This window comes from Triticum urartu, chromosome 7 (assembly GCF_003073215.2).
Source record: "Triticum urartu cultivar G1812 chromosome 7, Tu2.1, whole genome shotgun sequence".
Lineage (NCBI taxonomy): Eukaryota > Viridiplantae > Streptophyta > Magnoliopsida > Poales > Poaceae > Triticum > Triticum urartu.
This window is the reverse complement of record NC_053028.1, coordinates 618,726,473-618,797,242: the sequence shown is the minus strand read 5'-3', so window position 1 is coordinate 618,797,242 and position 70,770 is coordinate 618,726,473. Positions and strand designations below refer to the sequence as shown.

Here is a 70,770-nt window from a genome sequence, read left to right as displayed (position 1 = left end):
TCTCCCGCCGCCGCGCGCTCAGATGCCAATCCTCTGTCAGATTTTTCGTCTCCTCCGGCGACCTGGCATCGCCATCTCTCATGACCCACTGCGCCGCCTCTCCTCTACCTCGCGACCTCTCCTCTCTTTCATGGCCTCTGCCCCGCCTTACTGGTCGCCACCACCGCTTGCACGGCGAGGTTTCCCTCTCATGATGGTTCCAGATCTACCTGTCCGTCGTGTTTCCCGGTATGCTCTCATCATCTGATGCCAAATTTTTCGCCTTTAGTTTCTTATTATAGTTTTGGATCTGGATTCTGACCAACTGTGGTTTTTTACCCCTTTTAATTATCTGAGCGTATTCGAGAAAAATCCCTTTTAATTATCCTTATGTGTTGATTTTTGTAAATAAGGCAGGGGGTGTGGGGTCTTATAGTTAATCCGATGATTATAAAAGGGGAACCGAAAAAGAATTGAATTTTCTGTCGGGTGCTTAGATTTGCTCTTTATTCTCTTTGGTGATAGATTTCCACCTGGATCTCGGAGCATGACTAGTGGGACAACCTTGCAAGATATGAATACTATAGCCGGCAAACATGATGCATCTTCGAATATTGTGGACATCTCTGGTTGTGATGAAAACGGAAGGAGTGCAACCAATAGAAGGAGCGCATTGGTAGCAAGCGATGCCGAAGAAGATGATGATGTACTTGACCTGGGAATTCTTCCAAAAAGCACACACCGTGATGGTTCTTTATACAGGAACACTCATTTGTGGAAAAGGGATTATAATGTTGATGACCCTAGTGAGAGTAAGTAAATAATCTCTCTTTACCTATTTCAATTTGTTACAAGCACCTTTTTAAGCTATAGTGTCAACTGATGTGTTCTCAGTTGAAATCATCTGGCTTTTTTTCTTTACTTTCCTTACTTTTACAAGTTAAATGTAGATGCATTGGCATTCAGGAGTTGCATTTGTTAGGTTTTGCAAAGGTAGGAGAGGAAATTCTTCAGATTCCTGCATTACCTTAGTTTGGTTATCCTGGGCCTCCACCAACCCACCCCCCAGCTCAGTTCGCCACATGACTGGTTTTTATCCTTTTTGTTGTCACCATGTACCGTACAGAAATATGTTCATAAACTTGCATTTCTAGCACATATTTTTGTACCATGAGCATTGAAGTAGGTTTAGTTGCTCCCAAGTATGCAGGATGGAAAATTATGATTTTTATTATATAGACTGTGATGTTATCTACCATCAAAATAAAAAAACTAACTTACAACAAGACTTCTAGAAAGTGAAACAATAGAATATTTTTCATCAAGGGCTGAATTGACTTGTTTTAGTAATTCTTGGGGTAGACATAACAAATAAATAAATTTAGGGGGTTATGAAATAATCTGGGAGGGCGAAATGGACCTTTACTTGCTGACATGATGAAATGTTACCCGCTTTTTCTTTGGGTTTCCTAAAACAAAAACCTTTGATGGAGTGAAATTCATAGTAAAAAGAACATCGATAATTTCCATTTGGATGAAAAGGAAACTTCCAATAGGGCCATGGAATCCTCTAGTGGCACGCTTACTTTTTGTATGACAACTATTTTTTTCCTGTATTATTTTCCATTACAATTTAACTTATTTCTTTACTTTTTTTATGAAGCTCGGCTACCAGATCCCACAGATTGCGACATCCGCAATGGAGAATGCATTCGGCATCTACCTAATCGCGTGTTACAAATTTTCTCATTAAAGTTGGCTGAACTTACTGTGGATCTTGGCCCAGTAGAGTTGTATGGATACATAGCAGTGCGAGATTATCTGGATACATTGCGCAATTATGTTGTTAATATAAGCAGGGATGATCCCATCATTGTGAAGCAGGTGCAAATCCATACTTACCTACGATTATTTCAAGCAATAAGTCTACTTAATAACCCCCTCAAGTATAAAACAATGTATTTGTCCCCTTGAAGCATTCCATATGGTATAAAGTACCCACTGGGGAAGTTCTCACATTAGGTGGATGTTGCAGTGTGGGCGAAACCATCTGAGGAAATGATTTATACAGTATGGAATGGGGGGGGGGGGTGTCAAATACCTGCCTTATGTCAAATCTATTCATTTCACATTGTAAGGCCAAACCTAGTGTATGTATGGAACAGCAAGCACTCTCAAGTCTTGTGATTTATCAGTACAGACCTAGCAGAATGGTAGTTTGGATTGTTTAGGCCACCATTACACCAAGTTTATATTGTGGAAAGGTGATTTACTATGAGAAACTTATAAATTATGGAACTGAGTGAGTATATCATGTATTCTAAACAAAATCAAATAGAATAGTTCGGGCTCTTAGTTTCTACTTAACACACCAGCATGAATCATTGCATCACTATTAAGTCATTTTGTTTTCTCTTCTCATTTCGACATGCTTATGTAAAAATTGGGATCTGAACAATGTCAAATAAATACCGAGGGCCAATTTCCCCTCCCAAACACTGGTGTACACTATGTAACCAGTCAGTTTGATATGTGGCAAAGATGTTGGTCAGCAATTGTAAAGTATCACAAAATTAATATTGCTAGTAAAACAGCTTAGAGAAGCACACCCTCTGTTCCTAAATACTCCCTCCGTCCCGAAATACTTGTCGGAGAAATGGATAAAATTAGATGTATCTATAACTAAAATACGTCTAGATTCATCCATTTCTCCGACAAGTATTTCCGGACGGAGGGAGTATAATAAGTGTTTTGGTAGTTCAATTTGAATTGCCAAAACGTCTTACAGAGGTAGTATAAAGCTTTAGTTGTTTCTTACTTCCATATGAAGAGCTACTAAACAGTAACAAATTTGTAGGGTTCTCTCATCGACATGGCTGGCCCTAAGCGAGGGATAGATTTGATTTCCACTATTCTAGTGGAATATGACATGCGGATCAAGGTAGGCGAGGAAGAAAGGGATGATTACCAGCTGATTGATGGTGTAACGGACATAGACGACCTGGGCCCATGGAATTGTGCATTGAAAAATCGCATCCAAGGCGACTGTGGTGCGGTTGACTTAACCATAGCACGTGTCGATGACGCAGTCATGGCGAATATTGAAGTTGTTGTGTTAGAGGTGCAGAGCAGCTTTGATCTATGCTTGCGTTGTTTTATTGGTGGTTATAACGAAGGAATTCGGCTGTTCAATGGTACAATTGGCGAGTCACGTCATTTAAAGAGGTCTGTGGTTGCTGTAGTGGATGGTTCCACTCTGGTTTTGAAGTTCAAGGTGGCCTCGGGGCCATCTGGTTCAGTGGAACGATGTTGTTCCTTCAAGGCAGACATGCATGGACTTGATACTCGAGAGATAAAGACTGGTTTTGGGTTGATCTCAGTGAAGGTGACTTGGTCGACTTTGCTTACCGTCTAGTAGGCTTATTGTAGGGCTTGAATAAAGTTTGTCGAAAAGTTGTGTGTGAGGAATGGGCCAAGACCCGGTCAACAGTCTAGAGTGAATCATACGTGGACACTCTTGAACTGTTTAGGGTATCTTTACATGTTTCTGGTTAACATGCTTCAGTACTATTACCTGACAATCCTAGCCATTTGGGGTACACTAGTTTTGTTCACTCAGTAACTTCTGTAAGAGCATCTCAGTCGTTTTTTGACTATTTGGAGGGCAAAAAACGGCTCCAGCAACTTCATTTTTTAAGAACCACCAAACTTTGTTATTCATAGTTCACAAAACTGGGAAAATAACTGCGATCATGAGGTTGTCCCAACCAAACATGTGTACCACAATCTAAAGAATCAGAAAGCTTGGCTAGTAAATGGGCTTCTCTATTCAAGGCCTGACTCTCAGAAACAAAAACTACAATTAAATTTGGTTGTCCTTAACTTAATCTCAGCTACAATCAGACCATGAATACCAGTGCAGCCCATGTTGATATCATTAGCCACCTGCTTAGAATCAGTAGCCACTAGAAAATTGTGAAGTAGAAGATCATCCGCCAAAGATAGAGCTTCCCTGAAACTTCTCTCATACCATGAATTACTAGCGTACATGATCGCAAGTAATTTCTAGAAGAGTCCATGCATACAGCCACCACAGTGCCTCCTATACCAGATCTAACAAAATCTGTGTCAGTATGAATTTGATGAAGTCCCTCTTCGGCCAAAACAGTTGCCCCAAAACCAAAAGTTGCTGAATTTTATTTTGGGTTGCCCTAAAACAGGGCACAAGTATCGTATATTTTGGGTATGACTGCGGCACATTAGAACCCAGTTCCTTCCAGCAGTTGTTGTGTTTCTACTAGCTAAACTTGGTTTGTTCTCCAGACAGTATAATAAGAAACCTATTTGCGTTGGCATCACGGTTCTAATATTCCGAAACTGTTTGATCAGTGGTGCAGTGACACTAGTCTGTAATGTGTTCGGCAATGGACACTACTTCAATGTTGCCACCTGCATTTCTCTTAGTCTTAGATGAAGCATCTGGTGTTGGCACAGATGTGGTGTCTTAGATGAAACTCTGTTGAAAGTTTGAGTCCATCAGCAGAAAATGAATTTGTGTTTTCACAAAGGTTGAATTCTGAACATGGTGATGCTGATGCGCCCAGACACTCGGCCTATAAGTTTCCGTCATTTTCATTAGCACCTATCATTCTGAATATGGCGATGCTAATGCACCCATGTTTACTCAGAAAATGAAAATGCAGGCGACTTGCTGCATTTTGCTGCGCACCCGGAGTATATTTGGTTTAGCACATGTCGTAAATCTTCCGAATAACATGTGAACAAAATTCAGGTTTGATCCCATATAACACTACAAGAATACTAGTTTCTGCAGATTACATTGTTCGCATGCTTTGTACATTAGCTGACTTTTGTTTAATAAAATTAAGAGATTTTTTATCTGTTGCAATAGTTGTATAACAACTTTCGGTAAGCAATTGCGGAGCATCTTTTGCTTGCTTCTTGTTTTTTCTCTCACATGTTTGAGTTTAGATGGACCACAGAAAGGTCGCAGGGGTTGTAAAAGTCACGTGGATTTCATCGTTAAATTTTGTGTTCCATTTTCAATAGATTGGCTACAGTCTGGTTGAAATTTCGGACAGTTGAAGAATAGTGTACTTACTAGAAGCGGTTGTGCGACTTGCCGCGCCGTTTTTGAAACAAGTGTTTGTTCAGTGTTGGACTGCTTACATTTGAGACCGTAACTTTTATGGACCGGCTTCTTGTGTAGAGGTTAGCTCCCTTTTTGATGAAATTTTAATCAGGGAAAAGAATATTCGCCTCGTAAACTTATCTCTAATCACTTGACAAAGAACTTACCAACTGTAGCTAGTTTATACTCCCTCGGTCCCAAAATAAGTGTCTAAACTTTGTACTAACTTTAGTACAAAGTTATATAAAGTTGAGACACTTATTTTGATACAGAGGGAGTATTCAGTAGTAGAGCGAGTCACCCTCTATTATACTTATTCTGGAGCGAGCTAGTTTAGAGAATCGACCATAATTTTGTCAACGCCATTCTAGTTCTACAGTGCATTCAATAAGATAAAGTGCAACATCAGAAAACATTAATTTTGCCCATTAGGCATGTCGTCCAAACATATTGTGCCGCATGGTGCGGTGTGGAAAACCAAACCACACGAAAATTAACATTTCCTTAAGGTGGCATGTGCTTGTTGATAATGATCGTATCATTAAAAAAATACCACAAGGATGCCATCAACATAAACACCACACTAAACTAAAATTTCCAAATAATATTTTTTGGAAAATTTAGTGAGTGAGTAATAATGGTGAATATATCATGTTACAAGATGAATTTTCACATTAAAATGATGCTAAAAGGTGATCATCATTAAAAAATTGCCATGAAATGACATTTTTAACATTAATGCCACATGAATTTTTAATATAATTTCCAATTGGTTCAACCGTATTCAAAAAATGAAAACATGATTTTAGCATAATACTAGATTTATTTTCAATGCATAAACATAAAAGGAACTGAAACAACTTAGAAAGCACTAAAGATAAATAAAATGATTGATACCATAATTAGGTCCATTATAACCCACGGAAAAACGTTATAAAATTCTCTCATCATTAAAGTAACTTTCAACATAAATTTGGGCTCATATTTCTCATTTGAATAGTGCATAAATAATTTACATTGTCATAATATAGCAGAAAATACACTGAAAACATTTTCATAACTCGGCCCAAAACCTATTGGCATTATATATTAACTTAACCGGCCTAACAAATAAATTCACCCAAAAGAAAAACCATTTTCTACGACGATAGATATAGAGTCAACCAGGGCGTAGCCTGGAGGCGAAATTGGTCCATTACATTTTCTGGGGATCAAAATTGGTCCATTCTACGACTGAATGCCGGACAACATTCCCGCCTGGGTCTCGTCCGATCCAGTCGGACGGTCAGCGCCGTGCCTTATAGCGGTAAAAATTGCATATCTTTGATTGGTTAGTGCAAGTATCTTTATGCAAACGGCGAGGCAACGTTTTGCTCAAAACAATTTTTCATATCTTTGGTTTAGTGGATTGGTGGTAAAAATATATGAACGGATGGGAATCATATGCAAGAAATCAAACCAAAGCTACACCCTCATGAAAAAGCGAGCGACTGTAAGACCCAAATTCTAGCAGGCACCGCCCCCTGAGGGAGAGCACGAGGTGGAGCACGTAGCCGCCCTTGCCCTTGTACTCTTGCGCCGTCTTGTCGCCGGCCATCTGCTTGCCATCAAAGGTGAGCCTCTGCTGGACGGGCGGGATGCCCTCCTTCTCCTCAACACGCTCCTTGATCCTGTCGGTCGTGTCGGTGGCTCGATGTCGATGTCGATCTCCTTGGCGATGGGCATCTTGACCTTGATGGTGGTGCCGTTGCGGAGGCGGAGCACCAGGTGCTGCGTCGACTCCTTGTGCACGTTGTAGTCGCTAGCAAGCAACCGCCCTCCAGCTGCTTCTCGGCGAAGATGAGCTGCTGCTGGTCTGGCCGGATCCCTTCCTTATCCTAGACCTTGCCCTTGACGCTGTCCATGATGTCACTGCCCTCCACCTCCAGCGTGATGGTTTTACCCGTTAGGGTCTTCACGAAGATCTGCATCGTCTTAGGTGAGTCGCGACTTGAGTCGTCGAGGCTTCACCGGTGGCGAAAAGAATTGTGTTATGATCTCTTCTAGGTTTCTTCCAGGGACAGGGACCTCGGACTACGCGGATACACAACAAGGGCGAAGGGACAGAGTGAGAAAAACTAGGATTCATGTGGGAGGGGGGGGGCTATGGGCCTGGGGTATCAGAATCCGACATGGCTGCTGTCCGGACGTCCGCAAACCTCCGCCAGGTTTGCTTTTGGTTTTCATGAATTCGGATGCGCGGACAAGTCCACGGACGTTCGATGGACGGCGCCGGAGGGCACAAAGTATTCGAACAGTGCAATCCGGACGGTTATAGACGTTTACAGGTTGTTTGATGCATGACATTAGAGATACCGTGACAATGCAAGAACACTGCAAAAAAATAGTTTCACCATTCAACCTGAAATATTTTTATTTATGCAGAGTACATCCTAGTAAGGGCATCTCCCGCAAACCAGACACCGCATATGTCCGCGGATAGGGGGGCCAGTTCACGGACATGGATGTGGGAGCCGGCCATCCAATGCTATTTGCATACTTTTCAAATTGGTGTTAAACAAATCAGACAAATTACATGCAAACCAGATGATTTTTATTCAAACAGGACAAAAACATTTACATTTCGAGCATATTTTAACAAAACTATACCGCGTTGCGGTAGAACTAGTCTACGCGGCGGATCGCCGCTCTCACGACATGTCTTCCCTATATTCGGCAGCCCGCTCATTGGACTATCGGATGCCCTGGAGGGATATGCTTCAGCAAGAGGGGAAGAATAGCCTCCCTTCTTTTTATGTGAAGCACGAATCGAGGTGTTTTTGGGCTGGGGAATTGATGGACGCCGTGGTCTATGGCCCCGCTCAGCGCAAGACACCAGCTGTGTAACCAGGCGCCGCGGTGGTGATGGCTTTCGTGGGACCCAAGCGATGGACGTCTCCCATCATCTACTTTTCCTCGCCGTCTGCGGTGGTCGTGCGCATGCCGGCCTGCATCGACATGGCTTCTTTCCCCACCGGCCTGACGCGTTGCCGCCATTGCACGCGTCGGATTTGCCGAGAGACGGAGTTGTCCAACCTGAATGGGCAAGGAGGGAGTGGCGATGGCAGTGGTGGTGACGCCAGATCTGGAGGTTTTGCATGCAAGCCAACCTGTACCGAGCTGGCTCGCCGAGCAACCCAGGCGGCTGCAACGATAGAGAACTTCTTATGTTCGCCGGAGGCCATGGCGGGTGTTGTAGAAGGAGGATGTGGAGAGAGTGGAGGCGAGGTGTGTTTTTTGCTCGGCACATGGACACATTTACATAGCAGGCAGATGCGAGGAGCCAGTCGGAAAAGGCATTTAATGCTCGTCGGCACAGGAACAGATGTGTGGCGCTCTGGGCGTCATAGTAGTTCCTCAACACACACGCCTGTTTAAAGGAGGTAGGCGGCGGACAAATGTTGTTTCAATGCGGAGAGAAGGCGTGTGGCCAGCAAGCCGCTTCAATGCCGGCTCCAGTGAGGGGTCGCGTTCGCTCTGGGTCGACATGAATGCGGACATCTGGCTTCAGAGGGAACACGTGCGGGCGCGAGAAAGGGGTTTTTGATGGGTCTGGGCAGTTAGAAGCGGGCATGACAACGGCCAGACGCCCATAAAAACCCCAGTGTGTCTTTGGTTCATGAGAAAAAACACATCTGAACCAGATTGTAAACTGATAAAGGGTGCGCCGGATGACAAAAATAGGTCCAAACTGTCTAAATGATTGAGGGTGGTTTGTGTATTGCTTTGGAGATTCCCGTAGAAAAACAAGCACGTTATGATTAAACCATCAACAAACACATACTACTACAACAAATCCATATCTTGACCCAGAGGACATCGCAGCCGTTCGCTTCCCTCGCGATCCAACCGTCGAATGCCCGTGCACGCGGATCGACGGGCCCACCACCGTTCCTTTAAATACCCAGCCATCCTCATCTCTTCCCGTCAGAACACAAATCCCAAATCACCAACCAATTCCCCTTCCCTCCTCTCCCGCGTCCCGACGAGCACCGGCCGCCAGACATGGACGCCTCAGCCACCGGAGCCGGAGCGAAGGCGAAGAAGGGCGCGGCCGGGCGCAAGGCCGGCGGGCCCAGGAAGAAGTCGGTGACGCGGTCGGTCAAGGCCGGGCTCCAGTTCCCCGTCGGCCGCATCGGCCGCTACCTCAAGAACGGCCGGTACGCGAAGCGCGTCGGCACGGGCGCCCCCGTCTACCTCGCCGCCGTCCTCGAGTACCTCGCCGCGGAGCTGCTGGAGCTCGCCGGGAACGCCGCCAAGGACAACAAGAAGTATCGCATCGTGCCCAGGCACCTGCTGCTGGCCGTCCGGAACGACCAGGAGCTCGGGAGGCTGCTGGCCGGCGTGACCATCGCGCACGGCGGCGTGCTGCCCAACATCAACCCGGTGCTGCTGCCCAAGAAGACCGCGGAGAAGGAGCCCAAGTCGCCCAAGAAGGCCGCCAAATCCCCCAAGAAGGCCGACAAGAAGGCCTAGAGAGAGACGCGCACCCATTAGCCTAGGCGTTGTAGTGCTCTGTAGTGACAGTGATCGCTGTTTCGATGTAGATCTGTGTTGAAAATGTCAGAAATCTCTCTGATTTGAGGAAATTGTTTGTTCTTCATTTTTGGCGTTGCAATGTTAACATAGGTGCGGTGGAAAAACCCAGATCTGTTCGAATTTGTCAACGTTTATTCGCTTGTGGTACTGAATTCGCGTGTGGGGTGTTTTCCTTGGAAGTTTCAGTGATGCTCTGATGCCCACCATGTGTTCGGCCCCCCTGAAGCTGTACCTTGACAGCGGCGGAGGCGGGACAGAAGGCGAGTCCGCCGTAGCAGCACCACGTCCTCGTTGCTGGGTGCTGGCTACGGCGGTCATGCCGGCGACCCCTTCCGCGCCTACAGCTTTCCCACGCGTTTATCTCCGCGAACCCCATCCATCAGCATGCCGTACTGTATGTCGCACTCGTCTCTCAGTTGGGCCTTTGGCTTGTCTCAAAAAAAGAAGTTGGGCCTTTGGCCACTGTGACCGTCGCCGACGCAGAGCATGACCGGCAACATTGCAGCATTTCTATACAACGCACTGTCCCGCAAAGTCACTTTTACCGGGAACGGGAGCTACCGGCAACACACACCCAATGAGGTTCTGCCACATGATGTGTATCCCAATACAGTTGCACGTATTTGACATCTTTTCCTGGCTTGAAGTGTTGGTATTTCTCTCTTGCGGGTTCTACCATTGGCAGATAAAGGTGGCATGCATTGTCCTATCCTTCTCTTTTTCTTTCACACGGGTACAAGTTATGACACATTCACTCCCTCCTGTCGGACCAACAAAACCATCATTTTATTCACCCCATGACAATTTTAATCATTTATATCTTTCAAGTAATAATTTTGTTTTTGAAATAATTTATAATTTTGAATTAATAGCGCCAAGACCTTTAGAACAAGACCAATCTTGGATATATTTCAAACACCTTTAATTTTCAACGTTTCAATTAACAAATTTCACTCAATATATTTTATGTGGTACTGCTTATTTTAGTGTTTGGTACTGATATTTGTGATCAGTGAAATGCGTTTCAATTTTGTCGGAAATACACAATGAAATTAGTTTTTAAATAATATATTTTGAAATGAGTGAAATCAGTTTTTGAAACGATCGAAATATAGGAGTACTTCAAATGAGAGAGCATCATGTGCGTTCTCATAATAGTGAAATTTATATTTTTAAGTGAGTGTAACATGTTTTCTAAAAATGCGTGAAATGGGTGAAATCTATTTTTTTAAAATAGTGTAATGTGTTTTTTGAAACAAGTGAAATATAGTATTTTAATTGAGTGAGTGTAATGTTTTTTCTGGAATGAGTGAAATAAGTTATTTGAAAAAGTGGAATGTAACCAACATTTTGTGTGAAATTGCATTTTTCAGTGTTTGAAATTGATATTTGTGATGACTGAAATACATTTCAATATATTTGGTAAACTCACATTGAAATTAGTTTTGCAAAATGAGCGTAATGTGTTTTCTAAAATGAGTGAAATTGTTTTTCTATGCTGATAATTTTTAGAAATGGGCGAAACCAGATTCCTAAAGTAAAAAAGCTTTTTTAAAATTCAGGACCAATATTTGAAATGAGTGAAATCTATTTTCCATACATTTGACACATATTTTGGTGTGAAATACGTGTAACTTGTTATATAGTTTTTTTTACAATGTCTTTTCAGTTTTTCCAATTCCAATTTCATTTTTCACAATGATTGAAGCTGATTATTTCAACTCTCAAAGAAACGATTTCAATTCTTCAAAAAAGAAGGTTTCAATCCATTAAAAAACATAAACTATCATATTTTACAAAATACTGAAACTTGGTATTTCAAAAGAGTGCATAAATAATTTTTAATTTTTTGCAATGTCATTTCAGTTATTCCGATTCCAATTTCATATTTCACAATGAGTGAACTGATTATTTCAACTATCAAAGAACTGATTTCGTTTCTTCAAAAAGAAGATTTCACTATCATATTTTAAAAAGATTGAAACTTAGTATTTCAAAATAGTGAAATCATTCTGTAGATGAGTGAATCTGTATTTTCAAATTAGTGAAATAATTTGTTTGGAATGAGTAAACTTTTGTTGATTGAAATGAGCCAAATTGTTTTTCTAATGAGTAAAATCGGTTTTTTGAAATCGTTTGAAATATAGTCAAGATTAGTCTTGTTTTAAAGATCTCATTGTCAAGAACTCAACTATATAAAAATATGAAATAACCAGATTTTTGTTTAAAAGAGATCGGTGAATTAATATCTCACAAGAAAATAAATGCTAGTTTCTCTATGGGTAAAGAGGAATGTGAGTGTGCATGCAGTACTAGATACTCCCTCCATTCCAAAATATAGTGCGCCCGCGCTTCCCGAGGTCCAACTTTGATCATAAATTTAACCAACGAGACCGACTGCGGCGGGAGAAAAAATTATATAATTGAAAACTTCTTTCGAATACGAATTCACTGATATAACTTTTGCTCCCGCCGCAATCGGTCTTGGTAGTTAAATTTACGGTCAAAGTTGAAGCACGAGGATAGAGGAATCACTACATTATGGAATGGAGGGAGTATAAAAGTAGTGGGGCTGTGGTCAGGTTTTTGTCAGAAGGTGTCAGTTGTATATAGGAATGCATTGCACAAGAGAACCTTTCTGACTTTATACGTTGGTCGCCAAGAATCAATGATGGATGCTTCATCGGTAGCTCCCAGCTCTGGTAAAAAAACTTTTCCACGCATTGTCCCCGCTCCAAAAGCTCAAGTTTAGAACGAAAAAACTGATGTACAATACTAAAACTATTTTTTGGTCAAAATACGAACTATTAGGATTCGTCTGGTAGAACTTTACCATCACATTTGGCTTGGGAAATAGTTTGAGCACACACTTTTTTCATTGCTTTTACTAACCTACTCCCTCCATTCCAATGAATGAGACGAGCACGTATCCTAAATTTTTAATTTTGATCATAAATTAGACCAATCAAATGTGGATTATATTTGATTAATATTACATATTGAATGTATATTATATTTGATTAATATTATATATTGAATTCTTATTGAAAAGAAGTATTCAATGTTATAATTTTTAATTCACAAAAAATATATACTATCGATTTAAGTTATAGTCAAAGTTAGATTTTTAAAAACATACACGCCTTATTCATTGGAATATAGAACATTTTTTCACAAAGTGGAAATAGAGGAAGTACACATGAAAGGTAGCAGCCTCCCCGCAAAAAAGAAAAAAAGGAAGGTAGCGGCCAAAACTACGATAAATCACGAGTAGACATGCAGCCACCCGAGGATGATATCTAGGACGTTAATAACTCAGAGATTCGTGCGGTTTGCATACCATAAATTATGTATAATTTCTTCATGCAACTCACAAAGATGGTATTAGGGGCGTATCTCAGAGAACAATAATTGCACCGGACCGACTAGGCTGACAAGAAGAGTTAATCTCTCATTTATTTCGAGCAATGTCCAACGGCAACCTGCACCACCACTCTGCATTTTCTCTTCAACCCATCTCATCCCGTAGCTCCTCACTAATCCTCCTCCCATCCACTATCCAGCGAGCAGCTCCCCGTCTCCCTCATTTTCCTTGCATAGTTCTTACAGTCAGTTCATGTGCTCCACCTCCATACCTTACTGTTCATCAGCTCCTCTATCCGAATAGATCAGCCAAAGGAGGTCGCTCTTTTCCCCTAATCTGCTGTCCAAACATGCGGCAGATGATGAGTGTGGTGTGGTTCAGAACAACAGGGCACCTCCATGGCCATGTGAGGGGAGAGGGAGAAGCCCATGGTTGTTAGTCTAGCTAGACATGCATTAACAATGGTCGAGCTAAGCAAACAAAAATCAAATATAATCATAATCACATGAGTCCACAGGTGCATTGAGTGAACTATTAAGACGTTGCACCCCACCCCGGCTGCTCACTTAAATGAACACTTTCTACAACATTCATTAGATCCCCCTCCTGCATTTATGTATCAGTAGTTAAGACATTCATTTCGGCAAGAGGACAAACTGATATTATGTACATACGTTGTATAGTCGCTCACCTATCTCTATGTATTGCCGCAGTAATCAATTAATTACTATATTAAGTGCTAATCGCATAGCAGCATCCGCCGGTCAGGATAACATCCTCGCGTGGCACTATGTCCCAAAAATTCACGTCCCCAAAACTACATCTTGTAAACTATAAATGGAACAGTAACAAAGATGTTGCCTCTGGAAAGATGTGCACGAGTTCAGGACCCAGAGTGAAGAAAAAAGAAGTTAAGCTAAAGGTTAGATCAGATCATCGACAACTATGATTGCTTAATTTTGATCCTCAAACATTCACGGACGTGCCCGATCAGTTACCAAGCGCGTCCGTTTTTAGCCTTCGTTTGTGCATGTATACAATCATGTCCCCTACGTCCTCCCCAAATTGTATGATCAAATGCATGTGATTAGTTGAGTGTAGAGAGAAAGAGAAAAGAAAAAAATAAAGAAAGAGAAAAGATGGTCTAGGGTGGGACGCGTCCCACGTGGAGAGCTGCCCAGACATCCACATATCCTCCCCATATTTAGTATGCATATGGGGATTTGTGGACAACACGACCATATGGGGACAAACTGAGGTGCTTGATTGGGCGCCTTTTTCCATCTCTCCCGACCGGTGTGACGCCTCCGATTCAATCGTACACTAATCATACACGCAAACGTGTATGATAAAGATCAGGGACTCACGAAAAGATATCACAACACAACTCTACAATAAAATAAGTCATACAAGCATCATATTACAAGCCAGGGGCCTCGAGGGCTCGAATACAAGAGCCCGAACATAGACGAGTCAGCGGAAGCAACAATATCTGAGTACAGACATAAGTTAAACAAGTTTGCCTTAAGAAGGCTAGCACAAATTGGGATACAGATCGAAAGAGGCGCAGGCCTCCTGCTTGAGATCCTCCTAAACTACTCATGGTCGTCGTGAGCGGGCTGCACATAGTAGTAGGCACCTCCAGTGTAGTAGGAGTCGTCGTCGACGGTGGCGTTTGGCTCTTGGACTCCATCGTCTGGTCGCAGCAATCGGGTATAGAAAGGGGGAAAAGAGGGAGCAAAGCAACCGTGAGTACTCATCCAAAGTACTCGCAAGCAAGGAGCTACACTACATATGTATGCATTGGTATCAACTAGAATAAGGGTATCATATGTGGACTGAACTGCAGAATGCCGGAGTAAGAGGGGGATAGCTAGTCCTATCGAAGACTACGCTTCTGGCACCTCCATCTTACAGCATGTAGAAGAGAGCAGAAGGTAAGTCCACCAAGTAGCATCATGTAGCATAATCCTGCCCGGTGATCCTCTCCTCGTCGCCCTGTTAGAGAGCGACCACCGGGTTGTATCTGACACTTGGAAGGGTGTGTTTTATTAAGTAACCGGTTTTAGTTGTCATAAGGTCAAGGTACAACTCCAAGTCGTCCTGTTACCGAAGATCACGGCTATTCGAATAGTTTAACTTCCCTGCAGGGGTGCACCACATTTCCCAACACGCTCGATCCCCTTTGTCCAGACACACTTTCCTGGGTCATGTCCGGCCTCGGAAGATCAACACGTCGCATGTTGGAAATATGCCCTAGAGGCAATAATAAAATGGTTATTATTATATTTCCTTGTTCATGATAATTGTCTATTGTTCATGCTATAATTGTGATATCCGGAAATCGTAATACATGTGTGAATACATAGACCACATCATCTCCCTAGTGAGCCTCTAGTTGACTAGCTCATTGATCAATAGATGGTTACGGTTTCCTGACCATGGACATTGGATGTCGTTGATAACGGGATCACATCATTAAGAGAATGATGTGATGGACAAGACCCAATCCTAAGCCTAGCACAAGATCGTGTAGTTCGTATGCTAAAGCTTTTCTAATGTCAAGTATCTTTTCCTTAGACCATGAGATTGTGCAACTCCCGGATACCGCAAGAATGCTTTGGGTGTGCCAAACGTCACAACGTAACTGGGTGGCTATAAAGGTGCACTATGGGTATCTCCGAAAGTATCTGTTGGGTTGGCACGAATCGAGACTGGGATTTGTCACTCCGTATGATAGAGAGGTATCTCCGGGCCCACTCGGTAAGACATCATCGTAATGAGCTCAATGTGACTAAGGGGTTGTTCACAGGATGATGTGTTACGGAACGAGTAAAGAGACTTGCCGTAACGAGATTGAACAAGGTATCGATATACCGACGATCGAATCTCGGGCAAGTGCTATACCGGTAGACAAAGGGAATCGTATACGGGATTGATTGAATCCTTGACATCGTGGTTCATCCGATGAGATCATCATGGAACATGTGGGAGCCAACATGGGTATCTAGATCCCGCTGTTGGTTATTGGCCAGAGATATGTTTCGGTCATGTCTGCATAGTTCCCGAACCCGTAGGGTCTACACACTTAAGGTTCGATGACGCTAGAGTTATAGGGAATAGATGTACGTGGTTACCGAATGTTGTTCGGAGTCCCGGATGAGATCCCGGACGTCACGAGGAGTTCCGGAATGGTCCGGAGGTGAATATTTATATATGGCAAGTCCAGTTTCAGCCACCGGAAAGGTTTCGGGGTTTATCGGTATTGTACCGGGACCACCGAAGGGGTTCCGGGGGTCCACCGGGAGGGTCCACCTGCCCCGAAGGACCTAATGGGCTGTAGTTGGGTGGGAACCAGCCCCTTAGTGGGCTGGTGCGCCCCCCCAAGGGCCCAAGGCGCCTAGGGTTGGAAACCCTAGGGGCCGCTGCCCCCCCGGGGGGGGGGGGGGGGCGTCCCCTAGTTGGAAACCCTAAGGGGGCAGCTGCCCCCCGAGGGGCCGCCGCCCCCCCTCTAGATGGATCTAGGGGGCCGGCGCCCCCTCCCCTTCCCTTATATATAGTGGGGGTTTTGGGGCTGCCAGAGACACGAGTCTCCCTCTCTCTTGGCGCAGCCCTACCCCTCTCCCTCCTCGTCTCTCGAAGTGCTTGGCGAAGCCCTGCTGGAGTGCCACACTCCTCCACCACCACCACGCCGTCGTGCTGCTGCTGGATGGAGTCTTCCCCAACCTTTCCCTCTCTCCTTGCTAGATCAAAGCGCGGGAGACGTCACCGGGCTGCACGTGTGTTGAACGCGGAGGCACCGTTGTTCGGTGCTTAGATCGGAATCAACCGTGATCTGAATCGCTACGAGTAAGACTCCTTCATCCGCGTTCTTGTAACGCTTCCGCATCGTGATCTTCAAAGGTATGAAGATGCCCTCCCCTCTCGTTGCTAGTAAGCTCCATAGATTGATCTTGGTGATGCGTAGAAATTTTTTAATTTCTGCAACGATCCCCAACAGTGGCATCATGAGCTAGGTCTATACGTAGTTTCTATGCACGAGTAGAACACAAATTGTTGTGGGCGTCGATTTTGCCAATTTACTTGCCGCTACTAGTCTTATCTTGATTCGGCGGCATTGTGGGATGAAGCGGCCCGGACCGACCTTACACATATGCTTACGTGAGACAGGTTCCACCCACTGACATGCACTAGTTGCATAAGGTGGCTAGCGGGTGTCTATCTCTCCCACTTTAGTCGGATCGGATTCGATGAAAAGGGTCCTTATGAAGGGTAAATATAAATTGGCATATCACGTTGTGGTTTTGGCGTAGGTAAGAAACGTTCTTGCTAGAAACCTATAGCAGCCACGTAAAAATTTGCAACAACAATTAGAGGACGTCTAACTTGTTCTTGCAGCATATGTCGTGTGATGTGATATGGCCAAAAGGATGTGATGAATGATATATGTGATGTATGAGATTGATCATGTTCTTGTAATAGGAATCACGACTTGCATGTCGATGAGTATGACAACCGGCAGGAGCCATAGGAGTTGTCTTAATTTATTGTATGACCTGCGTGTCAATGAAAACGCCATGTAATTACTTTACATTATTGCTAACCGTTAGCTATAGTAGTAGAAGTAATAGTTGGCGAGACAACTTCATGAAGACACGATGATGGAGATCATGATGATGGATATCATGTTTCATGCCGGTGACGATGATGATCATGGCGCCCTGAAGATGGAGATCAAAAGGAGCAAAATGATATTGGCCATATCATGTCACTATTTGATTGCATGTGATGTTTATCATGTTTTTACATCTTATTTGCTTAGAACGATGGTAGCATAAATAAGATGATCCCTCATTAAAATATCAAGAATTGTGTTCTCCTAACTGTGCACCGTTGCTAAGGTCCGTTGTTTCGAAGCATCACGTGATGATAGGGTGTGATAGGTTCTAACGTTCGCATACAACGGGTGTAAGCCAGATTTACACACGCAATACACTTAGGTTGACTTGACGAGCCTAGCATGTACAAACATGGCCTCATAACACGGAAGACCGAAAGGTCGAACATGAGTCGTATAGAAGATACGATCAACATGAAGATGTTCACCGATGATGAGTAGTCCGTCTCACGTGATGATCGGACACGGCCTAGTTGACTCGGATCATGTATCACTTAGATGACTAGAGGGATGTCTATCTGAGTGGGAGTTCATTAAATAATTTGATTAGATGAACTTAATTATCGTGAACATAGTCTAAAACTTTGCAATATGTCTTGTAGATCAAATGGCCCACGCTAATGTTGCCCTCAACTTCAACGCGTTCCTAGAGAAAACCAAGCTGAAAGATGATGGTAGCAACTACACGGACTGGGTCCGTAACCTGAGGATTATCCTCATAGCTGCCAATAAAGCATATGTCCTTGAAGCACCGCTAGGTGATGCACCTGTTTTCCCAGCAACTCAAGACATTATGAATGCCTGACAGTCGCGTAGTGATGATTACTCCCTGGTTCAGTGCGGCATGCTTTACAGCTTAGAACCGGGGCTCCAAAAGCATTTTGAGCAGCACGGAGCATATGAGATGTTCCAAGAGCTGAAAATGGTTTTCCAAGCTCATGCCCGGGTCGAGAGATATGAAGTCTCCGACAAGTTCTGCAGTTGTAAGATGGAGGAGAATAGTTCTGTCAGCGAGCACATACTCAAAATATCTTGGTTGCACAACCGCTTATCTCAGCTGGGAGTTAATCTCCTGGATGATGCGGTCGTTGACAGAATCCTTCAGTCGCTCCCACCTAGCTACAAGAGCTTTGTGATGAACTTCAATATGCAGGGCATGGAAAAAGACCATTCCTGAGGTATATTCAATGCTGAAATCAGCGGAGGTGGAGATCAAAAAGGAACATCAAGTGTTGATGGTGAATAAAACCACTAAGTTCAAGAAAGGCAAGGTCAAGAAGAACTTCAAGAAGGATGGCAAGGGAGTTGCCACGCCCGGTAAGCCAGTTGCCGAGAAGAAGCCAAAGTATGGACCCAAGCCTGAGACTGAGTGCTTTTATTGCAAGGGAAACGGTCACTGGAAGCGGAACTGCCCCAAGTACTTAGCGGATAAGAAGGCCGACAATACCAAAGGTATATGTGATATACATGTATTGATGTGTACCTAACCAGCGCTCGTAGTAGCTCCTGGGTATTTGATACCAGTGCGGTTGCTCATATTTGTAACTCAAAACAGGAGCTGCGGAATAAGCGGAGACTGGCGAAGGACGAGGTGACGATGCGCATCGGGAATGGTTCCAAGGTCGATGTGATCGCCGTCGGCACGCTACCTCTACATTTACCTATGGGATTAGTTTTAAACCTCAATAATTGTTATTTAGTACCAGCTTTAAGCATGAACATTGTATCTGGATCTCGTTTAATGCGAGATGGTTACTCATTTAAATCTGAGAATAATGGTTGTTCTATTTATATGAGAGATATGTTTTATGGTCATGCCCCGCTAGTCAATGGTTTATTCTTATTGAATCTCGAACGTGATGTTACACATATTCATAGTGTGAATGCCAAAAGATATAAGGTTGATAATGATAGTCCCACATACTTGTGGCACTGCCGCCTTGGTCACATTGGTGTCAAACGCATGAAGAAACTCCATGCAGATGGACTTTTGGAGTCTCTTGATTATGAATCATTTGACACGTGCGAACCATGCCTCATGGGCAAAATGACCAAGACTCCATTCTCCAGAACAATGGAGCGAGCAACCAACTTATTGGAAATCATACATACTGATGTGTGCGGTCCAATGAGCGTTGAGGCTCGCGGTGGTTATCGTTATGTTCTCACTCTTACTAATGACTTAAGTAGTTATGGGTATGTCTACTTGATGAAACACAAGTCTGAGACCTTTGAAAAGTTCAAGGAATTTCAGAGTGAGGTTGAGAATCAACATGACAGGAAAATCAAGTTCTTACGATCAGATCATGGGGGAGAATATTTGAGTCACGAATTTGGCACACACTTAAGGAAATGTGGAATTGTTTCACAACTCACGCTGCCTAGAACACCTCAGCGTAATGGTGTGTCCGAACGTCAAAATCGCACTCTATTGGATATGGTGCGATCCATGATGTCTCTTACTGACCTATCGCTATCATTTTGGGGTTATGCTTTAGAGACTGCCGCATTCACTTTAAATAGGGCTCCGTCGAAATCCGTTAAGACGACACCGTATGAATTATGGTTTGGGAAGAAACGTAAGCTGTCGTTTTTGAAAGTTTGGGGATGCGATGCTTATGTCAAGAAACTTCAACCTGAAAAGCTCGAACCCAAATTGGAAAAATGCGTCTTCATAGGATACCCTAAGGAAACTATTGGGTATACCTTCTACCTTAGATTCGAAGGCAAGATCTTTGTTGCCAAGAATGGATCCTTTCTAGAGAAAGAGTTTCTCTCAAAAGAAGTAAGTGGGAGGAAAGTAGAACTTGATGAAGTATTGCCTCTTGAACCGGAGAGTAGCGCAGCTCAAGAAAATGTTTCTGTGGTGCCTGCACCGACTAGAGAGGAAGTTAATGATGATGATCATGAAACTTCAGATCAAGTTGCTACTGAACTTCGTAGGTCCACAAGGACACGTTCCACACCACAGTGGTACGGCAACACTGTCCTGGAAATCATGTTGTTAGACAATGGTGAACCTTCAAACTATGAAGAAGCGATGGCGGGCCCGGATTCCGACAAATGGCTTGAAGCCATGAAATCCGAGATAGGATCCATGTATGAAAACGAAGTATGGAGTTTGACTGACTTGCCCGATGATCGGCGAGCCATAGAAAATAAATGGATCTTTAAGAAGAAAACAAACCCGGATGGTAATGTAACCATCTATAAGGCTCGGCTTGTCGCTAAGGATTATCGACAAGTTCAAGGGGTTGACTACGATGAGACCTTCTCACCCGTAGCGAAGCTGAAGTCTGTCCGAATCATGTTAGCAATTGCCGCATTCTATGATTATGAGATATGGAAAATGGACGTCAAAACGGCATTCCTTAATGGTTTCCTTAAGGAAGAACTGTATATGATGCAGCCAGAAGGTTTTGTCGATCCTAAGAATGCTGACAGGGTGTGCAAGCTCCAACGCTCAATCTATGGGCTGGTGCAAGCATCTCGGAGTTGGAACATTCGATTTGATGAGATGATCAAAGCGTTTGGGTTTACACAGACTTATGGAGAAGCCTGTGTTTACAAGAAAGTGAGTGGGAGCTCTGTAGCATTTCTCATATTATATGTGGATGACATACTATTGATGGGAAATGATATAGAGCTCTTGGAAAGCATAAAGGCCTACTTGAATAAGTGTTTTTCATTGAAGGACCTTGGAGAAGCTGCTTACATATTAGGCATCAAGATCTATAGAGATAGATCGAGACGCCTCATTGGTCTTTCACAAAGCACGTACCTTGACAAGATATTAAAGAAGTTCAATATGGATAAGTCCAAGAAGGGGTTCTTGCCTGTATTGCAAGGTGTGAGATTGAGCACGGCTCAATGCTCGACCACGGCAGAAGATAGAGAAAAGATGAATGTCATCCCCTATGCCTCAGCCATAGGGTCTATTATGTATGCCATGCTGTGTACCAGACCTGATGTAAACCTTGCCGTAAGTTTGGTAGGAAGGTAGCAAAGTAATCCCGGCATGGAACACTAGACATCGGTCAAGAATATCCTGAAGTACCTGAAAAGGACTAAGGATATGTTTCTCGTTTATGGAGGTGACGAAGAGCTCGTTGTAAAGGGTTATGTCGATGCTAGTTTTGACACAGATTTGGATGACTCCAAGTCACAAATCAGATACGTGTATATTTTGAATGGTGGGGCAGTCAGCTGGTGCAGTTGCAAAAAAAGCGTCATGGCGGGATCTACATGTGAAGCGGAGTACATGGCAGCCTTGGAGGCAGCACATGAAGCAATCTGGATGAAAGAGTTCATTACCGACCTAGGAGTTATTCCTGATGCGTCGGGCCCGATGACTCTTCTGTGACAACACTGGAGCTATTGCCCTTGCCAAGGAGCCCAGGTTTCACAAGAAGACCAGGCATATCAAGCGTCGTTTCAACTCCATTCATGAAAATGTTCAAGATGGAGACAGAGATTTGTAAAGTGCATACGGACCTGAATGTCACATATCTGTTGACTAAACCTCTTCCACAAGGAAAACATGATCAACACCAGAACTCTATGGGTGTTCGATTCATCACAATGTAACTAGAATATTGACTCTAGTGCAAGTGGGAGACTATTGGAAATATGCCCTAGATGCAATAATAAAATGGTTATTATTATATTTCCTTGTTCATGATAATTGTCTATTGTTCATGCTATAATTGTGTTATCCGGAAATCGTAATACATGTGTGAATACATAGACCACAACATCTCCTAGTGAGCCTCTAGTTGACTAGCTCGTTGATCAATAGATGGTTACGGTTTCTTGACCATGGACATTGGATGTCCTTGATAACGGGATCACATCATTAGGAGAATGATGTGATGGACAAGGCCCAATCCTAAGCCTAGCACAAGATCGTGTAGTTCATATGCTAAAGCTTTTCTAATGTCAAGTATCTTTTCCTTAGACCATGAGATTGTGCAACCCCCGGATACCGTAGGGATGCTTTGGGTGTGCCAAACATCACAACGTAAATGGGTGGCTATAAAGGTGCACTACGGATATCTCTGAAAGTATCTGTTGGGTTGGCACGAATCGAGACTGGGATTTGTCACTCCGTATGACGGAGAGGTATCTCTGGGCCCACTCGGTAAGACATCATCGTAATGAGCTCAATGTGACTAAGGGGTTGGTCACGGGATGATGTGTTATGGAACGAGTAAAGAGACTTACCGTAACGAGATTGAACAAGGTATCGGTATACCGACGATCGAATCTCGGGCAAGTGCTATACCGGTAGACAAAGGGAATCATATATGAGATTGATTGAATCCTTGACATCGTGGTTCATCCGATGAGATCATCGTGGAACATGTGGGAGCCAACATGGGTATCCAGATCCCGCTGTTGGTTATTGACCGGAGAGATGTCTCGGTCATGTCTGCATAGTTCCCGAACCCGTAGGGTCTACACACTTAAGGTTCGATGACGCTAGGGTTATAGGGAATAGATGTACGTGGTTACCGAATGTTGTTCGGAGTCCCGGATGAGATCCCGGACGTCACGAGGAGTTCCGGAATGGTCCGGAGGTAAAGATTTATATATGGGAAGTCCAGCTTCAGCCACCGGAAATGTTTCGGGGTTTATCGGTATTGTACCGGGACCAATGAAGGGGTTCCGGGGGTCCACCTGCCCCGAAGGACCTAATGGGATGTAGTTGGGTGGGAACCAGCCCCTTAGTGGGGTGCGCCCAGCCCATTCTACACTACTCTAATGCAAACAGTATAGAGAAGAGTAGGCGATATCTGGTGATCAAGGGGGGGGGGGCTTGCCTGGTTGCTCTGGCAAGAGAGAGGGGTCGTCAACACCATAGTCGTACTAGGTAGCAGCGGCGTCGGTCTCGTAGTCTATCAGAGAGAAGAGGGGGAAGAAATAATAATTATTAAGCAAACAAATGCATAGCGATGCATGACATGACAAGTAGCGGTGCTAGGGGTGCCCTAACGCGGTATGAGGTGGTACCGGTGAAGGGGGAAACATCGGGGAAAATATCCCCGGTGTTTCGCGTTTTCGGACAGATGAACCGGAGGGGGAAAGTTGCGTGTTCGCTATGCTAGGGATGTGTGACGGACGAACGGGTTGCGTATCCGGGTTTGTCTCGTCGTTCTGAGCAACTTTCATGTATAAAGTTTTTCTATCCGAGCTACGGTTTATTTTATATTAATTTTAAAAGATTTAAATCATTTTTAGTATTTATTTAATTAATTTAATTCAACATTATTCAGAACAGTGCACGCTGACGTCAGCATGATGTCAACCTGACGTGTGGGTCCAGTGGGACCCACCTGTCATACACTATTAGGTTGATTAGGGTTTAGGTTAACCTAATTACTGTTTAATTAAACTAACAGGTTAATTAGATTAAATAAATAGGATTAATTAACTTAAATAACTCATTAATTATTTCATTAATTAACTAATTAATTAATTCATTAATTAACCGATAAATCACGAGTGGACATGGTGCCACGCGAGGATGTAATCCGCACCCTCCATTTTTTCGGGATTCGTGCCGTATTTATAGTACACCTCACGTGTATATAGAATTCACAGGAATGATTTGCAACGTATTTGTTGGTCAATAACTGTGCATGCCCCACAAACCATAAGAGTTTGAAGTTAATTTTGCATTGATGTGCAGCAGACCACTTGAGCGATAAATCATAAGTACTAGTAGTTGACAAACTGCAACACACCTGACTACCTCACTTACTAGGATTAATGCACCACACTGCCTTCTTGTCTTAGTGCACCATCCTCTACAGCTGCAACATAATCATTAACGTGTATTGAGTAAGCTAGTTAGTGTGAGTGGCGGAGACAAGAGGGGACCAGCAGGGGCCCTGGTCCCCCCTAACAAAATTGATTTAAGCCTAGTATACATATAAACAAGTGATTATGTACTGTGAAAATGAGGTATTTTAGTGGGCTGGCCCTCCTTGCCAAGGATAAGCAACACTTGGCCCCCCTTAATACTTTTTCCTGGCTTCGCCACTGGTTAGTGTGAATGTAATTTTGAGGTGAATTAGTGTGAACTTGTCACTATGCTAGATCAGCTTAGGTTTATCTTCATATTCTGTGTTGCATGTGTATATTCGGTGTGTGATTGAACATTTAATCCCGCCATGTGCAGTGGGATAGGGTCTATTTAAAAGAAAATAAAAATGCACATCATTAGTTGGCTGATTATGAAAGTTCAATTTAGAAAATGAGAGAAGCGTCACAAGAAAATCTTACCGATGATAAGTTAAATGCACGAACAAAATGGTATAATATTGATTGGAATTTTAAATGAATTTAATAATAGCATAGAGGATGGTTTATAGTTAAATGCTAAATCACACACCGACACGGCTTTCACCACGGTGCCAACTTGTCCATCGTCCCTCACCATGTACCGTGGCACTGTGCCATCTCTTCATTCTGACACATGCAGCACTGTCGTATGCGACATGCTCCAGCTAGTGCAAGTGCTCAATTATGTCCATCCAGCATCGAGAGCAGTTATTTTGCATCGTCTGGGCCGTCACGTGGGCCTTGTATTCATACGAACATAAATGACCCCTGGGCCACTGGTGTGGCGTATACCACTGCGTATTCACGGAACCTGGTAATTAATGTTTGACGTATGGCAAATGCGCTATAATAAGTAGCAATCACGACGCTAGGACCGACGCTTGTGATAACGGCAGCGCGTGGCTGCATGTCCTAAAAATTCACGTCGTTAATTAACTAACTAATTAATTATTTCAATTAATTAATTATTTATTTATTTTTATTTATTTATTTCTTTTTTCTTATTTCGTTCTCAGGGGGTGGGCCCCGTTCGTCATAGGCCTAGGGGGGCTAACGGGCGCTGGGCGTAATGGGGCGGGCGCCCGACAAGGGCGACCCCGGGCGCGGCGTCGCCCGAGCGGGAGCGCCGGCGAGCAGGGCGGCTGCGGCGCGGGCGGGGCCGGGCGGAGGACGGCGAGGGGGGGTGGTTGGGGCGCGGCCGCCGGCGTGAGCAGCGGGCGTAGGCGACGGCGACGGCAGGCGGGCAGCAGCGGCAGAGCACGCGCGGGCGGCGGCCTCCTGTGAGCGGCGGCGGGGAAAAGCAACAGGCAGCAGCGAGCAACAAGGAGCCACGGCGGCAGCGGCACACGGGCATGAGGAAGAGGTGGGCTTGGCAAGGGCGCAGGCCGAGGCGGGGAACGGCGATCGCGCGACCAGTGGCGGGCGCGGCCGAACACGGCGCGACACCGTGAGCGCGGGGCGCAGGAAGAGGGGCTGCGGGCTGGCAGCGGGGCTGCACGAGGCCGCGGTGGCTGGCGCCGGTTGTGGCGGAGCGGCGCGGGGCCGAGGGGCTTGCGCAATCGCGCGACGACGGGTGGCGGTCAGAGCATGGGCTCGACGCGAGTGAGGCGACGGGGAGCAGCAGCAAGGCGAGGCCACGCGTGAGCGCGGGCATGCGCGCGCGTGAGTGGCGGTGACCGCGGGGGAAAGGAGGAAGGGGGGTGCCTCACGGGGTGGTTCAGGGATTCGGGCAGCGGGGGTTGAGGAGGAAGACGGAGACGACCGAGGGTCGGGGAGGCGAGCGGCGATGGCATCCTGCGAGATGGCGACTCGGGCGGCGGCGGCGACGAGCGCCGAGGCGCGGTCGTGGGCGCGTCGGGCCGATGGGATCGGGGGGGGGGGGGGGGGGGGGGGGGGGGGGGGGGGGGGGGGGGGGGGGGGGGGGGGGGGGGGGGGGGGGGGGGGGGGGGGGGGGTTGCCTCGATCCAGATCGGGCAGAGGAGGGAGAGGGAGGAGTGCGAGGGGGAAAATGGGGATCGGGCTAGGGTTTTCCCCGAGTGGGGGGATATGGAGGAGGGCGTGGGGCGCCGGCTGGGCCGGCCTGATTGGCCCCGAGGCCATCTGGGCCGTGGCCCAGCGGGGAGGGGGGTTCTGTTTTATCTGTCTTTTTTTGTTTGTTTTACATTTTTGTTTTGTTTTCTATTTTTATTTTTTTCTTATTTTCTTTTCTGTTTTATTTATTTTAGTTAGCAAAACAGCTTTGCAAAAATATAACCCCTACTCCTAAATTAGCATAATAACATAGGCCACCTACTCCAAAAATTTTGGTGATTATATAAACTAGAAACTTTTGTTTAGTATTTAAAAGCATTTAAATAATTGTGTTGCTGCTGTTTTACTTACTATAGTGCATTTAAATACTTTACAAAAGTGTGGTTTCTTCACCAATATTTAATATGGATTATTTGGCTCACTCCGAACATTTTAGTTTTAATATTTGAAAACTTTTATTGTTTGCTTGATTTTGAATTTGAATTTGAACCGTTTTCGAACTAACACCAGATTAGCAACAGTAATCGAGGTGACGTGGCATCATTAGCAGAGGTTCACTGTAGCCTAATTATCCGGGCGTCACAATCTCCTACACTACAAGAAATCTCGTCCTGAGATTTAAGAGGGGAGTAAGGGGGAACGTTCTGGTTACGATATTCTAACGGATCTGAAAGGATCGATAAGGTTGACTAGAGGGGGGGTGAATAGGCAACTAACAATTTTTAGCTTTTCTTTACCAAATTTAACTTTGCAACAAAGTAGGTTGTCTAGATGTGCAACTAGGTGAGCAACCTATATGATGCAACAACAACGAACATACAAGCAAGCAAGAGAAGTAACACTAATGAGCTTGCACTAGTAAAGGTAAGAGATAACCAAGAGTGGACCCGGTGAAGACGAGGATGTGTTACCGAAGTTCCTTCCTTTTGAAGGGAAGTACGTCTCGTTAGAGCGGTGTGGAGGCACAATGCTCCCCAAGAAGCCACTAGGGCCACCGTATTCTCCTCACGCCCTCACACAATGCGAGAAGCCGTGATTCCACTATTGGTGCCCTTGGAGGCGGCGACCGGACCTTTAAAAAGAAGGTTGGGGCAAACTCCACAACTCAATCGGAGGCTCCCAACAACACCACGAAGCTTCACCACAATGGACTATGGCTCCGTGGTGACCTCAACCATCTAGGGTGCTCAAACACCCAAGAGTAACAAGATCCGCTAGGGATTGGTGGTGGAATCAAATTTCTCTTGGTGGAAGTGTAGATCGGGGCCTTCTCAACCACTCCCGAGCAAATCAACAAGTATGATTGGCTAGGGAGAGAGATCGGGCAAAAATGGAGCTTATGGGGGAAGAGGTAGGTGAACGAGGAAGAAGGGGACCCCCTTTTATACAGAAGGACCCCATCCAACCGTTACCCCCAAAACAGCCCCGCAGAGGGCGGTACTACCGCAGGGGGCAGCGGTACTACCGCCCAGCCTGGGAGGACTAGAAGATAGAGGAGGGACCGGCCCAGCGCGGTACTGCCGCGGTGGTAGGGCGGTACTACCGCTCTCGAGCGGTACTACCGCACCTACTACCGCTGCAAGTGCCGCTCAACCCGACACGAGAAGCGCCCTCCTCGAGTCGAGGCGGTAGTGGCCCGGCACCGCAGCGGTACTGCCGCTGAGGACCCTCAAGCGGTACTACCGCTAGGGCCAAGGACTGCCCAAACAGCAGGGAAACCAACCTCCAACGACGCAGAAAGGCCCAGAGGGTGAGAAGCGGAAGTGTACTTGATCATTCCACCCTAGCCTTACCAAAGCGGACCCCCTCTTGATAGTATGGTGACTCCTACGAAACTAGTCCACCAACAAGAAACGAAAGAGCTACATCGTCTTGAAAAACACTCTGAGGGGAAAGAAATCGTCTCGAGCCAAAGGATGCATCTCTGAAATGCTCAAAGCACATGGTTAGACCGCAAATATGTTGTCATCAATCACCAAAACTACATCGAGAGAGATATGCCTTAACAGGATCTTCTCGAAGAAGTTAATCTCTTTCGTTGATGTCTTCAATTCTTTATTCCAATGCATCATGATGAAGTTGTCGTCCTTTCTTCGGGGAACTCCATCGTACTTACGAATAGGTAAGGGGCAGCCCTACAACGATAGGATGTTATAAGGGAGAATCATCCAGGGGTATCCCAAGAATGAACATATGAGTATCTCTCGAGTTGAACAAATGAAACACATCGAGAGCAAAGTAAGACGGTGCAATAAGAAGTTTCAAGTGGATAGGCAATCGTTCATTGCCTGAAACAGAGTGTGAAAGGGGTTCAGAGCAATGGGAATAAGTATTGTGTCCGATACCAGAATTGATCACTAGGAAGGTGGCTCGCAAATTACATACGAAACGAAGCGCAAGGGATAACTTCGAAACAGGGATGTACAGGAGAGTCAGGTTTCGATCCAGTGGAACTGTGGGTTATGGTCCCACCATGTGGTTAAAGTAGGAGGGCACTAACATCTTGCACGGTCATGATAGCAAGGCATCATGATAGCCAGGCATGTCAGAGAAGAGACTGTCGGTTATGTTGGCAACAACGTTGGTACCAAGGGCGAGGGACGAAGAGAACCATTTTCCTGCTCGTTGAAACAAGGCGGACCAATAGGCAAGGTTCTCGTCCATCAGTGGTTACCGGAATGTCATCAACAATAGTAACAGGGTCTTATTGACAAAATTGTACACTGAGGAGTTTACGTAAGCAGGAGAATAGTACTGCTTAGATCATATAGACCACAAGAAAGGTTAAACAAAACAATGGAAAGGAAAATGTGATTATCAAATTAAACAGAACAATGGAAAGGAAAATGTGTTTAAACACATATTTCAAGGGTATATTCTTCCCAAGGACAAGCAAAGCATGATATCCATGACAGGATATAATGTAGAAAACTCTCTAGGTAAGGGGAGAGAAATTTCATGACATTACCCATACAACGATGTTTGGATAACTGATAAAGAAAAGTTTAGCATTGTGGTTCAAATGTTCTTATTGAAAATCGGAGTACCACAGGCATGCTTCGAGATAGCATTGACATGGTCTTCAAGCAAGGATCGAACTTGGTTACACAAAGGATTCATTAGGAACAACATATAGAATAAGTCTTATGATTTCCTCATGGGAGAATGTTTAACCTTGCTAAATAGGAAACTGACAACAATAGGTCCTCCGACCAGGTGTGCTAGGATGACATCACCTTATTGGGTTAAAGACCAATGTTATAACTCTTGGGGATATGTTCCAACCATCATATCTGACCGAGATTCAGATCTGATTGGTGTCAGGATACCTCAGACTTAGGATACCTGAGAAGAAAAGGTGCAACACAAATTGATGAGATGACAATGTAAGATTCTTGGGAATTGAACTATGGGAGCGAGTTCCGACACAAGAGTTCATCATTTAAAATAAGGAGAGGATGAGGGGGTAGCTGATGCAGTCAGCGGCAATCCTCGAGATTTCCAAAAAGGTGGATTTCCACAATTATGCAAACAAGGAGATAACATTTGTCAGAACAAATGATGTAATGAGGTATGCTCGAGGAAAACATGCACAATTAAACATTGGTTGAAAGGTGCACCCGAAATATGGTCTTAGGTAGCACGATCAAGGTTAGAATGGTGATTCATTATCCAGTATAGTATAAGAATGATCTGTCGACCATTAACTCCAATGCAATAGAGTTGCTAGGAGTACAGAATACAAGCAGCACCGTGCACTTGTTGGTATTCCGGTTAAAATCAACATTGGGACCAAGAAAGAATGGTGCTGGTGAGAAGTATCACAATACCAAGAATTTTTAAGAGGTGGCGAAATTCTCACGACATTCCTGACATAAAAGATGGTAGTACTCCAAGGTAAAGAAGATCAAATGCTTGATAACAAGGAACTCAAGGTATAACACAAAACACGAACAAGTTTATGTTGGAGGGATGGCAATAAAGTGGCCGATGATAACACAATTCATCAAGGGCAAGGATGGTATTCCTCATCACGAATTTGATTGATATCCTGGAAGATTTCAGAATGTTGATGATGATCATGACACAATTGTCGAGATATTTGAGGAAGATGTAATCAATCGGCGATGACATCAAGTCAAAGGAATGATGAAGCGAAAGGTTATTGGAACCATTGGTATGACACAAAATCAAAATCAAGCTTGCTATTCAAGGAGAAATGATATGACAAGGAAGATCAACGTAAGATTAGCTCACTGTCGAAATTTGTGCTCCGTGAAGCAGGACCAGTTAGCACAGTTAAAAATTAGCCCAATAATGGTATAGCCGATTAGGATAGGAATGACTTGAAGGATTATTAAACTCATAAGCAACGAAAATTAATTAGGGTTATCGAACCGGAATGCGGAATCGGTTCACATATCGGTGTTCTCGGTTGACGACAACCCAGAACACAGAAAAATTGGAATCGATGAGAAATAACAGTTAATGAAGAACCCATAAGAAGTTATGCAGTTCCATGACATTATCAAGATATCATAGTGTAATACTCGACGGTAGATCAAAGTAAAGGTTGGACAGGTGCAATGATCTGCACAAGACAAGTACTTCAACTTTTCCGGGAAATGGTATTAAAGAGAAAATATGGTCGGAACCATGATTGCAAAGGACCAAACATAGATACAGGACGAACTCATAACAAGGGGATTATTATCATTTACAAGAAGCTTCGATGATAAGTTCCACATCGGGTCCCTGGGCATGAACGCAAAGGATCAAGGTCGACTCCCACTTCTTCAATGCATAACCTTTCATTTTACTTCTCGCTTTTGATGAGGCTTAGTGTAGAAATTTTATCTGGCGAAACAACAGAAGAGTATGACTCGCGAAAACTTTCAGGTTCATACGGTTTGGGGAAGGCATATGTTCAACCCATTGATGCATCTTAGGAGCATATACCACAATTTCAGGAATAAATAACACAAGCTCGATAGTAGAGCATGCTGGAGAAAGCAGAGGATACAATTTACCAAAGGCATTATTTATCCGAGGAAAGGCTCACAAGCTTATAGAATATGAAGGACGATGTAGGATAAAATCCAACAAAGGATCTGGTGGTCCACAAGGGATCTGATGTGAGCATCGGTACTCAACCAGAGGAAGAAGGAATGCAAGGAGATCAGTTTATAGAAACAACTGACTAACTCAAAGTTCAAATGCAAAGGAATTATCAATTCCAAGACGAGGGATCAGAAGCAATGCTCTGATTAGGTATGGATAAGTTGAATAGCCTTAGGGGTACAATCGATGGCAAAATTTAATTGGTCGAGATCCAGCTCATGTTTAAAATGACGTCTGAGCCAGAAGGATGAATTCTAGGATCTGATTGAGGATTGCGTGCATTCGCAACATATTGTATCAATGGGCTCAAAATGATAGTGGCAAAGGATGCCAATAAGATTACTAAAATTATGGGCTTAACCATAATGCAAGCAAGCAAGAATTTCAAGAGCAATAAGCTGCTGGGGATTTTCGGAAGATCAAATAGTATTTTGAAGACTTTGGTGAAACACATGAACAACTGGGGAGAAACAAATCCTCGGTGCGTGTGAGGATTAATTTGTAGGTGTATTCAGGTGACAAGGAACTGCAAGGCAGTAGGCACAAGGATTCTCGGAACAACAACCAGTATTTCGGGGTATCTTGTAATAATAAGAGCAACCGGGGACTATGGTAAGAATGGCAAGTGCATGTAGTTATCTATAGGGGTTGACGGTGGAAGGGAGTTGCAAACGCAATGAGCACAAGTTCTCGCGATAGCCTCAGAGAGTATCTTCTGAATCTTTTGGTGCAGCAGGCGATCATCTGTAATAAGGGGCTCTCAGAAAGGAAGTAATTACGAGAACCTAGAGTTAGAGTTAGCAAAAACTTTTAACCCGAATAGAAGAGAGATCAGATTCCCAGAGTATAGACAAGGAATAAAAGATCCTAATACCACCCAATGGAGACGTGGGCCCGTAAGCCGCACAACCATGCTAGTAAAAGTTTGTTTCTTAATCACTAGACTCAGTTTCGACCAAGGAGTGTGGAAGGGGGATTCTATAGGCAGTCGGCTCTGATACCAACTTGTGACGCCCCTGATTCAATCGTACACTAATCATACACGCAAACATGTACGATCAAGATCAGGGACTCACGGGAAGATATCACAACACAACTCTACAAATAAAACAAGTCATACAAGCATCATATTACAAGCCAGGAGCCTCGAGGGCTCGAATACAAGAGCTCGATCATAGACGAGTCAGTGGAAGCAACAATATCTGAGTACAAACATAAGTTAAACAAGTTTGCCTTAAGAAGGCTAGCACAAACTGGGATATAGATCGAAAGAGGCGCATGCGTCCTGCCTGGGATCCTCCTAAACTACTCCTGGTCGTCGTCAGCGGGCTGCACGTAGTAGTAGGCACCTCCAGTGTAGTAGGAGTCGTCATCGACGGTGGCGTCTGGCTCCTGGACTCCATCGTCTGGTCGCAGCAATCGGGTATAGAAAGGGGGAAAAGAGGGAGCAAAGCAACCATGAGTACTCATCCAAAGTACTTGCAAGCAAGGAGCTACACTACATATGTATGCATTGGTATCAAATGGAATAAGGGTATCATATGTGGACTGAACTGCAGAATGCCGGAGTAAGAGGGGAATAGCTAGTCCTATCGAAGACTACGCTTCTGGCCACCTCCATCTTGCAGCATGTAGAAGAGAGCAGAAGGTAAGTCCACCAATTAGCATCGTGTAGCATAATCCTGCCCGGTGATCCTCTCCTCGTCGCCTTGTTAGAGAGCGACCACCGGGTTGTATCTGGCACTTGGAAGGCTGTGTTTTATTAAGTAACCGATTCTAGTTGTCATAAGGTCAAGGTACAACTCCAAGTCGTCTTGTTACCGAAGATCACGGCTATTCGAATAGTTTAACTTCCCTGCAAGGGTGCACCATATTTCCCAACACGCTCGATCCCCTTTGTCCGGACACACTTTCCTGGGTCATGCCCGGCCTCGGAAGATCAACACGTTGCAGCCCTACCTAGGCATAATAGAGAGGTCAGCATGCCAGTCTAAATCCTATGGCGCAGGGGTCTGGGCCCATCACCCATTGCACACCTGCATGTTGCGTATGCGGCCGGAAGCAGACCTAGCCCCCTTAATACAAGCGCAGGCTTACGGTCCAATCCGGCGCGCGCCGCTCAGTCGCAGACGTCACGAAGGCTTCGGCTGATACCACGACCTCGAGTGCCCATAACTGTTCCCGCGTAGTTGGTTAGTGCGTATAGGCCAGTTGCCAGACTCAGATCAAATACCAAGATCTTGTTAAGCGTGTTATTTTGAAATAACTACGGACGTTGACCAGGGCCAGGCCCACCTCTCTCCTAGGTGGTCTCAACCTACCCTGTCGCTCCGCCACAAAGATTCACTCAGAGGGCCGTCGGGACAAACATCCTTTCGGACCCAATCCGTGAATCACTCGCAGGTACTCTTCGAGCCGACCCGTCTTTAGTCACCACAAGTATCATATATTATGTATAAGTATATACCTGTGATCACCTCCCGAGTGATCACGACCCGATAGTATAGCATGGCAGACTGACAAGAATGTAGGGCCACTGATGATAAACTAGCATCCTATACCTAGCATTTAGGATTGCAGGTAAGGTATCAATAGCTGTAGCAACAATGACAGGCTATGCATCAGAATAGGATTAACGGAAAGCAGTAACATGCTACACTACTCTAATGCAAGCAGTATAGAGAAGAGTAGGCGATATCTGGTGATCGGGAGGGGCTTGCCTGGTTGCTCTGGCAAGAGAGAGGGGTCGTCAACACCGTAGTCGTACTGGGTAGCATCGGCGTCGGTCTCGTAGTCTATCGGAGAGAAGAGGGGGAAGAAACAATAAATATTAAGAAAACAGATGCATAGCGATGCATGACATGACAAGTAGCAGTGCTAGGGGTGCCCTAACGCGGTATGAGGTGGTACCGGTGAAGGGGGGAAACATCCGGGAAAATATCCCCAGTGTTTCGCGTTTTCGGACAGATGAACCGGAGGGGGAAAGTTGCTTGTTCGCTATGCTAGAGATGCGTGGCGGACAAACGGGCTGCGTATCCGGGTTCGTCTCGTCGTTCTGAGCAACTTTCATGTACAAAGTTTTACCATCCCAGCTACGGTTTATTTTATATTAATTTTAAAAGATTTAAATCATTTTTAGGATTTATTTAATTAATTTAATTCAACATTATCGAGAACAGTGCACGCTGACATCAGCATGACATCAACCTGACGTGTGGGTCCAGTGGGACCCACCTGTCATACACTGTTAGGTTGATTAGGGTTTAGGTTAACCTAATTACTATTTAATTAAACTAACAGGTTAATTAGATTAATTAAATAGGATTAATTAACTTAATTAACTCATTAATTAATTAATTAATTAATTTTTTCTTTTTTTATTTCGTTCTCAAGGGGCGGGCCCCGTTTGTCATAGGCCCAGGGGGGCTAGCGGGTGCTGGGCGTAACAGGGCGGGCGCCCGACAGAGGCGACCTCGGGCGTGGCGTCGCCCGAGCGAGAGCGCCGGCGAGCAGGGCGGCCGCGGCGCGGGCGGGGCCGGGCGGAGGACGACGAGGGAGGGGTGGTTGGGGCGCGGCCGTCGGCGTGAGCAGCGGGCGGAGGCGATGGCGACGGCAGGCGGGCAGCAGCGGCAGAGCACGCGCGGGCGGCGGCCTCTAGTGAGCGCCGGCGGGGAAAAGCAACAGGGAGCAGCGAGCAACAATGAGCCACGGCGGCAGCGGCGCACGGGCATGAGGAAGAGTGGGCTTGGCAAGGGCGCAGGCCGAGGCGGGGAACGGCGGACGCGCGACCAGTGGCGGGCGCGGCCGAACACGGCGCGGCAGCGTGCGCGCGGGGCACAGGGGGAGGGGCTGCAGGCGGGCAGCGGGGCCGCGGTGGCTGGCGCCGGCTGTGGCGGAGCGGCGCGGGGCCGAGGGGCTTGCGCGGGCACGCGGAAGTGGGTGGCGGTCGGAGCATGGGCTCGACGCGAGCGAGGCGACGGGGAGCAGCAGTAAGGCGAGGCCACGCGCGAGCGCGGGCGTGCGCGCGCGTGAGCGGCGGTGACCGCGGGGAAAGGAGGAAGGGGGGTGCCTCACGGGGTAGTGCAGGGATTCGGGCAGCAGGGGTTGAGGAGGAAGACGGAACGACCGAGCGTCGGGGAGGCTAGCGGCCATGGCATCCTGCGAGGTGGCGACCCGGGCGGCGGCGACGACGAGCGCCGAGGCGCGGTCGTGGGCGCGTCGGGCCGATGGGATTGGGGCGGTTTGCCTCGATCCAGATCTTGCAAAGGAGGGAGAGGAAGGAGTGCGAGGGGGGGAATGGGGATCGGGTTAGGGTTTTCCCCGAGTGAGGGGGATATGAAGGAGGGCGTGGGGCGCCGGCTGGGCCGGCCTGATTGGCCTCGAGGCCATCTGGGCCGTGGCCCAGCGGGGAGGGAGGGGGTTCTCTTTTATCTTTCTTTTTTTGTTTGTTTTACATTTTTGTTTTGTTTTCTGTTTTTATGTTTTTCTTATTTTCTTTTCTATTTTATTTATTTTAGTTAGCAAAACAGCTTTGCAAAAATATAACCCCTACTCCTAAATTAGCATAATAACATAGGCCACCTACTCCAAAAAGTTTGGTGATTATATAAACTAGATTAACATTTGTTTAGTATTTAAAAGCATTTAAATAATTGTTTTGCTGCTGTTTTACTTACTATAGCGCATTTAAATACTTTACAAAAATGTGGTTTCTTCACCAATATTTAATATGGATTATTTGGCTCACTCCGAACATTTTAGTTTTAATATTTGAAAACTTTTATTGTTTGCTTGATTTTGAATTTAAATTCGAACCTTTTTCGAACTAACACGAGATTAGCAACAGTAATCGAGGTGACATGGCATCATTAGCAGAGGTTCACTATAGCCTAATTATCCGGGCATCACAGCCGGGCAATGTGCGAGCAGTGTCTGGGCGGTCCGTTGGGACGTTTGAGGAGTCTGACTGTAGATGCTCTCACACTGGCTTTGCCTAAATTCTGCTCTGGTTATCTGTTACATAGATGAATTCAGATTGTTTTGTCCCCAATAGATTTTGGGCACATCCCTATGGGTTCTTATTGTATTTTTGTTTTTGGTAGGGCAAAGGTGATCATCAGGGTGCCAGCTGAGCTGCCCCATTAGCACGAGCTAAATAGGTCGTTCCTGGGCCTGTAGATAGGGCACGCTAGATGGCACTGCATGAACCTTTTATCTGTTTTATTATTTATTTATATATATGGTCTAAAAACAATCCAATAGGCCAAAATGACCAAATATCCATCAGGCTGAACAACACGTGGGCCTTTGTGTGTGACGTGTCGACAGGCTAGCCTGATTAGCAAAGAGGTCATGCTTGGGCCTAAGTATGACATGACTCGTTTACTAATCAGGTCTCGATGGGCTGTGTCGTGCCCGGCACAATACATGCCTGCACTCAATGACAAAAATATGTCCAAACCGTGCGGTCCGAATGATTGAGGTGATTTGAGGGTTGTTTAGAGATGGCATGGGAAAAACAAACACGGTATGATTAAACCACCAACAAACACATACTCTCTCCATTCCATAATGTAGTGCTTTCTCTATGCTCGTGCTTCAACTTTGACCGTAAATTTAACTAGCAAGACCGATTACGGCGGGAGCAGAAGTTATATCAGTGAATTCGTATTTGAAAAAAGTTTTCAATTATATAATTTTTTCTCCCGCCGCAGTCGGTCTCGTTGGTTAAATTTATGATTAAAGTTGAATCTCGAGAAGCACGGACACACTATATTTTGGAATGAAGGGAGTACAACAATCCGTATTGGGATCAGGGAACTGGTTGTGGGAGTCATGCTGTAACTTGCGGCAACTAATCCGGGTCAGGCACTGTTCATGAGGTACGGTGGCTGCTCATTGTTCATGTTGATCCGCCCGTTGATTCAAGATTGAACGGTTTAGAGAGGGGGATGTCACCGTACTGTTCACCAGCGACTCGCCCACATCAAGTCACCGGATCTAAGAGCATCTCCAGCAGCGCCCCCAAGAAGGCCCCTTAAGCGTTTTTTCGTCCACCGGCGTCAAAAAATCAGCCCAGTCGCGTTCCCAAGAGCTCAGTTTTCACCGGCTCGGGCCGAAATTGGCGCCAACGGACCCAATCCGAACCCGGCGCGCTGGGGGTCGCTCAGAGGCGCCGGGCGAATCGTTTTTGGTGCGAAGAGCCGCGAGCCCGCCGCGTCAGCGACTCTACTCTCTTCTCGCCCCTTCATCGTCCTCATCGCCTCGTTTTCCGCAGCGAATCAATGCCAAAACTGCCGTGCCGGTCAGCCTCCATTGATGCCTCGTGGGCGGCGCAGTGAAGGCTGGGCGACGCGTCCCTCGACCACCACGCAATCACGCCACGCGTAACGCGCCGGCCAAGCCTACCACGCGGCGTCTCCGCCTATAAAAGCCGACTGAAAGCGCGCCGGAGAGACTCACCCTGATCATCCACCGACGACGCGCTCATTTCTCCCCCTTTCCTCCTCTCGCCGTCACCAGTTGAGAAAGCATGGCCGAGTGTTTCCCAGGCGACGGCGCGGCGGCGAACGGATTCGGGCGCCGTCATCTGCACGAGGACGAGACTCGCCTCCTTTTCGACGTCGAGTACCCGGTCCCGCCGGACATGCGGGTTCCCGGGGCGTGGAGGATCAGCGCCGGCGGCGTGCCGGTGCCCCCAGTACCCACCGGCGCGGCGCGGCGTGCGGAGATCGCACGCATCCGCTCGTCCCTGCCGCGTGCGGCGAGGGAGGGGCCCCGGTACGTCCCCGACAGCCCAATCTGGGAGCCGTACTTCCGCCGCCGACACGACGAGCAGCTCGAGGCCACCAACGGCGTCGTGCCCTCCGGCAGGTTCAACGCTGATGGCCGGCGTCGGTGGTGGGGCGTGCCCGGGCGCACGTTGGAGTCCTTCCTCGAGTACATCGAGGGCAGCAACACGCCGCGCCTCGAGTACCCCGCTCCTCGTCCTTCTCACGCCGCCGGGGAAGCTTCTGGACGCTGAGGCGCATGGAGACCGGGGTGTCCTCCTCCTCGTCCGGCGGCTCTCCCTGCCTCCACCTCCGCCCCGTCAAGCCGGAGCCCCAGGACACGCCTGTCAGCGCGCGTACCCGCAGCTCCGGCGCCCTCGTCGAGCCCAAGGTGGAGCCCAGCCTCCCCCCGGAGTACGAGGAGATAGCCCGGCGCGGCTTCTCCGACAAGGACGCCATGCGGTGGTCGCGCGACGACTACCTGCGCGAGGAGATGGTCCGGCAGCGCCGGGCCCTGGAGGAGATCGTCGCCCGCAAACGTGGGCGCGAGGACGAGGACGGTGTCGTCGTCCTCGATAGCGACGACGACGACGCCCCCGGACCGTCCAACCCGCCGCGCCAACCGGGGGAGGGATGCAGTAGGGACGGCAGAGGCGTAGGCGGGGGCGACGACGACGACGAAGACAACGACGACAACGGTGACTACACGCGGTTCTACAGCCTCCTCGGCATGTAGAACCGCGTGGGCGGGCGGCGAGGCGGGCGGCGAGGGAGACGGCGGGGGTAGCCCGCGGTAGTTTTTTTTAAATATGTTTAAATTTGAACGAACTCGCCCGTGTTTACGCAGAATTTGAACATTTTAAAACCCGTGAGGGCTGCGACTGGGGGGCATCACGCCCCCAATGCGCGGTTTAGCGTCGGTGCGTCTTCGGGAGGCGATTTTTTGCCCTTCCTGTGGGGCGGACGGCTGGAGATGCCCTGAGTCCCTACGATCCATATCTTTATCCCGCAAAAAAAATTCCATATCTTTACGCAGAGGACATCGCAGCCGTTCGTTTCCCTCACGATCCAACCGTGGAATACCCGAGCACGCGGATCGACGGGCCCACCACCGTCCCCATAAATACCCAGCCTCTCCACCTCTTTTCCCCAGCAGCGACGAACACCTCCGCGAAATCCCAAACTACCAACCCGATCCCTCCTCCCCCTCGTCCCGACGAGCACCAGCGGCCGGCCATGGACGCCTCAGCCACCGGAGCCGGAGCGAAGGCGAAGAAGGGCGCGGCGGGGCGTAAGGCCGGCGGCCCCAGGAAGAAGTCGGTGACGCGGTCCGTCAAGGCCGGGCTCCAGTTCCCCGTCGGCCGCATCGGCCGGTACCTCAAGAACGGCCGGTACGCGAAGCGCGTCGGCACGGGCGCCCCAGTCTACCTCGCGGCCGTCCTCGAGTACCTGGCCGCGGAGCTGCTGGAGCTCGCCGGGAACGCCGCCAAGGACAACAAGAAGTCCCGCATCGTGCCCAGGCACCTGCTGCTGGCCGTGAGGAACGACCAGGAGCTCGGCAGGCTGCTGGCCGGCGTGACCATCGCGCACGGCGGCGTGCTGCCCAACATCAACCCGGTGCTGCTCCCCAAGAAGACGGCGGAGAAGGAGCCCAAGTCGCCCAAGAAGGCCGCCAAGTCCCCCAAGAAGGCCGACAAGAAGGCCTAGAGAGAGGCGCGCATCGATTAGCTTGCCGTGCTTTGTAGAACTAATGGTTTCGATGTAGATCTGTGCTGCCAAGAAAGAACAATTCAGAAAACCTCTCTTCGATTGGCTTAGCCGCTCTAGTGCTCTGTAGTAACAGTGATTGCTGTGCCGATGTAGATCTGTGCTGCGAAGAGGAAAATGCCAGAAATCTCTCTGATTTGAGCAAATTGTTCGTTTTTCTTCTGTTCTTGGTGTTGTGATGTTAACATAGGTGCGGTGGGGAAAACTCAGATCTGTTCGAATTTGTCAACATTTCTTTCTTGTGGTACTGAGCGGAGTTCGCCTTAGTGGAGTTCTCCTTGGAAGTTTCAGCGATGCCCAAGATGAAGTAAGCCAAAATTAGTTGAGATCATGTAATCGGTTGGAGCCAGCCATGATTCTCTGTAACGGTGGATGATGACAGTACCATCAGCAATGCTAGAGCTTGGTCCCAAGCTGAAAAGAAAAGAACTAGGACACCCCCAGGAACCATCAAATAAACAGAGTTATTTACTGTTCTCCCATGCTTTCTTCTAGCTTTATGGGCATCTTCAATCGTCCGGACACCACCCAGTGGCGGAGCTTCATGGGGCCCAACCTGGCCCATGGCCCCCCAGCTCAAACAAATTATGTGCAAACTGGACGATACTTGTTAAATTTCGAAATATTTTACCTACTACTCCCTCCGTTTTGATTTACTTGTCATGGTTTTAGTTCAAATTTGAACTAAATCCACGACGAGTAAATCGGAACGGAGGGAGTACTAGATTACCCAGTACAAAGTGTGTGTGTGTGTGTGTGTGTTGAGCTAGCTATGGATGTATTATTACCTTTGCAATTCCAGATTCCCAGCTCTTGGTGACCTCCATAGTACTCCAATGATGCGCTTTCACCCTTTCAGGGTGATGCTTTGGTTATCTGTTTTGGCAGGGTGATGTTGGCTGTGGCTGGAGAGGAAGGCAGAGATCAAGCAGCTCTAGATCTTTGCTACGGAGTAGTCGTTTACCTGGAACTTGTTCCTTTCTCATGTCAACCTACCTCTTGGGTGTCTGGTTTCAGTTTTGTACTATGGAAGCTAAGACTTGATGTCACTTGGCGTAATTTCTTCTCAACATGATTTGAGTTTAATCTGTTTTGAATGGTTGATGTATGCTGCAAATTCTCTAGACTTGCCTCCTTATATAAACGCTCTTATATTAATTTACAGAGGAGCCCTAATTTTACTACTACCTCTCTACCATAACACATCGAACTGCTAAATCGGCATATATTATGGTACGGACGGAGGGAGTAGTACAATGTACGCAGAACATGCAAGCTCTTCATGAGTATCAACTGTCGATCAAACTGTCCAGACTTCCTGATCTTGCTATTCTTAGTTTTGCAAAGCATGTACTCGAGCAAAATCCGTAGCATATAAATGTACGTTCTGCCGCAAATTCGTAGACGTGTAAGTCGATTTCTTACACTGCAACTTCTGTTTTGCCATTCAATTCCGTACAACACATTGTGCAGCCTGCGCAATGCGGGTTCAATTTCTAAGGCCTCAGATGCCGCACAAACATCGTCCATCTTATTCCATCAAGCATGCCATCCACACACTATTTACATTATTATTCATTCAGGCCGATGATTGACGCTGCAATCACTCATACGGGCCTACTTAATTTGCTGGCACCCTGTTACCCCCAGCTGCAAACGGCTTGCGAAGAAACTCCCGTGCTATCTTCCCGTTCGCGCCCTCCGGGAAGAAGCCGCCGGGCACGTGCTCGTCGCCGGAGAGGTACAGGATGCGGAGCAGCTCCGCCGGCGTGCGGGCGTAGGAGAGCGAGTCCCTGTCGGCGGAGAGCACGTTGGTGCAGATCCTCCCCTCCGCGCCAAGCTCGGGCGGCACGGTGAGCCCCTCGTCCTTCACCCCGCACTTCGCCAGCTGGTTCCTCGCCGCGGAGATGCGGTCGGTGAACTCCGCCACCGTGATCCCCTTGTAGGGCGGCACCGTCTCGCTCCTCCGCTCGAAGAGCAGCGCGCGGAAGACCGCGTCCTGCCCCGCCTCCACGCCTAGCAACCCTGCAAGAAGCTGCAACAGATACAGTGGCATCAACTCAACTTGTGTGTAACTTGCAGGTTTCAATGTCCATATGCATGGACACGATGTTGGATGGTGGATTTGGTTACGTGTTTAGTCGCGTAGCCGTCGATGATGGGGTTGGTGCCGGTGTAGCCGTTGATGCCCAGGTAGGGGATCACGTAGCACGCCATCAGGAAGTTGCGGCTGTCCATATAGGGGTCGAAAGGAGGATCCAAATGGTAACCAAATGCTTGGTCCATCACCCTTGCAAAGTTGCTGGCGCTCAGGTCTATCTTCGGCCTAGGGAACCCACCAACTGTGTTCTGGATAGCCCTGCAACGAAAATAAACCGGAAGCACATGGATTTTCAGCACCAACTTGCTTCTATCCAGTCCAAGTGTGTTGCAATTCGAAATGGTGAAGGGGAGCAATTCGTTGAATGGATCTTGCACACACCTGATGTGGCCGACTTCTTGAAGGCCAAACTCCGCGGTGATGCGCCATGTCACCTCGTCAAGGTTGGCCTTCATGGCGCCCACCGGAGGCGGCCCTCCCAACGTCAGGTTCGGCGCGATCTGGTCAAGCCCTACACCGAACGCTGCGTGGAGGAAGAACTCGGCCTCGGTGTACTCCAGGTTCAGCGCGAACTGCATCGGGTCGATGTCGTACGGGAACACCGGGACCGGAACGTGCGGAGCCGGTGGCTGGCACCGAGGTCCGCCGCAGTCCGAGGTTTCCACCGCCACCGCTGACGCCTTGGCTGGAGGGCAGGTAGGGTCGACCGCATGGCCGGATGATGCCCTGCATGAACAGGCCAGGAGGAACAAGAGCAGGAGAGGGGCGTAGGTGTGAGATGATGCCGTTGCCATCTTCACAAAATGTTTAAGCATCCGAGGACGCTGGACTGAAGGTGCATGGTGTCATCTCTGCTGAACTTAAAGCGGATCAGCGTAGCATAGCCAACAATCTGGAAGCTGCCCTTCTGAAGCAATCCGCTAACTAACGTTCTCTGGCGGTGATTGCTGCCTGAGCTTACCTCCTTCAGCGAGGTGACGTTGTGTGCGAGAAATTTAGATCGCTGACGCTTGGAGGTATCTGGAAATAGATTACTTGTACAAGCCAAGAAGTGAGGCTCGCAGACAGATCACCTTTCTTCAGAGCCAGTTCAGGTGCTTCACTTCAATTTGGATTGCAATGGTGCATCGTCTCAATTTTCTTCAGCCTATATCTGTGCCACCCATGGAAATCTGCCAAGTGTAACTTCCAAATTCAGAGAAACCCTGGAAAACTCCAGGCCACAGATGCTATTTCAGGGTGAGAGGTGAGTATCTGTGGGTCACTCCGTCAAAATTTCTTCACTGATGTGACATGTTGATACACGGCAGTTATTGTGGTTGTTGTCAGGGTGTCCAGAGAATTCAAGCCTTTCCCTGTTCGTAGTTTCCCATGGGGAACGCCTTTCCTTTGTTGGAAATCTTCAGGTAACCACGTCTGTAATTGCAACCACATGCACCAGCTACCCTCATTGACCGGAATAAATCACGCATGGCATAATACTGACCAGCTGATTTTATATTGTGGTTAAGCTTCGAGCTGAGGCGGTGCCTAAACTGCCACATTTCCTTTTTTCCATTGGGGAAGAGCAAATGCTTGTACGGTTCATCTTGCTTTAGAGTGGTCTTGCGAGGTGGTAGAAGGGAGCGGTTAGCGAAAGCGAGCTTAATTATCTCACACCTCCAAGTCTAAATTAATCACCGCCACTCAAGCTGCAGGCGTGCTTAAAATAGGCGACTTGGATGACAGTGGGATGAAGAAATGAAAGAGATGGGGTGCTCCAGGTGATCATCTCTTAGCACGCAACATCCCCTCCACCGTCAGCTCTAATGAATTTCTACTCATTGCCATGAAGATCTTTTGCAGGCAACTCCTGTGCTGGAGGTTGCATAGTGAAATCCTACAAAAAAGAAGTTATAGGCAAGTTAGAAGAAGAGTTGATGATTCGGTTCACTCCATGAAACCAAGTAAACTCAAAATTCAATCTGGAAAGCGTAGAGAAGCAGCACAGACCGCCGAAGGAAACACTTTCTCAGCTGCGAGCTTGTGTCACTTGCAGTTAACGATTTGCAAAAATAATTCGTTGGCTGTTTGTTTGCAGTACCTAATTCAGCAGGTAGATACGGATCCTTGAGCTCTTGCTGAAAAGAGAAGCAAGCTAAAGTTACTCTCTTGGATGCTGAACAACTTGCACATGGCACATGGTGAATATGAATTACCAGGTTAAGTGGTTGCAGGGCCATCTGCGCATAAACACACATGATTGTTTCCTGGAACCGAGAAAATATGTAAAAGCTTTTCCTGTTTTTCATACACATATAAGGATATACTTTCACTTTATGACTCTTTCTTTCCTACTAGATTATACACTAATTATGTATACTGCAATCTCAATTCTGAAATATGTGTTACTGCAGATGGTGAAGCGTATCTACCCATCTAGTCATGAAGGGATGCATTGGTGAGACGGGTCGGTAAAGGGAGAGGTCGCCTGGTTCAGCGGTTTTCTATCTGATTGTTTTACCATTGGTGAGCCAGTGCTGAGAGCTCAGATCTTCCACCCTGCTTAAAGTTGAAGGGAGAGAAAATACAACAACAACAAAGCCTTTTTGTCCCAAGCAAATTGGGGTAGGTTGTGTCCTCTGCTATGCATTCATCTGTACTTGATTGCTTTGAATGGTAGCAGGTGATCACTACCAGCTCCTGTTTGATTTAACATGATCAGTTTAGAACTATATGAACATTGCACCAACCACAAAAAGGAAGTGTTAAAGTTGCAGGACATCGTCCAAAATTTTCACGATAACTCATATTTACACTTCTCAAATTTTGACAGAGAATCAGCCAAAAATAATTGTTACAAACAAGAAAAAAAAGGAAGCGCACCATATATGTCGACAGTTATTTTTGATCTGAACAGAAGACTAAGATAGAAAATTCAAGCAACACACGGGGAAAGGGCTCCATACCTACTAGATTACTTCGCACAAAGTGTGTGTTTTGAGCTAGCTATGGATGTATTACCTTAAATTTTAACAAGCTATCCAACAATTAAGTTGCTCCTTTGCACTTCCAGACTTCCAGCTGCTTCGTGACCTCCATAGTACTCCAATGATGCGCTCTCACCCTTTCACGGTTCAGCTCTAATGGATTTTCTCCCTTTACATCAGCAGTCGTCACTAACATAAAGAGTTAGCTTATACATTCTAGGTTCCAAATTCAGCAATCCTTTCATGAGACTCTTTCGATTTAGTTTCACCATCCCTTGGTTCTTGTAACCATGTAGAGATCAACCAGTTTTATTTTCTTTTACCATGCCATGGAAAAGTAATCACATGTTTGCTGTGTAATAACTTTGTGTCAAAGCAAATATCAGGAGATCCATTTATACACCTTCAATCTGTGAAAAAATGAAGCTGGGTGGGTAGAGCTAAGGAAATCCCCAAGTATAGAACATCACCCAACAAACAATCTTCTTTCTTCTAACCATGAAAGCCACAAAATAAATGGTCACATAAGCTATCTTCAGGGGAATGCTTGTCACGGTACTGACGATGCCATTGAATCTCCATTCTTTCTCTTCGGTAACGGTCAGAGTCCTGTTTCCGCCCAGCCTTTTGTAAGCCATATATCAGAACTTCATATGTACCCGCAGAAGCAGATATCTCATTAGTTATCATCTGTGTGAATAGTTCAAGAGCCTTATCAACTTCGCCAGCTTGAAAATAGGCATTCATAAGGGCAGTGTAGGTAATCACATTCTGCTCTGCAGGTGATAACCCAAAGATATGTGCCGCGTATGAAGAATGCCCAGCAGAACCCAGTCTGAGTATTAAGACAGATAACAGATATGCTCCAAGATTGCAGCCATGTTTAACCAATCTTTCAACAATCTTAGACACCAAATCAAACGAATTATTTCTGATGTACTGACCAAGAAGGCAACTATATGCAGATCTGTCAAGTTCACTGCCTACTCTTAGGCTATAGTACAGAACTGTGAGTCCACATGATGGTCTGCAGTTTGCGCAGCTGGCCTGAATAATATCAGATATTATATGCGATTCCAACTTCACATTCCTCGTGGTCAATTCATTTACCATCTGTTCGATAGCAGACCAGTTTCTAGAAGCCAAAAGGTATATAATCGTACTTCTGTAAGTAATGTAGCTTCGATGAGAAAATGTTGGGTCATATTCCATTCCTTCGGATGCAAGATGAGGATTCACTTCCCAAAGAAGATTAGGGCTCTCACCACTAGCTTTTAGAGCTTCTAGTGCTTCCAAAAAGACAGGCCTACGGAGAACAATGCCTTTCTCCTTCATGTGCTGAAGAATGAAGGTCATCACTGACGTCTCACCAGCGCTGGCACACTTCTTGACTAGAATATTGCAGAGTGGCTTGTCTGGTTCTACGCCTGCATCTTGCATGTCACTCATAATTTGTAGAGTAGCTTGGAATTTTCCTGATGACAACCAGAATCATGTCAGTATACGATATGATGGTCCAAGGATTACGTCTTGCGGTTGCAGTGCAAATGAACATGAAAAATCATATTAACAAAGTTGAAGAAACCAGACAAAAATGTCGAGGCGAACAACTATCACTTATGCAGTGTACATGAACATGAAAAATCATATCAATGGACGAGCCGTCCGTTCACGCATTCCATCGAACAGCTAGCCACGTCGTGAGTGCACAGGTAAGCAAGAAAACGCCTAATGGGCATTTCGTCGAGCACCTGACCTGCGTCAGCGAGATGCTCGATGAGCACGGTGTAGGTGGTGCAGCTGGGCCGCAGCCCCTCGGCCACCATCTCCTCGAACACCCTCCTGCCCTCGGCGGCCCTCCCGGCGTGGAAGAGGATCTTGACGCAGGCCGTGTAGCTGACGAGCGTGGGGCGGCACTTCCCCCTGCGGGAGCGCATCTCCTCCCACACCCGCATCGCGGCGTCCACGTCCCCGGCGCGCGCCAGCCAGTGCATGACGGTGGTGAACGTGGCGGCGTCGGGGTCGACCCCGGCGCGGAGCATCTCGGCGAGCAGGCGGAGCATGGCGGGGACCCGGCCGGCCTCGCCGAGGAGGTGGAGCATGGAGGTGTAGGTGTAGCGGTCGTGGCGGAAGGCGGCCCCGGGTGTGGGGGAGGAGGCGGCGAGGCGGAAGAAGAGGAAGGCCTTCTGGAGGGGCGGGTGGGTCTTGAGGACGCGCGCCACGACGTGCGAGTCCCAGACGAGGCCCGGGAGGGAGAGGAGGAGCGGGCGCGCCGCCGACCAGGGGTGGTCGCGGAGTATGTTGGTCACGCGGCGGACGACGTCGCGGGTGTACGTCGGGGCGGAGGGCTCGGCGGCGGGTTTGGGGCGGGGCGGAGGGCGGCGGCGGGGCTTGGCCGGGAGGAAGTGGCGCTGGCGGCGGAGCATTTTCGGCGGCGGCGAGGCTGCTGAGAATGCGACGGGGAACTGTTTTTCTTTTTCTGGGGTACGGGGAACTGCTATGCCCCGTTGTAACGGGGAACTACTTTGGAGACAAATCCTTTTTTTTAGTATAATATAATTTTTAACTATTTTTTCGAAAACTGTCGATTTATTCATCACTAATCATGGCAATAAAATAAACACCAAAAATTACATCCAGGTTTATAAACCACCTAGCGACTACTATAAGCACTGAAACGAGCTGAAGGCACGCCGCCGTCATCGCCTCTCCCTCGTCGGAACCGGGCACAACTTGTTGTAGTAGACAGTCGAGAAATCGTCGTGCTAAAGCCCTATAGAACCAACACATTAGAATATCAACGCCGCCGATGAAGAGAAGTTTAGATCGGAATGATCCAACCTGAAGACACATGAACAAAGACGAACAAAGACCGGATCTGAGCGAATCCACCGAAGACAACCACCGACTGAATCCTCCGAGATTCGCCGAAGACACACCTCCACACGCCCTTCGACGATGCTAGACACACCATCAGGACGAGGGCTAAACGGAGAGAACCTTATTTCATCTTCAAGAAGCCGCCGCTGTCTCGTCTTTTTGAGGACACAAACCCTAACAGAACTTGAGGAAGCACCTGAAAATGGAGCCCTCCTAATCTTTTTTCAACTCAATATAATCATGAAGTAGTTCCTCATGAATAATACTCCCCCGTTCCAAATTACTCGTGTAATTTGGAATGGAGGAGTACTCCCTTAGTTTAGAAATACTTGTCGGGAAAATGATTAACAATGGGTCTATCTAAAACTAAAATACGTGTAGATACATTCATTTATCCAATAAGTATTTCTGGACGGAGTGAGTAAGTAATATATAAAAATATACACAAACAAAAAACACAGAGATATAATTTCATTATAGCATGTGCTACTATCAGTAGATACTCTTGACATTATACACACACCGCTAGTAAAACTGTAGTCTTTCATGAATTAGTTTCATAGTGTCCATCTAGTATGCAAGTCAAATTGACTATAATATAAACAACCTTCCTATTCCTCTTCTATTTGTTTTCTTCCTCTTTTTTAAAAATTCATATTTTTCGTATATTAATTCATGAGTTTCCTAAAATAATATGAACATTTTTTAATCTTCACAAAGATTTTTAAAATTCATGAACATTTTTAGGTTCATGAATATTTTTAAATTTCACCAACTATTTAAAATTGTGAATATTATCTGAAATCCATAAATATTTTATAACTCAATTTTTTTTAAATCATGTTTTTTAATTCACAACATTTTTAGAACCCAAGATTTTTATAAAAAATACTTGAACATCTTTTAGTTTATCTAACTTTTTCAAATAAAAAATGATAGAAGGTTTTATGAGCTAGTATTGGCGGAAGATAAATACTAAGCGAACGGGCCAAGCAAGCAGCCAAGCTGAGTGAGTGCCAGTTTTATGGGCCTGTCCATGTGAGCGTTATAGCAACAATTTCATAATTTCAGCGTGGAATAGGAGCTCACAAGGGGCTCACGTAACCACAATCTGTTGTATAGAGGCCGAAACATGTAACCACAATCACACATCAAACAACTCAACTCAACTAAATCTAAGGCAAATGTGAATGAAACCTGCAACTAAAATAGTGCAAATGACTTGGTTGTATATTTATAATCCATTTAAAACTGACATGGTTATCTATTTAATATTTTCCCGCTGTTTCCTTCCTTTTCTTTTCCCATTTGCTATTTTTTCTTTTATTATTTTTGTTTTTAAAATATTTTTATTTTCCATATATTAATTATATTTTTTGTAAAAAACTTGAACATTTTTTAAACTTAAAAAATCATGAAAAAATTTAAGTTCATGAATATTTTTAAAGTACAATAATAATTTTCAATTTGTGAAAATTATTTGAAATTCACGAATATTTTAAAATACCATATTTTTATAAAAAATATCATATTTTTCCAGTTCACGACATTTTTAAAACCCAAGATTTTTTTAAAAAAATCCTTGAACATCTTTTAATTTAATGAACCTTTTCAAATAAAAAATGATAGTAGATTTTATGAGCTAGCGGAAAGAAAAAAAAACTAAGCGAGCAGGCGAAGCAAGGAGCCAACCTAAGCGAGTGACAGTTTTATAGGCCGGCCCAAGTGAGCATTATATTAACAATATCATAATTTCAGTGCGGAATAGAAGCTCACAAGGGGCTCACACAAGCACAATCTGTTGTATAGAAGCCAAAACATGTAAAGACATCACAACCACGCATCAAACAACTTCACTCAACTCTCAAAACAAATTTGCCTAAAAAAACTCTCAAAACAAATATTGTCTTCAACAACAACCGAACATGATATATGAATGAAAAAAGAACACCGCCACAACATAACTACTCCCTCCGTTTCGAATTACTTGTCACATGTATGGATGTACCTAGATGTATTTTAGTTCTAGATACATCCATTTCTGTGACGATAATTTGGAACGGAGGGAGTAAAACTCAAGCCAATGCAGAAAAAGAGTTATTCCCCGAAGTAAAGATCGACGTGGCGGCGAAATGCGTGTTAACCTCCAGTGCATCACAGTATATCAGTACAAGCTTTGAGAAATCAAGAACTACAAGGCGACGACACGTCACTCAAACATCAATCACACCACCACACTTTGAATTTAGTCTTTGCACCCACACGACCAAGTTGATCATGCAAACACTGCGAAGAAATTGACAAGAGTGAATCAATTCAGTTCCGGCCACGCCATGGATTAGCTCGGAAGGACTGGCAAGCAAAGCTAGTGCTTGTGCTCGAAGTCCTCGGTGGCGCGCGTGGGCTGGTAGCCGATGCCGTGGCGGTTGTTGGGGAACATCATGAAGGCGTAGCTGGCGACGCCGCCGACGACCGGCGGCAGCACGGCCATCATGGTCCTCTCGCCGGCCTCCAACGCCGGGTAGAGGCAGGACACGGTGTCCCTGTCCAGCAGCGCCAGCGTCGCGAACACGATGAGCGAGAGCGCCGCGTGCACGAAGTCGCCGGCGCGGAGGCGGTACCCGGAGAGGTCCCTGGCGGCGCCGGCGTCCGGGTCGGCGGAGAAGGTGCGCATGCCGCGGCGCGTGACGACGCCGTAGTAGACCCTGCCGTCGGAGCCGACGTAGCTGTCGGTGAAGGAGGAGAAGGCGCAGAAGGCGCCGCAGAGAGCGAGGAGCGCGCCGGAGAGCACCTTGTTGTAGGCGGCGCAGTGGCCGTTGTTGGTGACCAGCGGGCTGAGGAACTGGAACATGAACACCGTGCCGCTCGGCAGCAGCTTGATGAGGTCCGCCACCCCGCGCAGCGCCCGCTCCGCCACGCCCACGCTCCTCGCCGCCGGTGCCGCCATCAGTGGCCGCCGCGTCGTCGCGTCCTGGCTCCCTATCTTGGATTCGATGGCACTATTGGCTCCTGCGCTCTAGACTGCACTGCTGCTCGATCTTGGTGTGGGTGGAATGAGACGCGATCGATCAGCGACGATTTATAGGCCGGCGTTGCGGACTGCTTGATCGTTGGATGACGGGTGGACGGAGTAATGGAGGCGGTTGCTTGGAAGGATTTCTTTCGGGGCGTTGGTTTGCTTGCACTCCTGGATGTTATGCTGCTGATATGATATGGACGGATCGATGGATGGACAGCGTTTTTGCGTTGCCCGCTGGACATGTTTGGCATGCGTGCGAAGCTCAAGGGGCGGACGGGCCGGATCGGCGGGCGGGGTGGTGAAGATTTAGTTTTAGTTTTTCCTTGCTTTGCTTTCTTTTTGTTTCTTCTTTCTTATAACAGGAATTTCTTTGCTTTGCTTCGAAGACATGCGTGAGAGGTGAGGCAGACATGCACGGGCTGGACTTAGTTTGATCCACTGGTCGGCGGTATGTGGAAAATTTTGGAGTTTTTTGTTTGTGGGTTAAGCTTACGTGATTAATTGGGTCTAATGGGATAGTCATGTGTGCATATATGAAACGGAATAAAGATGGACCGAGCTACTACCTCGGTCCTGGTTTATTGGTTCCCGTTGTATTCATAAATTTAACTAATAAAATATTCATGTATGTTAGAAAAAAATTATATCATTAAAAACTATGATCAAATATGAATCCAACGATATAATTTTTATTGACATGTATAAATAATTTATTAGTTAAATCTTTAATCAAAATTTGGCACAAATTACAAAGTGAACCAATAAACTAGAATGGAGGTAGTACTTATGAAGTACTTTTAGCAACTCCAATTAGGACTTCCATTTGCCAGTCTTTCCTTCACTGCTAAATCAATCATAGCCCTCGTATTCGCGGGTCGTTTAGCCAACATATCTGTTACTTCCGCGGTTGAGTAAAACTTATCATCTTACGATGATGCACCCGTTTTAAGGTCGGTCGGCTCCGCGGGGTTCATGAAAAATTCATCCCACAACCGCGGAATGGAATAAAAACTACCAGAAAGTTGAGGCCAAAAAAAAGGACTCCATCGACGAGGGTAACCAAGTATGCAATCCTATATGTGCAGATTTCCTAAAAACACTAAGTAAAAAGGTAAAATACAAATCGGAGTTATGGCATTCAATCTCATATTGCAAAAAAAATCATTCATTTCTAGGAGCACAAGCAAAAATGGTTGAAAAATCTACTGTTCAAAAGAGAGTAAAACAACAACAAAAAATCCCAAGAACTACTCCAAAGTCACTTACTCGAGTGAAAATCATAGCTTTTATAGCATCTTTGTCCGCCTGAAGTCATGTGAACCAGAAATGAATTAACAGATACAAGCAAGACCTACTCCCTCCCATCCCAAGAATTAATAATTGAAGAAAGCTATCACCAGTCGCCAACATTATAGCATAATAAAAAATGTATAAATAACACATAAATCGAGGGCTGTCCGGATACTCAGACATATATGAAATGGAATAAAGATTGACCAAGGTACTTATGAATGTAACCACAATTAACATCACTACAGTCAGACATACATGAAATAAAATAAATCGAGTGTAGGGTAGTGGAAAGAGGGGCAATGAGACTTGTCGTCGGCGGTGCCTTTGTCACCTTGGGAGAAGTAAAGGCACCATTAGGACTTACATTTGTCAGTCTTTCCTTCACTACTAAATCAATCATAGCCCTCGTATTGGCGGGCCGGGTTGTTTAGCCAACATCTCTGTTACTTCCGCGGTTGAGTAAAACTTATCATCTTACAATGATGCACTCGTTTTATGGTCGGTGGACTCCGCGGGGTTCATGAGAAATTCATCCCACAACTCTGGGCATCTTACTCTAGGGCAGTTAGGGGTTGTTTGGATTTAGCCTGAGCTGGCCTTGCCAACCCATGGGCATGCCAAAAAATTGGCGCAGCTTTCGCCCGCCCCAATTTTGCCATCCGTTGGCGTGAAAATGAACTAGGAAAGTAGGGGTAGCCAGGGCTCGCCAAAAAAATTGCTACCAACCAAACGCCTTCCTATACACTCAGTCAACACCAAAAAATTGGCTGGACAGGTTGGAACATCAATCCAAACAGGCCCTTAAGCCATAAGATAGAGCACGGAGCTCTGATGCCACCTGAAAGGATCAAGATGGCTCTAGAGGAGTCTGAATAGGCACAACTACACATCTTACTTTTATTATTAGAAAGCAAAGGCTATGCGAAATATAAAGATGTGCGTAAACAATTGCTATGGTGGGATAAATAACCTATACTAGATGACTCGTTCCGTCCTTGACGCAAAGACCAATTGTAGCCAATAATCGAAGCAACTTATGAACATCATATTTTATGAATGATCCACAAAGGAGCAAAAAGTAAATGCTACATAGAACTTGGCTGAACTATTTGAATCATGTTTTCCGTGAATTATCTGCAAGCGAGTATGTGTATAATGCATTTTATTTGTCGTGTCTTTACCAATGACAGACAATGATAATGGTTGCCCATGTCTTTATCTGGTGATACATAAGATGATCGTTGCCTAAGATGGGCACTCCCACTCGGAACCACATTAGGAGATGGAAACCAGACGAACCAACCAGCTGATTCACAATCCAGGGAAGAGCTCGATCAGTGGGCACGTGGAACATAGAAACCAACCGGTCAGGTGGCAGCGTGCAAAGGCCAGGTAGACATGTCAGAAGACGCCATCCGGCCAACTGTAACATGCAAAGTCTAGTAAGACATCCCAAAACACGTCATCCGGCCACACCGCAACGTCTAAAGGCCGGGTAGACATACAAAAACACGCCTTCCGGCCTAGGGGACGCAATGGCAAGAGGTCGTGCCACACCCTGACAGAACACAAGCAAAAAGAAAGCTGAGAGAAATGATCAGCTGATCCAAGGAAATAGCATGATCACAAGGCACGGGCAGCACACGTGCAATTGACCAATTGAAGCCAACAAATTCACAAATAATCATCTCGGAGTTGATGACACATATCTCATATGCTATAAATAATACACTATAAACGCTCATAGGACCTTGTGTAGATAGCAATTATTAAAAAAAACTTCTCGAACCTTTCCAAAACTAGCAATAAGGTTTCAAAAGGTTCCTAATTAAAACCGTTCGCCGTGTCTGCTAGAGCTAATGGGTCGACCCAGTAAAAGCCTCACGATAGCAAGCAATACGTATTGCTCACAACGAGTGAAACATAGCATTTGGTCGCGCCTCGTAAAAAAACAATGGTCGCACCGACACGTAACATCGGCCATGTAGCGTCGTTTAGACCCCCATTGCTCTTGTCGAGCATTCCGTCGAGCAAGTCGGGTGCAACAAAGTGAGGCCTCATGCAATAAGTGCTTGCCGCACTTAGTCGATGGACAACCTCTACGCTGTAGTGAGGCCTCCTATTTAGCGCATAGGGCGTTGCATAACGTGCAAAAATGCAGCCCACGATTCCCTCTGTGCACTTCTTCTGGGCCGGCACATATGGCGTCTGGGCGTGCCCCAACTTTTTTTGTGCTTTTTCATATTTTTCACTTTTCAAAAAACTATTCCGGATTAAAAAAAATCTGAAGTTCAAAAAATGGTGATTAATTTGTTATTTCTTTGAAATTTATAAAATGTTCACAAAATTAGAAATTGTTCCCATTGGAAAATGCTCCGAATTTAAAAAAAATGCAAATTTGAGAAATGGTTCTGGATATTTTTTTCGCATTTTCTTAAATGTCTAATTTTTCTAAAATGTGCTGAATTTTAAAAAGTGTTCAATAATTCAAAAGGATGTTCATGAATTTAAAAAATGTTCTAAATTTAAAAAATTATTCGCAGATTCAGAAAATGATTTTAAGTTCAAAAAATACTAATATATTTAAAAATGTATCCCCAGACTGCATAGAATTCATCAATTCAAAAATTACTCTTGAATTCAAAAAATATTCAATAATTGCAAAAAATGTTCTTTGATTCAGAAAATTTCATGAATTTTAAATTTGCTCCCAGAATTAAAAAAAATGTTCATGAATTTAGGAAAGGTTATGAGTTAAAAATTCACACATTTCACAAAATGGTCGCCAATTCGACATAATTCGATAAGTTCAGAAAAACGAAATTCAGAAAATTCACTACTTTGAGAAGCTTTCACGTATCTGAACAAAATAGTTAATTTGAAAATTATATTTAATATTTGAAAAAAAAATTGTTCATGAAATGGAATGGTTGAAATGCTATTTTTCACTGGTACTGATTCATATTAGGATTCGCCAACGGGAGGAAAATAGCTGGCTGGTGCAATACTGTAGCATAGGTTTTGTGTTTTTCTTTGTTATCCCTTTTTGCACTGTTTTCTAGCTCGGTTTTTCTTGGGGATTTTCGGTTTCAATTTTCTTTTCATTATTCCTTTTCGATTCTCCGGTTTTCCTTGGTTTTCTTTGTTCTTTTGTTTATTTTTTCGGTTTACTTTTTGTTTCTGGTGTTCAACCGCTATTTTTATTTATTTTATTTTTCTTTATTTCCACACATGCCTATAGTCTTTCACGCATAATGTACATTTTTGGTATACATTAGTGACATTTTATTTGTACATGTTTCAGATTTTCAAAATACATGATTAATATTTCTCTTATATATACAGTTTTTTTAATGTCAATTTTTTCATTCATGTGGTACTTTTTTTTAATACGCCAGGCACATTTATATAGATGTTTAACATTTGAGAATAAATGAATAAATGATTAATATTTTGACATAATATATTGTTTATGATCAGCGTCACTTGGCGTGCTCTCAACCGCTCGCCACATGTCGCGCTTTGGGCGCTCTCTCCGAATTTTGTTTCTATTTATTTTTCCGCGCGTATTTTTGGATTTTTAAACGGTTTTTTCGACATTTCAGTTTTCCACCGGTTTTCCTTAGCTTTTGTATAAAAAAAAATCAAAAACAAAATTGAGCGAAAAACACATTTTCTTTTTTTTCTTTCACGAGAGTCTGGTTTTGCTTTCGCGAGAGGCGCAATTTTGCTTTAGCTAGAGTCACGGCCGTGTCTCTCGAAAACGAAAAAAAAGGTTTTCTGTCGTTTTTTTTGCGAGAGACACGGTTTTGCTTATGCGAGAGGTACGGTTATGCTTTCGCGAGAGTCACAGCCATGCCTCTCGGAAAATGAAAAAACGTGTTTTCTGGTTTTCTTTCTTTCGTGAGAGGCACAGTTGAGTTTTCGCGAGAGTCACGGCCGTGCATCTCGGAAACGAAAAAAACCGCGTTTTCTGCTTCTTTACTTCCGTGAGAGGCACGGTTTTGCTTCCGTAAAAGGGACGGTTGTGATTTCGCGAGAGGCATGGGCATGTCTCTTTCGAAAAGGGAAAAAAATTATGCTTCCGGTTCTGTTTTTCCTTTGGGTTTTTTCGTGAAAAAAAGTTCGTCAAAACCTATCAACATGAGATTTACTTTTGAAGATCTCGGCTCGAGGAATCCAACGATGAAAACGGTTCAAGATTTAGACGCACGGTTTAAGAGATAATTTTTTTCAATAAACAAATCAACGAAAAAATAAAAAAACTACCAGGTTTCGACGAGTAGCGCACATGCAGCACACCATTTGTCACAACCTGAAAAAATAGGAATGATCTTTGTAACAAATACTCTTCAATTAGTGATTTTGGAAGCAAGTAGCTGTGCTCCCTTGCCTGGGGAATCCTATATGGGGCACAGGTTGCCCGTGAGCGACCTGGCGCGCACCACCCTCGCACGCTGGGCATTCGTGTGGGCCGGACCATTTTCATGTTTTTTTCTTCCTTTTCTTTTTTGTTTTCCCTTTTTATTTTTTTTTGTTTTTTATTTCTTTCTTTAATTTTCACTTTTCTGCGAATTTTATTTTCAAATTCGCGAACAATTTCTTCCATTGAATTCAAAAAATGGTCATTAATGTAAAAAATATTCACCGAGTTCAATTTTTTGTTCACTGGATTTAAAAAATGTTCATCAGATTCGAAATTTGTTCATCGAAATAAAAAAAATCATGAAATTGTAAATTAGTTCATCGATTCAAAAATTGTTCATACAATTCAACAAAAAATCATTAAATTTAAAAAAAATCATCCATTTTTTGACAAAAAGAAATCTTGGGGACAAATTTTGTTAATCAAGTTTAAAAAATGTTCATCATTATTAAAAAAATTCATTCTTTTGAAATCACGGACATTTTATAATTCAAGAACTGTTTTTGACAATTCACAATTATTTGAAATTTGAGTACCTTTTTATAATCCCAAATTATTATAACATGCTATTTCGTCCCAAAATAAGTGTCTCAACTTTGTACTACCTTTAGTGCAAAGTTGTAATAAGCTTGAGACACTTATTTTGAAACGGATGGAGTAGAACAAACTAAAAAAGAAACAAAAACAAATAGGGCATCCAGCCCTGCAAATGGGCGGGCCCAAACTGGCGCACGACCCCCTGGCGTGCACCGTGCTCATATAGGAGGTCCCCCTTGCCCGGCGGGTGGTTGTGCCCGGCACAGGGGACGCCTAGGGCCGTGCCTAGGCCGCGAAGCCAGGCTTGTTTGTCGGCACGACAAGACCCATTATTTTTATTTGAGGAAAGTATCGTTTTCCCCCTCAAATCCTGTCTGATGGACCGATTTCCCCCCAAACTCTAAAACCGGATCAATTCTCCCCCATGGTGGTTTTGTACCAGATTTAGGTGGTTTTGACTAGTCTCTTTGCTGACTGGACAGTGCTGACTTGGCAGATTTCAGGTGTTTTCATCGATTGGGGGAGCCGGTCGACCAATCAGCCCCCAATTCAGGTGATTTCGGTCCATGTGCATCGACCAACCTCCCTGTGCCTGGACGACGACGCCCAACCTTGCCGTGACGGCGTCAAGCACGCCGGCATGGCGTCCGCCCTGCCGCCGGCCTCCACGCCGCCCGATGGTGAGTCAACCGCCCCCCTTTCTTTCCCGTCGAAGTCATCTACTGCATGATCTTAGTTTAGGAGAAATCAGAGCTGCGCTTAGAAGTCATCTACTGCACCCAATTTTGCTGCCATGGCAGGCAGATGGTGGAGGTGTAGGGTAGATCATAGGAAGATTGTTTTTATGGGTAGGTCCTGAGCTATGTAATGAGGTAAAGATTGTTTTTTTGGGCAGGTCTTGTCGATGAGGCAGCAGATGAAGAAGAAATAAGTTATGTGTCACTACATTATTTTGGCAAATTTGAGACAGTGGATGGATTGCTTGTATACAACGGAGGTCTGATGATTACTTTTCCGTTCGATAGGAAAAGCCTAAAGTTTGAGCTTTTGTTGTCTTATGCTCAGGACATGTATCATGTACAAAGAGGACATTGTAGGGGGGATTATAGTTACAAGATGCACTGGCTTGTTCCAGGGAAAAAACTGAGTGAGGGTTTGCAATTTATTTTTGATGATTCAAGTGTGGAGAAGATGGGGAATGCAACACCTATTGGGTCATGTGCAGAGATCTATGTGGAGGAAGTGCGGTTGTGTGAAGAAGCAGTAAAGCAGTTGCAAAACAGAGTAGATGATGTGCCTGTGGTAGATGATGTGCCTGTGGTAGTTTCAGAAACATATTCCAAGCATAAAGGTAGCAGATTTGCATTGGTAAATGTGGATGCTGTGGAGACAAACATGGTCGATGAGATGTTTTTATCAAATGTAGCAGCTTTAGCAGAACAAAGAGCAGAGCCAGAAGTTGTTGTAGGTGTGAAAAGGACAGCTGCTGAGGAAGAAAATTTGAGGATAATAAGTGAGGCTAATGACTTTCTTACTACATTTGAGAGTCCAGTGAAGATTAAGAAAAGTAGAGCAAGTAGAGTTGCAGCTAAAAGAAGAAAATTACCTCTTGCAGCTCCAGTTTCAGCAACTACATCTTCAGGTGCAGCTCAAGGTACATGTGCTCCTCCTCCAACTCCAGGTGCAGCCCAAGGTGCATCTTCTTCATGTCCAGGTGCATCTTCTTCATGTCCAGGTGCATCTTCTTTAGCTCCAGTAGGAAATAAAGCAAAATCTGCAAAGACCAAAGCAGTAGCAGGTACACCACAGAGAGGAACAATACCACAATTTACTCAAGGACAGAACCCAGCAGCTACTTCTGAATTTGAGTATACATCTACAGATCATGTTGAAAATGGAACAAGTGCTAATGAAGTATTACATGAAAATGTAAAAGAAGGAGAAGAAGGTGATGATGAAAGTGACATTGACTACCAGCCTTTGTCAGAGCACAGTTCTGCTGAAGAATCAGAGGCAGAGAAATTAAGGAAATTAGCAAGAGAAATTAGGAGGCAGAAGAGAGCAAAGAAATTAGGGGATGCTGTGGGGCCTGTCATCAAAGATAATAATGTGATTGAAGGATTGTCTGGTGATGAGAAGCTGGATGGCATAGAAGATGATGTTGTGTCATCAGATGATGACTGCTCTTTTGATGAGGAAAGTGATGGTGAGGGGGCCACACAGCTAGTGAGAAGGAAAAGTGAATGGAGAAAATATGACAGCAAATCAGAAATTCCTACATTTGAGATAGGAATGGTTTTTAGAGGAAGACATCAGATGAAGAAAGCTCTAATAAAATATGGCATTAAGAAACATGTGCATATTGCTTTCACAAAGGATGAAAATCATAAAGTAGGTGCAAAGTGTACTTGGCCTGGCTGCAACTGGATGATCTATGCTTCTAAAACTACTAGAAATAAGTGGCTACAGGTGTCTACCTTTGTAGATGAGCACCATTGCATTCCAAGAAGAGATAACAAACTGGTCACATCAACTGTTATTGCTACAAAATATGGCAGGCTTATAAGAGCAAATCCAAATTGGAAGTTAGAAGATTTGAGGAAAACTGTACTTGAGGACTTATTTGCTGATGTGACAGTTGCACAGTGCAAGAAGGCAAAGAGAATGGTCATGCAGAAACTATTGCATTCCACTGAAGGAGAGTACTCAAAATTATTTAATTATCAGTTAGAGCTGCTGAGAACTAATCCTGGAAGCACAGTTGCAGTGAAGTTGGACCATAATGAAAAGGATGGGTCATATGTATTTCAAAGGTTTTACATGTGTTTTGATGCCTTGAAGAAAGGTTTCTTGGCAGGTTGTAGAAAAGTTATTGGCCTTGATGGTTGTTTTTTCAAAGGTGCTTGCTATGGACAGATGTTGTGTGCTATAGGAAGAGATGCAAATAACCAGATGTATCCTATTGCTTGGGCTGTTGTGGAGAAAGAAAATTATGAGTCATGGTTCTGGTTTCTTGCCAAAATAAACCAGGACTTGAAAATAAGCAATCAAGGAGATGGATATGTATTTATGTCAGATCAACAAAAGGGACTTATAGGGGCAATGGAGGACATTTTTCCTAAAGCTGAGCATAGAATGTGTGCAAGACACATATATGCTAATTGGAAGAAAAAACGCCCAGACCATGATCTTCAGAAAAGGTTTTGGAGATGTGCAAAATCACCAAACAAAGTGATTTTCAACTACAACAGGGCCAGGCTAGCACAATTTACTGTTGAGGGTGCAAAAGATATGATGAACACTGATCCAGTACATTGGAGTAGGGCCTACATGAAGCTGGGGTCTAATTGTGATTCAGTTGATAACAACATGTATGAATCTTTCAACAACTACATCCTGTTAGCTAGGTACCTTGCTATTGTCTCAATGCTTGAGTGGATCAGGTGCAAAATTATGGTGAGGGTACAAGAAAATAGAGGGAAGTCAGTTAACTGGAAAGGAACTATATGTCCCAACATTTTCAAAAAACTGAAGCAAAACATAAGGAGATCAGGTTTCTGCCATGTGCTGTGGAATGGGAAAGATGGATTTGAAGTGCAAGAGCATGAGAAATTCAAATTTACTGTTAACTTGCAGCTCTGGACTTGCTCATGTAGATATTGGCAGCTGTCAGGTTTACCCTGCTGCCATGCCATTAGTGCTATCTATAAAACAGGACAGAAAATTGATGATTATATTGCTCCTTGCTACTCCATAGAAGTGTACAACAAGATATATGATCATTGCTTACAACCTTTGGAGGGAGAGGAGAGTTGGCCTATTTCAACAAATCCAAAGCCACAACCACCTGGTCACATTAGCTTGCCTGGAAGGCCTAAAACAGAAAGAAGGAGAGAGGAAGGAGAAAAACCTAAGGGTACTAAGATGAGCAAAGTAGGTGGCAAGATCACTTGTAGTTCTTGCAAAAGGCAAGGACATAATAGATCAAGTTGTAAGAACAATGATGCAGCTAAAGATCATGGAAATGCTCATTTGGTCAGAGAAGCTGCAAAACAAAAGAAGCAAGACAAAGAGGCTTTTGATGCTCTTCAGACTCAGAAAGCTGTGCTTGAAAAGCAGGTTAAGATGACACTTGTTAGTACTAATGAAAAATTGGTTGCTTTTTGTTTCTACTAATGAAAATTTGGTTGCTTTTTTGTTTATACTAATGAAAACTTGTTTGCAGGCTGCTGATATAAAAGGCAAGGCAATGGCTGTGCAACCTAGGCCAAAGAAGTTGGAAGTTAGAAGAAAACCAGGACCCCTGAGGATCAATGAACCTACATCTCAACAAAGCTCACAGCCAAGCTCTCAACAGAGCTCACAACCAAGCTCTCAACCTAGAGTTCCACAACATTGTGTGTTCAACCTTGCTGCATACAAGGAGGCACTAAATGCTAAAAAAGGGCCATCCATTTGATTACAAAATTTGTGATACTGTGCTAAATTTGTGCCACACTTTTCCTAAATTTCTGCTTCTGTTAATTTGAGGCACAATTTCTGCTACTATAATTTTTTGGATTAAAACAAAGAGGACAACAGAGTTGAAAACATTTATGCTTGAACATCTTCAGTACATTTGATCACTGCATTTGTTCAGTACTTAACTAGAAACTCTGACAGTGCATACATAACTGCATTTGTCCAGTACCTAACATACAAATTTAACATAGAAACTTAACTGCATTTCTCCAGTCCTGACTACAAACTTAACTGCATTTCTCAGTGCATAATGAACTAGACACTGAACTAGAAACTTAACTTCTCTGTCTTCACTTCTGCATGTCCTTCATCTTCTTGATGCGGTCGGAGTGGCGGATGCCGACGCGGATGTAAGTCTCCGCCTCGATTGGCATGCTCCTGTCGCCGAGCTGCGGGATCACCGGCGCCACCACGTACACGTCGTCGTCGGCAGGCGCCACCTCCCCCTCGCTGCCGTCCTCCACATCCACCACCACCTGCTCCTGCTCGCTGTCCTCCTCATCCTGCTCCTGCTCGCTGTCCTCCAGCACATCTTCACTGCACTCTCCGTCGCTGTCAGAGTGCACAATAACCTGCTTCACTACAGCTGGTACAGCGACCACGACGCCGACGAGACCTTCAACTGGAGGTGGAGGGGGGCGACGGCGGGAGCGGTACTCGTACCACCTGGCACGCTGACGCGGATCTGGTGACTTCTCCGCCTCATTCATAGCCCAAAGGAAAACAGAGATAGCTGGAATGGGACGGCCGTCGGGGAACATTGTCTTCTTCTCATCATCAGTTGCCACAACGATGAGGCCCCTAGCGTGGTCCACGCACATCTGCAAGCTCGGAAATCTGTTGCAGATCTCCTCCACATCGGCCCTTTTCTCTGAATCCCCCTTGCAGAACCTGCTCACAGTTTCCTCCCACCGATCTTGAGCACGGCGAACATCTCTTGCAGTCTTCTTCTTGGGCGCCATCGCCGGCGTCGAGAAGCGATGGGAGTGGGTGGGCGAGAGGCGAAGGGAGTGGATGAGAATGCGGAACGGCGAGTGGATGAGAGTGGGTGGGCTAGTGCTGTCTGGGCGAGCGCTGGCCTTAAATGGGTGGCTGTCAAAGCGGTGGGTTCAGTTAACTTCAGACAACGCTTCAGAAAAATTCAGACAACCAAAAGTTCAGTTAACTTCAGACACAAGTTCAGACTTTTGAAATTTTAAACTCAAATACATTTGTTCACTCGAGCCTACATAGGTGGTTCACTAAGATACTACATCACATCTTCAAAGCCATGATAACAGCAGACACAATGCAGAAAAAGATGGCAAATTTGTACATCTTTTTGCTTCTCTGAAATTCCTTGGCAAGAACATCCATTTGTTGAGCATGCTGCGCTTTCAAATCCAGCACATAAACATCAGCATCACCAATGTTGCACTTGGCATCCATGAGAGCATGCTCCAGCTGTGATTTCTCGGTCTTGAGCTTCCTAACCTCTGTCTTCAGCCGATTCACAACATCTCGCAGGTCACCTAGTAGCGTACTGACAAACTTATCCAGGGGATCATCATGCCACTTGAAGTACCCACAGTCATATCCCTATTCAAAAAATTGTGCAATTTTGTCAAAAGAAACAGAAACGGCGGGCACAGATCGACAGGGGTTGGCTGCAGTTGTAGTATCGACAGGGGTTGTAATTTCTGTTACCAGAGATTGGCTGTAGTTGTAGTATCGACGACCGGGGTTGGCAATGCTCCACGAAATCCACCTCGGAGCCTTGACTTTGCAGTGGCACACCTTCTCAGGCGAGTACGCCATCGGTGGCTCCCGATATGGCACCGGCGACTGCCCTGAGAAGGCCATGGACCGCGGCGACCGATGACTGCTTGACGAGCTAGCAGACGCCATGGACTGCGGCGAGCAAGGGGACGGTGATGGGGCGGCGAGGGGACGGCGATGGGGCGGCGAGGGGGCGGCGATGGGGCGGCGAGGGGGCGGCGATGGGGCGGCGAGGGGGCGGCGAGGGGGCGGCGATGGAGCGGATTGCAATTAAAAATTGGGGAAAGTTGCATCTGCCAAGTCAGCACTGTCCAGTCAGCAAAGAGACTAGTCAAAACCACCTAAATCTGGTGCAAAACCACCATAGGGAAGAATTGATCCGGTTTTGGAGAGTTTAGGGGCTGATTGATCCGGTTTTAAAGTTTGGGGGGAAATCGGTCCATCAGACAGAATTTGAGGGGGAAAACGATACTTTCCTCTTTTTATTTTCAGACTTCTTTTTGATAGATAGGCCCAAAACACAGCCCATTTGGCGAGGTCTGGCATTGAGTCATGCCCTTCTTCCGTGGACACTCCCAGTGGGAGAGCGGCCCGACGTGATGTTGACAAATTCGGTTTTACAGATTTGAGGGGTCGACCGAGACGACCGTCCCGTATCCGTACACCGGAGCTGGAGGAGACGCATGAGGATTTCCCTTCGATCCCACCACCGTTGTTGTCAAGTTACAGCTTCCGGAAAACTTCCTCAAACGAATCACGAATTTGCACCAGCCTTTTTCAGTGCCCAGAGCAAGAAATGTTGAGAAATTCAAGCAGATCTGAGTCTTGCCACGGCACCTATGTCAGATCGCGATATCAAGAACGGACGACAGAGCAAACAATTTGGATAAATCAGAGAGATTTCTGACTTGATTTTTCATGGCAGCACAGATCTACATCGACACCATTAGTAAAGCAGCGATCACTGTTACAGCAAAGCATAAGCTAATCGATGCTCGTCTGTCTCTAAGCCTTCTTGTCGGCCTTCTTGGGGGACTTGGCGGCCTTCTTGGGCGACTTGGGCTCCTTCTCCGCCGTCTTCTTGGGGAGCAGCACGGGGTTGATGTTGGGCAGCACGCCGCCGTGCGCGATGGTGACGCCGGCCAGCAGCCTGCCGAGCTCCTGGTCGTTCCTCACGGCCAGCAGCAGGTGCCTGGGCACGATGCGGGACTTCTTGTTGTCCTTGGCGGCGTTCCCGGCGAGCTCCAGCAGCTCCGCGGCCAGGTACTCGAGGACGGCGGCCAGGTAGACGGGGGCGCCCGTGCCGACGCGCTTCGCGTAGCGGCCGTTCTTGAGGTACCGGCCGATGCGGCCGACGGGGAACTGGAGCCCGGCCTTGACGGACCGCGTCACCGACTTCTTCCTGGGCCCGCCGGCCTTGCGCCCCGCCGCGCCCTTCTTCCCCTTCGCTCCGGCTCCGGTGGCTGAGGCGTCCATGGCTGGCCGGTGGTGCTCGTCGAGACGAGGGGGAGGAGGGATTTGGTTGTGGTTTGGGATTTCGCGGAGGGTGTTCGTCGCTGCTGGGGAAGAAAGGAGAGGCTGAGTATTTAAAGGGATGGTGGTGGGCCCGTCGATCCGCGTGCACGGGCATTCGACGGTTGGATCGTGAGGGAAACGAACGGTTGCGATGTCCTCTGGGTAAGGATATGGATTGTTGAGACTGAGATCCGGTGACTTGGTGTGGGCGCCCCCTCTCTCAACCGTTCGATCTTGAATCAAGAGGCGGATCAGCATAAACAGTTCGAGCCAATACCCAGTGCACAGTGTTCTTGTAGTATCCTATCGCTATGGTATTTGATCTGGACTGCTTGCTTTCAATCAAACGGATGAGTTGCCGCAAGTTACGGCGTGACTTGCCCACAGCCAGTCACCTGATCCCAGTCCGGATTGGTGTATGTGTTTGGTGGTTTAATCAGATCGTGCTTGTTTTTCTCACGCCATCTCCAAAGCAACCCTAAAACCACTCCCAACCATTCGGACCGCGTGATTTGGACATGTTTTTGTCATCGAGCGCAGACCTTTATTATGTAAACGGGTGAGGTCAAAAGCACACTGTCACTCTTTAGGTTTCGAGGTCAAATTTCGTTGAACAAATTATTCGGTTGTGCTTGATTGTTCCTAGTTTAAATTATTCAATATGCATAAAGAACTTTTTTTTTGAAGTGCTATCATGCATACATTCAGCCTCAGTTAGCAGCCTCAGTGCATAGCGTATCATTGTCTTTGTTGTTTATTTGATGATTAAGACCCACGAATGTTTTTCCTTGAGATACAACGGGTTTGAACTTTCATTGAAAAACTTGTTGGCGGCTTAGTTTGTTCACTCTCGACTCTCGTAATCTCTGTTGCATTCAGGACTATTTAGGCTGAAAACTTCCTGATGATGGAATGTACATGTGTGGCTTCTCCTTACATATAGAGAAAAGTATACTTTTCGTTTCTCAACTCTTGCTGAAGTCTAGATTTGGTCCCTCAACTCTTGCTGAAGTTTAGATTTGGTCCCTCAACTCTAAAACCAAATAACTTGCATCCCCAACTAACGAAACCGGACAAGGTTCGTCCCTGCTCTCGATTTTGACCGTTTTTGGTGCCGACCGACCCCGGTTTTGACCGATGCTGACTAAAATTCGTGTAATTTTTTCATATCCATGAACTTTTTGACATTCACATTCTCTTTTCAAATCCACATAGTTTTTTCAAGGTCGTGTAATTTTTACAAAAATAAACATACTTTTTTTTCAAATTCGTGAACTATTTTGAAATTTGTGTACTTTTTACAAATCCATGAATTTTTTAATTTGCGTACTTTTCTCAAATCAGTGTATTTTTTTAAAATTCGTGTAATTTTATTGAATCCAAGTATTTTTTTTCAAATCCATGAACTGTTTTTGAAATTCACTTACTTGTTTCAAATCCGCATACTTTTTAAAGTTTGTGTATTTTTTTCAAATCCGTGTTCCTTTTCCAATCCATGAACTTTGTTTGAAATCCACATACTTGTTCCAAGTTGACATAATTTTTCAAATCCACACATTTGTTTTCTAATTCGCGTAAAAGATATTCAAATCCGCGTATGTTTTTAAGTTCGCATAAAATTTTCAAATCCAAAAAAATATACGTGAATATGAATAAGTATGTCAATTTTTAAAAATTACATGAATTTGAAAAAAACCACATGAAGTTTAAAGAAGTACGTGGATTTAAAAAAGTACGTGAACATGGAAAAAGTACGCAGATTTGGAAAAAGTACACAAATTCTTAAAAAGTTCACGTATTTGAAAAAAGTACCCGAATTTGAAAACATTAAGCAGACTTGGGAAAGGTACGCGAATTTGAGTCGGCACGGTCAAAACCGGGTTAGGACAGCACAAAAACCGGTCAAAACCGTGACCAGGGATGAATCTTGGCCGGTTTCAGTAGTTAAGGATGCAAGTTGTCCGGTTTTGAAGTTGAGGGACCAAATCTAGACTTTGCCAAAAGTTGAGGGATGAAAAGTATACTTTTCTCTTACATATATGAAAATGATGCTTGGTTTCCCTTCTTCCAAATGCCAATCTGTTGAATGATCCTATTGTGATTAGGTTCACTTGTGCTGGAACAGTTGGCTACAAAATCCTGGATACTGCTGCTGCATATATACAATAACTGATACTGAAGATGAATTACCATTTCGTTGGCGTGCTCCAAAACGCAAGCAGCCGCCGCCCATAACTTGTCGATGTCTCTGCTGCACGCTGAAGACGACAAGTACCCAGGGCCTCCCCCTGGACATCCCTGGCGGTGATACTCCGGCAGCACGGGGATCCACCCCTCATCTTGCCGACCTGTGCATCAGCTTAACTGAACTGGCACAAGATGAGCTGGGTACTCTTATATATGCAACTCCCATCCTTACTTCGCCTGAAACTAACGCCATCAAGGCAGTTTGTTGGTACAGTCCAAGGCAATAAGGCATCTCTTTCCCAAATCTGAAGGTGCTTGTCTTCAAGGTTACGTTCGTGAATAGAAGCCGTTGACTCTTTCTCCTTTACTAAGAGCATCGTCCCATTTTACTGTTCTCTACCAGAATACACTCATCTTATATCCAGAGATCCTTCTGTTTTTCTCAAATTCACATGTTCTATTGTTTTTCGGGTATTTGTTGCTTGGGCGGCTGGCTGGCTTCCTTGCTTGGGATGTCATACCAAAGGACTCATCAAGCTAATTAATTGATATTCCTTGCACTTCCAGTCAAATACTGAAGCAGATACACCTTCTAAAAAGGGTGGTCTCGAGTCTCTCAGCTGAAAGTTGCTAAGTACTACACCTCGGGCACGGCACAGCCCACCGAGGCCTGATTAGTAAACGGGTCATGCCATGCTCAGGCCCAAGCATGACCCATTTGCTAATCAGGCTGGCCCGGGCCACGTGTTGTTCGACCTGATGGATATTTGGTCATTTTGGCCTATTGAGCTGTTTTTAGACCATATATACAAATAAATAAAACTTATAAACGGGCCATGCAGTGCCACCCAGCGTGCCCTATCTCCAGGCCCAGGAACGGCCTATTTAGCTCGAGTGCTAATGGGGCAGCCCAGCTGGCACGGTCCAGATGACCACCTTTGCCCTGCCAAAACAAAAATACAATAAGAACCCATAGGAATGTGCCCAAAATCTATTGGGGACAAAACATGTGATCCGACAATCTGAATTCATCTACTTAACAGATAATCAAAGCAGAATTTAGGCAACGCCGGTTGGAGAGCATCTACAACCGGACTCCTCAAACATCACATCGAACCGCTCGGTCATTGCTCGGACATTGCCCGACCGGGAGAGATGGAAAAAGCCACCCAACCAGGCACCTCACTTTGTCCCCATATGACTGGGTTGTCCGTAAATCCCCATAACCATACCAAATATGAGGAGGATATGAGGATGTTCGGGCAGCTCTCCACATGGGATGCGGCCCCACCCCAGGCCACCTCTTCTCTTTCTTTATTTTTTCCTTTTTCTCTTTCTCTCTACATCTCAACTAATCACATGCATTTGACCGTACAATTTGGGGAGAATGTAGGGGACATGATTGTATACATGCATAAACGAAGGCTTAAAACTGACGCGCCCGGGAATTGACCAGCACATCCGCGAATGTTTGAGGATCAAAATTAGGCAATCCTGATTGTTGATGCTCTGATCTAGCCTTAACCTTTTGCTTAACTTCTTTTTTCTTTACTCTGGGTCCTGAACTCATGCAGATATTTCTAAAAACAACACCTTCGTTACCCCTATGTACCACAATACTTATCGCGGGGGAACCAAGAGGGAGTAGTTTACAAGATGTAGTTTTCCTGCTAACTTTCTTTTCTCATTTTTGCGGGGAGGCTGCTACCTTTCATGTGTCCTTCCTCTATTCCACTTTGCCAAAAAAAATCTCTATTTCATTGAATAAGGTGTTTATGTTTTTAATAATCCAACTTTGACAATAACTTAAATCAATAGTATATATTTTTGTGGATTAAAAACTATAACATTGGATACTTCTTTTCAATACGAATTCAATGATATAATATTAATCAAATATAATCCACATTTGTTTGGTCTAATTCATGGTCAAAGTTAAATTTTAGGATACGTGTGCGTCTCATTCATTGGAAGGGAGGGAGTATCTTAGTAAAAGCAACGAAAAAACGTGTGTGCTCAAACTATTTTCCATGCCAGATGTGATAATATGAGTTCTACCAGGCGAATCCAAACAGTTTGTATTTTGAACTCGAGCTTTTGGACTGTACATCGGTTTTTTCGTTCTGAACTCGAGCTTTTGGAGCGGGGACAATGCGTCGTATAGAAATGCTGCAATGTTGCCGGTGATGCTCTGCGTCGGTGACGGCCACAGTGGCCAAAGGCCCAACTGAGAGACGAGTGCGACGTACAGTACGCCATGCTGATGGATGGGGTTGGCGGAGATAAACGTGTGGGAACCTGTAGGCGCGGAAGGGGTCGCCGGCATCCGTGGTCAGCAACGAGGACGGTGCTGCTACGGTGGGCTTACCTTCGGTCTCGCCTCCACCGCTGTCAAGGCAAAGCTTCAACGGGGGTCGAACACATGGCGGGCATCGCTGAAACTTCAAGGAAAACTTCCCTCAGGCGAATTCAGCACCACAAGAAAGAAATGTAGACTAATTCGAACAGATCTGAGTTTTTCCACCGCACCTGTGTTAACATTGCGACACCAAGAACAGAAGAAGAAGAAGAAACAATTTGCTCAAATCAGAGAGATTTCTCACTTTTTCCTCTTCGCAGCACAGATCTACGTCACAGCAATCACCGTTACAACAGAGCACTACAGCGGCTAAGCCAATCGAAGAGAGATTTCTGAATTGTTTTCTTTCCTGGCAGCACAGATCTACATCGAAACCATTAGTTCTACAAGCTAATCGATGCTCGTCTGCCTCTACGCCTTCTTGTCGGCCTTCTTGGGGGACTTGGCGGTCTTCTTGGGCGACTTGGGCTCCTTCTCCGCCGTCTTCTTGGGGAGCAGCACGGGGTTGATGTTGGGCAGCACGCCGCCGTGCGCGATGGTGACGCCGGCCAGCAGCCTGCCGAGCTCCTGGTCGTTCCTCACGGCCAGCAGCAGGTGCCTGGGCACGATGCGGGACTTCTTGTTGTCCTTGGCGGCGTTCCCGGCGAGCTCCAGCAGCTCCGCGGCCAGGTACTCGAGGACGGCGGCCAGGTAGACGGGGGCGCCCGTGCCGACGCGCTTCGCGTAGCGGCCGTTCTTGAGGTACCGGCCGATGCGGCCGACGGGGAACTGGAGCCCGGCCTTGACGGACCGCGTCACCGACTTCTTCCTGGGCCCGCCGGCCTTGCGCCCGGCCGCGCCCTTCTTCCCCTTCGCTCCGGCTCCGGTGGCTGAGGCGTCCATGTCTGGCCGCTGGTGCTCGTCGGGACGCGGGAGGGGA

General features: G+C 45.7%; 7 protein-coding genes and 2 pseudogenes across 12 annotated transcripts in view; 3 read left to right on the top strand and 6 right to left on the bottom strand.

Annotated features, from left to right (window-relative positions):
• Window positions 1–3,578, top strand: part of LOC125525189 — a 3,654-nt gene extending 76 nt beyond the window's left edge. The window contains exons 1-4 of the mRNA XM_048690201.1: window positions 1–228; window positions 505–791; window positions 1,643–1,863; window positions 2,837–3,578. The exon at window positions 1–228 is cut by the window's left edge and continues 76 nt beyond it. Of these exons, the coding sequence (XP_048546158.1) occupies window positions 23–228; window positions 505–791; window positions 1,643–1,863; window positions 2,837–3,394 (1,272 nt within the window). The 5' untranslated portion in view covers window positions 1–22 and the 3' untranslated portion in view covers window positions 3,395–3,578. The remainder of the gene's footprint in view (window positions 229–504; window positions 792–1,642; window positions 1,864–2,836) is intronic.
• Window positions 3,579–6,584: 3,006 nt separating this feature from the next.
• LOC125519196 lies at window positions 6,585–7,101 on the bottom strand (annotated as a pseudogene).
• A 1,986-nt stretch (window positions 7,102–9,087) lies between these two features.
• On the top strand, window positions 9,088–9,759 carry LOC125523713 (histone H2A-like). The gene has a single exon (XM_048688778.1). It carries the CDS (start codon window positions 9,176–9,178, stop codon window positions 9,644–9,646), a length of 471 nt encoding a protein of 156 aa, XP_048544735.1. The 5' UTR covers window positions 9,088–9,175; the 3' UTR covers window positions 9,647–9,759.
• A 29,897-nt stretch (window positions 9,760–39,656) lies between these two features.
• LOC125523721 (histone H2A-like) lies at window positions 39,657–40,432 on the top strand. The gene has a single exon (XM_048688784.1). The coding sequence runs from the start codon at window positions 39,756–39,758 to the stop codon at window positions 40,224–40,226; it is 471 nt and encodes a 156-aa protein (XP_048544741.1). The 5' UTR covers window positions 39,657–39,755; the 3' UTR covers window positions 40,227–40,432.
• A 1,363-nt stretch (window positions 40,433–41,795) lies between these two features.
• LOC125519195 lies at window positions 41,796–43,456 on the bottom strand (annotated as a pseudogene).
• Window positions 43,454–47,849, bottom strand: LOC125520610 (pentatricopeptide repeat-containing protein At2g01390-like). Of its 6 annotated transcripts, none has more exons than XR_007288771.1 (6): window positions 47,113–47,849; window positions 45,391–46,831; window positions 44,802–45,069; window positions 44,586–44,636; window positions 44,380–44,507; window positions 43,454–44,266 (listed from the first exon to the last, which is right to left on the bottom strand). XR_007288771.1 is itself a non-coding variant. In XM_048685571.1 (2 exons), exons 1-2 carry the CDS (start codon window positions 47,780–47,782, stop codon window positions 45,849–45,851), a joined length of 1,653 nt encoding a protein of 550 aa, XP_048541528.1. In that variant the 5' UTR covers window positions 47,783–47,849; the 3' UTR covers window positions 45,078–45,848. The 6 variants fall into 6 exon arrangements, 1 of the variants encoding a protein (XP_048541528.1); XR_007288772.1 differs by having other exon boundaries at window positions 44,471–44,507; XR_007288769.1 differs by having other exon boundaries at window positions 44,586–45,069.
• Window positions 47,850–50,346: 2,497 nt separating this feature from the next.
• LOC125520592 (protein DMP2) lies at window positions 50,347–51,300 on the bottom strand. The gene has a single exon (XM_048685546.1). The coding sequence runs from the start codon at window positions 51,181–51,183 to the stop codon at window positions 50,602–50,604; it is 582 nt and encodes a 193-aa protein (XP_048541503.1). The 5' UTR covers window positions 51,184–51,300; the 3' UTR covers window positions 50,347–50,601.
• Window positions 51,301–64,671: 13,371 nt separating this feature from the next.
• Window positions 64,672–65,354, bottom strand: LOC125520180 (histone H2A-like). Its single transcript, XM_048685019.1, has one exon. It carries the CDS (start codon window positions 65,264–65,266, stop codon window positions 64,796–64,798), a length of 471 nt encoding a protein of 156 aa, XP_048540976.1. The 5' UTR covers window positions 65,267–65,354; the 3' UTR covers window positions 64,672–64,795.
• Window positions 65,355–70,068: 4,714 nt separating this feature from the next.
• LOC125523587 (histone H2A-like) overlaps window positions 70,069–70,770 on the bottom strand; it is a 739-nt gene continuing 37 nt past the window's right edge. The window contains exon 1 of the mRNA XM_048688605.1: window positions 70,069–70,770. This exon is cut by the window's right edge and continues 37 nt beyond it. Within this exon, the coding sequence (XP_048544562.1) occupies window positions 70,263–70,733 (471 nt within the window). The 5' untranslated portion in view covers window positions 70,734–70,770 and the 3' untranslated portion in view covers window positions 70,069–70,262.

Coding starts and splice junctions, on each gene's coding strand:
- LOC125523721 (XM_048688784.1), top strand. CDS start 39,756: ATGGACGCCTCAGCCACCGGAGCCGGAGCGAAGGCGAAGAAGGGCGCG.
- LOC125520180 (XM_048685019.1), bottom strand. CDS start 65,266: ATGGACGCCTCAGCCACCGGAGCCGGAGCGAAGGGGAAGAAGGGCGCG.
- LOC125520610 (XM_048685571.1), bottom strand. CDS start 47,782: ATGCTCCGCCGCCAGCGCCACTTCCTCCCGGCCAAGCCCCGCCGCCGC. Junction 46,832..47,112: donor CGAGCATCTCGCTGACGCAG/GTCAGGTGCTCG, acceptor GGTTGTCATCAG/GAAAATTCCAAGCTACTCTA.
- LOC125523713 (XM_048688778.1), top strand. CDS start 9,176: ATGGACGCCTCAGCCACCGGAGCCGGAGCGAAGGCGAAGAAGGGCGCG.
- LOC125520592 (XM_048685546.1), bottom strand. CDS start 51,183: ATGGCGGCACCGGCGGCGAGGAGCGTGGGCGTGGCGGAGCGGGCGCTG.